At 40.4% G+C, this 72,089-nt stretch overlaps 1 protein-coding gene and 2 pseudogenes across 1 annotated transcript; 1 reads left to right on the top strand and 2 right to left on the bottom strand.

Annotated features, from left to right (window-relative positions):
- Nucleotides 1-23,021: 23,021 nt before the first annotated feature.
- On the bottom strand, nucleotides 23,022-49,743 carry ZNF365 (zinc finger protein 365). The gene is made up of 5 exons (XM_023240483.2): nucleotides 49,605-49,743; nucleotides 47,166-47,921; nucleotides 33,705-33,885; nucleotides 26,542-26,579; nucleotides 23,022-25,804 (listed from the first exon to the last, which is right to left on the bottom strand). The coding sequence occupies exons 2-5, from the start codon at nucleotides 47,906-47,908 to the stop codon at nucleotides 25,543-25,545; spliced, it is 1,224 nt and encodes a 407-aa protein (XP_023096251.1). The 5' UTR covers nucleotides 47,909-47,921; nucleotides 49,605-49,743; the 3' UTR covers nucleotides 23,022-25,542.
- A 13,483-nt stretch (nucleotides 49,744-63,226) lies between these two features.
- On the bottom strand, nucleotides 63,227-63,872 carry LOC101085075 (annotated as a pseudogene).
- A 3,749-nt stretch (nucleotides 63,873-67,621) lies between these two features.
- Nucleotides 67,622-69,020, top strand: LOC111556944 (annotated as a pseudogene).
- The last annotated feature ends 3,069 nt before the right edge of the window (nucleotides 69,021-72,089 follow it).

Below are 72,089 nucleotides of genomic sequence, written 5' to 3'. Positions count from 1 at the left end.
TCTCTCAAATACCTACCTACCTACATACATACATAAAAAATAAGTTTGGAAAATTTTGAATCATTATTTTTTAACTTTAGGGCGATCGAGATGCTTTAACACATTAATATCATTGGGAGTTTCCAAAAGGATCACTTTAGGCTATGAAACCCTTGTTTTGTGAGGCATCTTGGCAACCAGTGTTCTCTACCTGGAGCAGTGGTTCCAGGCTTGGTTACATCAGAAATACCTAGAGAGATTTTTATAACACAGACTGTTGAACCTCATGCCTGTTCCACTGACTCAGAATCAGTAAGGACGACATGCAGAAATATTTTAAGCTCTCGCTGGCTGGTGTTTGGAAATCAGTATCTAGGGTGGCCTCTAACAAACAGGGTTCCGCTAGAGAATTAGCCTTACAGAAAATTATTTGAAGGACTATTTTCTTAATTGTCTCAAGGATGGGACATAGCTAGCATTGTTCTTGATGCATAGGAGAGAAGTTAATTCACTGCATATAATAAATTCCTGAGGGCATTGTGATTTAATTCTTTCCCCAAACCCAGTTTGAAAAGAGCTGGTCTACAATATCATGTCTTAGATGCAATACAGCTATATATGGTTCCTGCAGGGGGAAAAAAATCTACTCCCATATATCTTACCACCTCATCTCCGTTACAAACAACACTAAATGTTGAATCTGGTAGCAAAGATGGGTAATAGGGCCAAAATTATACTAAACTTCATTGGGCCAGCACACTCAGTCATGGCTGCTCAAATTAATACAGTTCTCAGAGACTGGGCCTGATCAATTATCTTTTGTTCTCTCTACACATAATAATGTTTGATATGGTCTGTTATTAAAGCTCATTAATAACACAGTCATTTGTAATAAGATCTATTTTTTTCTAACCTCATGCCTTTGTCTTGTTTACAATGATTTCCTTCACCATGAACTTCAATGCATTGTACAAAACTAGATACATTCAATTTTTAAAATAAGAATGATTTCAATAATCTGAATAAACTAATGTGTAATCATAGTGCCAAATATTTCATGCTTACTATTATAATTATTTCTCTTTCTGAATCAATTGGTTTGTAAGCTGAAAGAGTGCAATTCATTATATCCTAATTGGATTCACAGAGCTATGATCTCCTTGTAACCCTAATCCCTATTACAGAATGGAAAAATCATCATTAAATTTGATTTATACACTCCTTTTGGGTAGTGTCACCTACATTACCCTCATAGCAAGGATTTTCTATTAAAATCTCTTTCTGAACTAAGAATGTTAGTCATTTAGAATAATCAAGATGAGCACATCTTATATCTTAGCCAGTATAAAATTTAACACTTTCATTCCTGGCCATCAAAACTTATATTCAGTCAAAAACTGATTCACTGAAAACAACAGTTACCAAAGCAGGTTCTGAAAAGCACTACTCCTGTGAAGTGCTTTGTGAAGGAGAGGTTTTAGGGTCAAAAAAGTTTAGATAATTTTGAAATTCACAAAATATCTTGTGTCTTATCTTCTTTAAGGCTCCTGCAGGTTAAGTTTGTATTCACATGTTTTCAAACTCATTACACCAGAAATTCGTTTGGAGTGTCTTATTTAGTGACATCGTACAGAACACAGTTTGGAAATTGCAGAGCTGGACTGACATCTGTGCATCATCTATTATATGTGCTGGTTCTCACAACAAATTAATTTAACATTATAATAAATCCCTTCTTTGCTGGTGCCAGCATACTATATGAAATCATCCATTAACCGGGTCCAAATATTCACTTCTTCAGACAACTACTAGTAGGGAAATCTTTAAGAAGCCAGGAGATGTGCTGGGTTTCAATCTCATAGATAGCTCTTTCTTTTTTCTTGTGATTATGGAGTGCTCTGTGAACACTCAATTTTATGGTTTGGTGGATGGTTTAACTCATGATGGACTACTTAGGTTGCATGGTCATACAGTAACCTGTTTCAGCATTCAACATTCCGTAGGACTGAGTGGAATACTAAGAATTATTTAATAAACTTTCAGATGAGGGCGTGACTTTGCCCTAAAATCCTATGGATCTGCACTGTGATTATCTTATCGGGGTTTCTCAAAGCTCCATACAGTATCTGTGGCTGCCAGTCTGCCTGGTCATAAGGCTCAAATAGCAGAGCAGCACGCATAGCAGTCTGGACCAGCTACAGGGACTCTTTTACTCTAGGCCCATTCAAAACTGGCCAACTGACAGGCATTACCCGGTAAATGGGTCAGAGCAGTACATTCAAACACGGTGTATATTGCCTTTAAAATCTAAAGAAATGCATTCAACGTTGTACCTTCCTAGTAATAAGGGTAAAAAGTATAGCAATTTGTCTTCCATTATTTTAGGATATATCATATTTCCCAGGCCACTCAACCCCTAGAAATTCCACCAAGAAGACATGCCTTGAATTTTCAAGCGGTGTTTCTCCCACTTCCAGTATACAAGCATTTTACCAAGGCATCTAAAGTATTTGTTACTTTCTACTCACCTGGTGCAATCAGTGTGAGTCATCATAAAATGGACTAACACACCGTCCTGTAGAATGGTCAGACAATCTTAGTCTCTGTGGACTAGATTATTGCCCCAAACCAGAATGTGGATACAGCTCTGAATGAAAATGATGAAGGTATACTGCTGTCCCTCGCAGATAAAAGCAAACTGCCTTTGATGTTTTTTGCTATTAAGAATAGAGGGGGGGAAACATTATCTAGATCAATAGCTGAGTGCCAGCTGTTGTTCCAGCAAGGAGTCCATACTTGTAATATCTGCAGTTGAAATTGCAATAGTCTGCTGTCAGTATTCCAGATTCATCTATGTTCTGCATGGACCACACAGATGAGTTAATGTTGATGTGAAATGAATCAATAGCCCTGCAGCTTTCAGGATTTTGATAATGGCACTGACTCTTGCAGTTACTTCAGGGAGGCAGTATTAGTTACTGTTTACTATTTGGGGGAAGCAAATAATAGACACAGCCTTCCTCTTGGTCTTTCCTATCAAAAAAGTCTTTACTCCAGTGGTGAGGATGTTAATGTGGGGGTCTGGCCAGTAGCGAATTAAATCTATTTTAACTACACTTCTAGAGATGAACACAATATGGTTTTGCTGTGATATGAACCTTGGTTAATATTCCACTTTCTACCTAAACTCCAAAGTCCCCACTCTAACTAATGGACTATATGAGCATTTGGGGTCCTTACAGATTTGCATTGGCTCAGAACCAATGAGAAGCAATTTCTGAAAATTTGGTGTATTTTACTTTATGTACCCCAATTCATCCTGGTAAATGACCATACCTAGCCTTTGACAAAGGCTAGGTAACAGATTTACAGTACATAATTGTGCCAATGTTGTAGGCTCCTTCATCAAGTTAACTAGACTTCCCTCCATTCACCACAGAGCCCTATGAAGTGGCTCAGATCGGAAATAGGGGATAGGAATATAATTGCCAATGACTAAGGACTCTTGTTATCAAACTAAATGGCTGCCTATCTATTTCAGTCCAAGGAACATCATAATAAATCAGGTGCTCCTCCAAGATGTCTATGGGTAAAATTATTCTGAATACTGCACCGGTTCTACCACTCACTACAGTAACCACGTCTACTTTGTTTCTGGAAATTAAGTGCTGCCAGTCTGTGTCTCCCACTTCAGGATCCCCTCATCCTCACTACAATTAAAGAGTAGAGCCCTTGGAGCGCCTGCGTGGCTCAGTCGGTTGAGCGTCTGACTTCGGCTCAGGTCATGATCTCACAGTTCGTGGGTTCGAGCTCCATGTTGGGCTCTGTGCTGACAGCTTGTTCAGAGCCTGGAGTCTGCTTCAGAGCCTGTGTCTCCTTCTCTCTCTGCCCCTTCCCCGTTAATGCTCTATCTCTCTGTCTCTCAAAAATAAACAAATGTAAAAAAATAATTAAAAAAAGAGTAGAGCCTTTTTAAGTGATAGCATTTCCCACCATTATCTCTGAATTGCAGAAGACAGCTAGTGTAAAGCTTTCCAAGGATACTTATTCTTTTTCTCACTGCCTTAGTTATGAAAGCGTCCAATGGCCCTTCTGAGAGAATATAGTGAATGAGTGGGGAGCAGGACACACATGATATATCCACTCTGAGATTCTATGTTCCTAAGCCTTTACATTCATACCTCCGTATTATATCAAGAATGTTCTGGCGACTCAACTTCATTTAGTGTAGGTCATCACTGATTTCAGTTTAAACCAACAAACTAAACTAAATAAAGCTACTCTAAGTTGCTTAAGTTAACACAATGAGTCCAGAATTTCTGGCAAGTACCTCAACAGAAAATGTTGGCCTATTCCTAACTGGTCTAGTATACTTGTAATCCATTCCCACACACATTCTCCAAGTTTCTGCCAATATAAGTCAGCTACATCATGCAATTCTTATGGCATTTAAGCTATCCCCTATGGGTTAGACTTTGTCATTGTTCCCCTGTAAAATGTTGGGGATTTCACTGTGGTTACCAGTCTAGAGACAGTGTGGGGTGGATGGGTCTTAAGAAAGATCAGCATCCCTTTCAAAATAATTGCCTAAGGGAAAGTCATAATAGAATCGTCAAGCAAGGGGAAATCAGAAAAGCAGCAAGGCTTAGTGGGATTTGAAGGATTTACTCATGTAAATTTCCCTATTCCAATTCTCAGGGTCTCTAGCAATGCTTTAATTTTTGTAAAAGACATCTACACTTGCACTATAATTCAGCAATGTGAAGGATCAAACTTTAATGTAGTTTTAAAATATGCTAATACCATAATTATAAGAGATAATGTACTCTTTTAGGACAGCCATAATTATGATTTTTCAACTACATTTAAAGCCAAGAATTTAAAATTATGAGCTTGTAAGTTCAGTTGAAATTTACAGTAGCCCTTTTTATTATTCCTACCACAACAATTAATTGTAACAGCCACTTGGTTTCTCAAAGACTTCCTTTCAAATAAACATTTCATTCCAAGTAAAAAATAAATGAAATAGATAAATACATATTTTGCCACTGAATGTCATGAATTGCCACTTCCACTTATCAATGCCCTTAAACCTAAGTAGGCCACATTCCCATCTTTGGGAGTTTGTTTCCTGGAACCGCTTCTGGTACAAAATGCTTTCTCAATAAGGGTTCAGTAAGAAAAACAGAAATCACTCTAGAAGGGATTAAGTGCTTATAAAACCTAATTAGGGAATTAGGTTCTTATAAAACCACTGGAAGGGACAGAAGAAAGTCAGGGAAGGCTTGTTTTCAAGTTCACTGCCAAATTTCAGGGAATCAGGATATTACTTCTACAATCCAGGCCAAGAACTCAAAAAGCTGCCAGAGACAGAAAAGATTGCCAAGTATTCTATTTGCTTTCCTTTATTTCTTGCTTCCTTGCAGTTTTGTGGGGTCATTGAAATGTAAGAAATTAGGCACATCATTTCTTCGTTAGAAAAGAGAAAATCCCACATGCAATTCTCTAGTCTCCTTACTTCTGTGACATGATTATCCAGAAGAATACAAACTTTGGTGTGTGCAGTCACAAAGATGGTGGAGGCTCCATCAGCCTGGATGCCTAAATAACTGTGGAGCAAAGTACCCTGTCAACTCACGGTGAACATCAGGTATTCAAATGAAAACAAAATCCTTTTTGTGATAAGCACTTACATTTCAGGGTTAATTTGCTGCTGAAGAATAACCTGGGTATGCTGACTAATATAGATGCTAGTGGTCACAGCTGCCTACAGCACTGAAGTAACAGGTTGCAGGTAATCTGGAGCTTGCTGCAAAATTTCAGACCTGCCCAAACTAACGTATGTGCCTGCTGTTGCAAAAAGAATAACAGCCTCTGCTTCCCTCTGCCTTCCATAAACTGTGTATGAGTATCTCTCACTGGCAGAAATAAATTGGGACTCAATTGGCAGGAAATTCTGGGAAATAGTTTCAAGGCTTCTAGTCCCTGCTATATGGGGATACAAAGAAAACAGGCAAGATGATGCTGAGTACCAACAGACAAACCAATATATAAACACAAAAAGAGTAACTTAAAGATATAAATGCAAAACAAAAAATTATAAAAAATTACAATGATTGGAAAAAAAGAAAAACAAAATGTGGAAAAATTTAAAAACATAAGAATTGAGATGGAAAATTCATGGCTGGATGGAATGGCAGATTAGATATAGCTAAAGCAATCGCCATTGAATGGGAAGAGAGTGCCAAAACTGTATCCAAAATTCAACTCAGAGAGATAAAGAAATTGAATATGTCAAGAAGTTAAGAAGGAAAGAGGAGAGAATGAGGAGGACTAATACATGATCTCTCAAGTTTCCATAAGTAGATAAGTTAGAAGAGAAAAACAGTCCTGAAAATAAATATATTTGTTGAAATTTTCCCAGAATTGTTGGAAGAATCCAGTCTCAAATTCAAGAAGCCAATTAATCTGGAAATGTATATAATATAAGAAAATCCATAAGCAGTCCCCTTATTGTAAAATTTCAGAACCCTATCCCCAAAACTTAAAAATGGCCAGAAAGAATTGAAAGATCACCCACAAGGAAGGAAAATTAGAGTGACAATTGACTTCTGAATAGCAACAACGTAAATAAGAAAAGAATGGAATGAATGATATCTCCAATGTGCAGACAGAAAAGAATTGTCAATTTAGTATTCAATGTGCAATGAAACTCTTTCATGAATGAGAGAGAATAAAGTGGTTTAGATAAATGAAAACTGAATTTAATACAGATTGGGAACAGAGTGGACAACCTCCAAACAAGTAAGAGGAAATAAGAATAAGAAAAAAATCAAAATGAAAAGCAAAAAAGGGGAAAATTTTTAAAGCAAGACAAATAGAAATTACATAAGAAGACAGGGAGATCAATATAGATGTATACATCATCATAATCGTTATACATAATTAAACTCTAAAATAAAAAAGCAAGTAATCAGACCAGAAAAAAATTCAGTTATGTGTTATTTACAAAAGACATACCCAAAACTGGAGGACAAGGAAGACTAAAAGTTATACTATAAAAAGAGAACCAAGCAAATATCCACCAAAATTAGCTGTTGTAGTCCTATAAACATCAGATAAAATTGATGTTAATGCAAAAAAAACTTTAACAGAGATAAGAAGAACCATTATGTAATAATAAAAGAATCAATTCTTCGGGAAGACATAAAGTGCCAAATTTTTTGTACCTAATAATATAGCCTAAAATAAATATAAGGTAGACATGGACAGAACTAATAGGTGAAGTTGATACACACAACATTACAGTAAGAGATTTTAGCACAGTTTCTTTCAATAATCAATAGATCACAAAGGCAAAATAAATTCAGTAGGGAAATAGATGATATAATGAATAGTCAATTAAGTTAGCTTACTTTATATGTACATGATATATATAGGTATATCATTGCAGCCAACATTAGGAGAATATACAGTAAACTTTGGTTTGCGAGGATAATTCATTCCAGAAACATGCTTGTAATCCAAAGCACTTGTATATCAAAGCAAATTTCCCCATAAGAAATAATGGAAACTCAGATGATTCATTCCACAACCCCAAAATATTCATATAAAAATGATTACAATACTATAATATGATACAAAATAAAGAAAATACAAAATATAGAGAAAAATAAATTAATCTGCATTTACCTTTGAAAACCTTCGTGGTTGGTGTGAGGGAGCCAAGAGAAAAGAGGGTTATTGTGAAATATGATTTTCACTATCACTAAGGGAATCATTGCCATCTATTGGCTCAATGGAATCTTTTTCTGCATGGGGGCCATTGCATACACTTGCATGGATGTTGACTACAGTACAGTATTAATAAGCCCTTGTCATATACTGTATTTAATGTAACTGGCAATAAGGCAGCAGAGAAAAGGGTCTGTATCTGCAGGCACCCTGACCTAGAATGAAGCAAAGCATTCCTGAGCTTACTCTCGTATGGAAAAGCAGGGGTCTGTCCACAGGTGCTCTGAAGTGACAAAAAATACACTAGTACGAGTTGTGGGCACCTTCCAAAGTGCTGAAAAATCACTGATTTCTGCCAAACACTGCAGCCTGAGACTGAGCATCCAAGCATGGAGCATGGGAGATGATCACCCACAATCCCACAGTGAGGGGGAGAGAGAGAGAGAGAGAGAGAGAGAGAGAGAGAGAGACAGAGAGAGAGAGAGAGAGAGAGAGAAGAACCATTGGCTCAGTTGTGATCATGTGACATTCGGTGTCACAGACTACTTGTATTGCAAGATATTGCTAGTTTATCAAGTTAAAATTTATTAGAAACGTCTTGCGGAACACTCACAGAACAAGTTACTTGTAGGGTTCTACTGTATATATTTTTGAGTACATATAAATACTGATCATATAATAGGCCATAACGCTAGCACCGACAAATCCAAAGGACTGGCATCAAAGCACCTCGTGCTCTAATTAGTATGTAACAATTTTATAATTGATGGCAAAAGATAAATAGGGGGAAAATCCTTTCAATTGGAAGTTTTGAAAATATGCTTTCAAGTATTTATGGGTCAAAAAAGAAAACTTAATCAAATTAGAAAGTACTTAGAATTGAACATGATAAAAACATTTCACACTGGAAGTTTGTGGAATAAAGCTAAAGAAGTACTAAACGGGAAGATTGTAGCCTTCAATGCTTGTATTAGAAAAGGAGAAAGCCTAAAACAGTGAGCTAAATTTACCATTCAAGAAGTTAGAAAAGCAATAACAGAAAAAATTCAAATAAAGTAGAAGATAAAACACAACAAAAGTAAAATTAATGAAATATAAAAAGGAAAAGAGCAATAGGAAGAAACAATAAAGACAAGACTTTATTCCTTGAAAAGGTTAATAAAACAACTTCTGGCAAGACTAACCAAGGGCGAAAGAGAGAAGAAAAGACAAGCAAGTTAAGAAACTAGAAAACTTAATTAGATGGATAAATTAGTAGGGGAAAATGAGGCATACCAAAGTTGACAAAAGTTAAGAAATAAATAAAGGACCTGAATAATCCTATCACCAATACAACATTGAATCAGTACTTTAAAATCTTCTCACACACACACACAATACACCAAAACAAAAAAATAAACAAATAAAAAATAAGAAATGTAAAACCAGGTGATTTTACAGACACATTCTAAAAAAATATGTATTATGAGTTGATTTCAAACTTGCACAAACTGCTCCAGAAAATAGTAAATCCTAATCTCACTTTGATACCCAAATACGACAATGTCAGCATTAGAAAGGAAAAGTACAGGCCAATCCATCTCTGCCTAAATGCAATAAAGTCTATAAAGATAATAGATAATGACCACATATGGCTTATCCAGAAATTCAGGTTTAGTTAATATTACAACAATGTAATATAAGCTACTGTACTTTCCTACATTAAGAAGTCAGAAAAACAGAATAAAATAAATCTCACTAAGTATAAAAGAGAACATCCCTTCAAATTTATGCGTATTTGTGGTATACACAATTAAAAAGAAAACCCCTTAACAAACTAAGACTTGAAAGGAACTATAATAGCCTGGAAAAGGTACATTCCTAAAGCCTATAGCAATTATCATAATAGTAAAACATTAATATATTAGGATATCTCCATGACCTTGAGTAGGAAAAGAAACAAAAACATAGTAAGTGTAAAAGGAAAAGACTATGGAAAATGACTACATTAACATTTTTGACCTTCTGCTCATCTAAGCACAAATAATAAAAACAACAAACAAACAAACAAACAAAAAACTGTGAGAAAGGCAGACAAGATAAAGATCTTCTGCAGGTTAATTTTGAAAAGAGAGAGAGATGGGGCGCCTAGATGGTTCAGTCAGTCAAGTGTCAGACTCTTGATTTCCCCTCAGGTCATGATCTCACAGTTTGTGGGATGGAGCTCCCCAGCATCAACTCCATGCTGACAGCTTGGAACCTGCTTGGGATGCTTGCTCTCTCTCTCTCTCTCTGCCCCTACCCTGCTTGTGCTCTCTCTCTCTCAAAATAAATAAACTTTAAAAAAATTAGTAAACTGCTTCAGAAATCAGTTTATAATTACCCAGCAAAGTTAAATGTGCATTTCATAACGGAGCAATTCTATGCACAGGGATGTGTGCTAAAGAAACTCTTCTGCATTTGCACCTGGAAAATGTATAAGGATGCTCATATCAACATTGTAAGTGATAAAGTTAATACATGTAACAGAACCCACAAAATGGAGACCAACCCAGTGCCCCCGTCCACCTCACAAATCTAAACCTAAGTCTGCATTGACTAGAAACACCTCACTGTCAAGGAAACCTAACATACACACATCATCATCCTCCAACTCAGCTTCAGCTAGCCGCATAAAGGAGTCCCCAACTTCCTAACCAATTGTGCCTTCCTTCTGCATCACTGTTTCTAATGCTCTATAAAACTCACTTTTGCCCAAAATCCCTTGGGGAAATAATGTTCCACTCCCTGTGAGACACCAGATGTCCCCAATTTATGGATTGTTTTCTCTTGAATAAAGGGCATCAAACTTGTTACTAAATTGGATTATTTTGCCATTTGATGTTAGTTATAGCAAAAACTGTAATCGAGCCAAATACCCACCAACAGTAAAATGGATTTTTAAAAAATAATTATAGTGCATTCATAGAAGATCTCACAACAATGAAACTGAGTGAAATGCAGGTAATACATATGAATCTCAAATAAGGAAATATTAAGAAAAGAACAATCACAAATGATACAGTAAAATAGTATTTTTAAAAATTTCTGAAACTAACAAAACTAAAGAGAATATCATTTGCAGAGACTTGAAAATTCCTTACAAACATTCTGTATCTTAAGCTAGGTAGGGATACCTGAGTGTTCATTTTATTAGTTTTTTTTAAAATTGGTTCATATATCGTACATACTCTTTTGTATATATAATGTACTTCATGCTTTTAATGTAAAAATGGGACTATTTGTTTTTCCCTTGTTTTTGGTTGTTGAAGTAGTGTTTCTTTAAATAATTACTAAAATTTACTAAGCTCTCACTATTTACCTGAGGTTGTGCTAAACTCTTTATGTGGATTATCTGTATTAATCCTCACAGCAAATCCTTGAGGTAAGAACTATTACTATGTGCACTTTATATACATGCAAATGTAAGCTTAGAGAAGTAATTTGCCCAAGGTGACAAAAGTAGTAAATAGTGGATCTGATATTAATCTGACTGCACAGCCTAAATCAGACCCGGTATATACCATCTTTAAAAACGACACAGTCCTGAGATTGGTCACGAAACATATATTATGCAATCTTTGGGAATAATCTGTATCTAAACGGGATGCATACATTTGCTGTTGGCTTTCCTTTCATAAGAAATACTGACCAGAGGTGAGTCTTTTGGTGTTATATTCAAATATCACCACTAGAAGATAGACGGCTTAAAGTCATCCTTGACTGTAACCCTGTTGGATTCTACTTTTTTTTCCCATTAGTTATTTGTGCATTTTGTCATTGTTTTCAAAGTTTTTATTATGTAAAACATTTACTTGATTCCAAAATCAATATCATAAAGTAATTCAAAGAAATCTTAGCTGTATCCCTGTCACCTCCTTCCAATTCTCTCCCTCCCTTTAAAAGGAGAACTGATTTTTATTAGTTTCCAGTTTATTTTTCCATTGTTTCATTTTACAAATACACATTTCCTATTTTTTCCCTTTCCCTTTTTGTGCAAGGATAGCACACAACACACAACGTACATACGGATTCTGATTTAAGTTTGCTGTTCCTTCTTTTTTTTTTATAGAGGTGCACTGTAAAGGAAAGTAAGTTTCTAAACAAAAGTATATTTGTTCCTTGTTTTCAAGGAGTCCTAAGTTTAAGAAAATGAAGACACTCAAGCTATAGTTCTTTCTCTGCTACTAACTCACGTGGTTCTTGGAAAAAAATCACACTATCAATCCCCAAGTATAAAAAAGAAAGGAGACTAATGATCTCTAGAGTCCTATCCATCTTCAAGAAAAAAAGCCACAATGTCTGAGTTGTGGGTGATGAAACTAATCGAGGTTGAGTTAGATAGCACAGGGATTAAGGATGTCACCCCAAAATATGCTCCTTTGGTATATTGATCAGTTTGAATTAAAGGTACCTGAGAAACAGCCAGTGCAAGAAGGATGATACTCTGACCCTCCTCTGTCAATGTCCCATGTGAAAGTTACCCGCTCTGCACCAGGAGGGTGGAAGGCATCCTTACCACCAGAGAGAGAATTTAGGGCCAATAAAGCTATTGGGACAAATCTTGTTACTTAGTCACCATTTTATTGCCCCCTAGCCCAAACTTCTTTGTTTTGTCAATTCTTCACAAACTTATTGTTTCTTTGTCTAAAAAGTATCAAAGCTTCCTGCTTTTGGTCACTTCTTTGAGTCTCTTATCTTCGGGAGACTCCCCTATATACATATGTGCATATGTAATTAAAATTGCTTTTTTCTTGTTAATGTGTCTTTTTTTTTTTTATTTAAGTAGGCTCCATGCCCAATGTGGGGCTCAAACTCATGGCCCTGAGATTAAGGATCTCACGCTCTATCAAACGAGACAGCCAGGCCCCTTGTTAATCTGTCTTTTATGGGGAGGAGGGATGTCACAGTCAATAACCTAGAAAAGTAGGAGGACAAATATTGTTTCTTCCTCTACAATAGATGTGACAACTATTAGCAAAGGTCCCAAGGTTTTTATTACTATGAGCTGATTTTCATTTTTTCTCACTTTCCATGCCAACCTTTCAAAAGTAAAGTCTGTAGAAAAGAAGTTTAGTTGACTCAAACATGACATTAGCAAAACAACAACAACAAAAATAGCATGGACATTTTGTTCATGTTTAGGGTAGTTTCTATTTATGAAAGACTATTGAATGTTTTATCCACTGGAATCATTACCCGTATGTTTAAAAATGACTACCAGGGCACAAAGTACTAAAATAACCCATTCTAAGCACTTCAGACAGGATGCCCAGTAATAATCAGCATTTGGATAATGTATAAACAAACATTATAATGACGCAAAGTAAGGAGAAAGTGTGTTTAGCTCAAGTAGATTCAAGGAGTTGATGACCAATGTTGGAAATTTGGGGGAACAATGTAAGTGGTCATTTGGTAAACAAAGAAAGTACATTTTTTGTGGTTGGTTCTCTTGAAAGAAATACATACTTTAATATTATTTCCAATAACTCTTTTGTGAATAAAACAGGTCCATTAGACCTCAATTCTGAAATTCTCTGGGTTACCGAGCTACAGAGGGGCCTTGCCTTCAAGGGTTTTTATAATTGTTTGGAGAAGCACATCAAATCACAGTAATAACCTCATGGTAAATGATTACATATCTGCTCAATTTCCTTTTCTCACTCTCTTTCCCTCTCTCACATAATATTTATATGTGAATAGAAAAAGTTTATTTTGAGCTGTAAATTGTCACTTAATATTTCAGGATATATAGCTTTTCAAAAATCTTTAATCCATTATATTTTCTATTTTTTATCATCAAGAAATTGGAAGTAACAGGCTCTCTCTTCAAGATATCAGACTTGTGTTTTTTAGATTCACTATTAGGAAAACATAGGAATATTTCAGATAAAAATAATTCTCCAGAGAATGAATACCTAGAAAAAACATTTTCCCTTCTTTTGTTAGGAGAACAGTACTGGAGTACAAATAATCATTCTTTCACCAAGAGTTATTTCTTGCATTTGGCTCACTCTGCATTCAGCTTACACTGTTATAGTTTCATAATTATTTATTTATTTTTTTGTAATATTCCATTTAATCAGGTGGAAGCCTAAGATACTTGATCTGTGCTGGAGACCTGTGCTGGGGAGGGATGACAGATTTGCACTTCCCAGAGCTGAGGGTAATCCAAGAAACAGAAACCAGAATGAAGCCAAAATGAAAAACCAGAGAAACCACGTGATCAAAATGTCAATCCAAAAGGCAAGATGAGAACATTCGATTCTGGGTGGAATGCGGCTAACCAATGCTTCCTTCAAGAACAGCTACAAGTACTATGTAACATATAGATTCACTTGTTTAAAAACATCAGACGGTTGCTGAATTAAAGAGGAAGAATGGCTAAATTTCTCAAGAGGAGAGAACTTCAGCTCTCTGGCAACCCGCAGTCACTTTTTCCTTTGGGATATATGCAGATTCTAAGAGATTGGCAGTCTGAGATTTTCCCAGATAGCTGTGGGAAAGAAAAACCAGCAGAGATTTTCATGGTCTTGGGGGGCTGTAGAGATGTAATTAAAGGCTTGAGGGACCTCAAACACACAATCCCTCAAGCCATTTGCTAATTTCTGAGGCTATGAGGGCAGGTGATTGAAACTCTAAACATAAAACCTCTGAAACACAAAGTAACATTTTTCCCCCATGGGAAAATTTTTTTCTGCTGGGAAAACAAAGAGTAGACTTTAGGACTTGGAAGGTAAACCAAAATCTCCGAAAATCAGAGAGAAGTTTTCTGTTGTTTCACAATGCTGAAGAGACAAAGATTAGATCCTGCTAGGAATAGGGAGGCCAGTGAACACATCACCAAGCATTCAGTTGAAAACCTTGACGGACAACAGCTCAGTAACAAATCAGAGGTATACTAAACCTTGCCAAAACTAAAAGTGAGTCTCAACTGAGTTCAATCTCTGGCTGGCTTAAGATAATCAGTCCCAATTTCATTTGCCTAAGATGAACCCACTGTGAAGGAAGAAAAATATATTTGGAGGTGTATATAACTATTATATACAATGACCATCATTCAATAAAAAAAATTTCTAGACATGCTGTGAGTCAGGGCCATATTATGAAAACCACCAGAAAAAGCATTCAATAAAAATAGAACCACAGGTGACATAGATATTGCAGTTAGTAGACAAGGACTTTGAAATAACTATAATTAGGGGCTCCAGGGTGGCTCAGTCGGTTAAGCATCTGACTTTTGATTGTAAGTCATGGTCTTAGGGCTGTGAGATCAAGCCCCATGTCAGGCTCTATGCTGAATGTAGAGCCTGCTTGAGATTCTCTCTCCCCTTCTCTGCCCCTCCCCACTCATGCTCTCTCTCTGTATTTCTCTAAAAAAAACAAAAAAACTGTAATTAATATGTTCAAGAATTTAGAGAAAATAACATTTAAAAATGGGGAATTTTTCAGACAATTTTAATCTCAAAAAAAAAAGAATCGAATGAAAATATCACAATTTTTAAATATATGTGATATTATGCATTTAATAGAGATTAGACACAGAAGACAAATTAATGAACTGGAAGAATGACCAATAGAAAATATCCAAACTGAATCACAGAGAAAATAGATATGAAAAGTAATAGAAAAAGCACAAGAGATATGTGGGACACTGTGAAAAGGTATAATATGTATAATATGGATCCCTAGAATGACAGAGGAAAATGAGGCAGAAATAATATTTGAAGATATAATACCCAAGAATATTCCCAATTTGAAAAAGGATATCAACGCACAAATTCATGAATATCTAGCACAGATTCAAGAATAAACCATGAGCAACATAAAACCATACTGAGGCACATTATGATAAAACTGCTGTAAACCAAAAGGCAAGGCAAGGGAGAGAATCCAGGTACATAGTGAAGGCCAGAAACTGGGGAAAGTCTGGAAAAAAGAGGATGGATTACCTGGATGACCTACTGAGTGGTACACCTGGCAGGCTACTTCAGAGATGGAGGTGAAAGCTCTTGAGAATAGGACTGGATAACCTTGAGCTTCACTTGTGTCAAGAAGCCTATAAACAATGATAAAATCCCAAGAAATTTTTGCACTAATTACTCTGAATCACAACCAGTGTTTTCTCTATTATATCCAATAAAGTAAGTTATGTAATTTATTTTCTGAGAAACACTGTAAGTTTCAGGAAGTGTTTGCTTTTTGCTGGATATCCTAAACATCTAGGACTACTATCCCTGACTCTTTCAGCCAGGAGTCCAGCTTTGGAAAACCTGAGCCAAAGAAGGGAATATCTAGAGCATATGACTATTAGCTGGGCACTTTTCCCCCTTCTCTCTTTATACAAGAGTAAATCAGAAATTCTGATAAGACATGGTGAGAAGAGGGCCAGTAATCGGATATTAAATGGATCCCCATGTATTTATATACCCCTGATGAAGAACCACTTCTCTATATGCGTGCAAATGAATCATCTAGGAATTGTATTAAAATTCAGACTCCAATTCAATAACTCTGGGGAGGGACCTGGGATTCTGCATTTCTAACAAATTCCTAAGTGATGCTGGAGACTGCTGGTCCACAGATGATTTCAAGAAGCAAGGTTTTAGATAAATTCAAAATAACCTAAAAATTGGCCACCCAGCTGTTAATTGTGAGCTGACTTAAGATAGAGGGTTTGAAATTCTCCTAAAGAGACAGGGGGGTTGCCCAGTGATTGTACTTTTGAAGTGTTTACTAAAGTATATTCTGGGCATCAAAATTGGCAAAGATGAAGTCAAGCTTTCACTTTTTGCATATGACATAATATTATACACGGAAAACTCAATAGACTACACCAAAAGTCTGCTAGAACTGATACATGAATTCAACAAAGTCTCAGGATACAAAATTACTGTACAGAAATCAGTTACATCTTATACACTAATAATGAAGTAACAGAAAGACAAATAAAGAAACTGATCCCATTCACAATAAAACCAAGAAGCATAAAATACCTAGGAATAAACCTAACCAAAGATGTAAAAGATCAGTATGCTGAAAACTATAGAAAGCTTATGAAGGAAATTGAAGGATATAAAGAAATGGAAAAACATTCCGTGTTCACAGAATGGAAGAATAAATATTGTTAAAATGTCAATACTACTCAAAGCAATCTACACATTTAATGCAATCCCTATCAAAATTGTACCAACATTCTTCTCAAAGCTAGAACAAACCATCCTAAAATTTGTATGGAACCACAAAAGACCCCGAATAGCCAAAGTAATATTGAAGAAGAAGACCAAAGTTGGAGGCATCACAATCCCAGACTTTACCCTCTAATAAAAGCTGTAATCAAGACAGCATGGTATTGGCATAAAAACAGACACATAGACCAATGGAATAGAATAGAAACCCCAGAACTAGACCCACAAACGTATGGCCAACTCATCTTTGACAAAGCAGGAAAGAACATCCAATGGAAAAAAGACAGCCTCTTTAACAAATGGTGCTGGGAGAACTGGACAGCAACAGGCAGAAGAATGAAACTAGACCACTTTCTTACACCATTCACAAAAATAAACTCAAAATGGATAAAGGACCTGAATGTGAGACCGGAAACCATCAAAACCCTAGAGAAGAAATCAGGAAAAAACCTCTCTGACCTCAGCTGCAGAAATTTCTTACTTGACACATCCCAAAAGGCAAGGGAATTAAAAGCAAAAATGAATTACTGGGACCTCATGAAGATAAAAAGCTTCTGCACTGCAAAGGAAACAATCAACAAAACTAAAAGGCAACCAACGGAATGGGAAAAGATATTTGCAAATGACGTATCGGACAAAGGGCTAGTGTCCAAAATCTATAAAGAACTCACCAAACTCCACACCCGAAAAACAAATAATCCAGTGAAGAAATGGGCAGAAGACATGAATAGACACTTCTCCAAAGAAGACATCCGGATGGCCAACAGGCACATGAGAAGATGCTCAACGTTGCTCTTCATCAGGGAAATAAAATCAAAACCACACTCAGATATAACCTTATGCCAGTCAGAGTGGCTAAAATGAACAAATCAGGAGACTATAGATGCTGGCAAGGATGTGGAGAAACGGGAACCCTCTTGCACTGTTGGTGGGAATGCAAACTGGTGCAGCCGCTCTGGAAAACAGTGTGGAGGTTCCTCAAAAAATTAAAAATAGATCTACCCTAAGACCCAGCAATAGCACTGCTAGGAATTTACCCAAGGGATACAGGAGTGCTGATGCATAGGGGCACTTGTACCCCAACGTTTATAGCAGCACTCTCAACAATAGCCAAATTATGGAGAGAGCCTAAATGTCCATCAACTGATGAATGGATAAAGAAATTGTGATTCATATACACAATGGAATACTACGTGGCAATGAGAAAGAAAAAATATGGCCTTTTGTAGCAACGTGGATAGAACTGGAGAGTGTTATGATAAGTGAAAATAAGTCATACAGAGAAAGACAGATACCATATGTTTTCACTCTTATGTGGATCCTGAGAAACTTAACAAAAGACCATGGGGGAGGGGAAGGAAAAAAAAAAGTTAGAGAGGGAGAGAGCCAAACCATAAGAGACTCTTAAAAACTGAGAATAAACTGAGGGTTGATGGGGGTTGGGAGGGAGGGGAGGTGGGTGTTGGGCATTGAGAGTACCTGTTGAAGTGAGCACTGGGTGTTGTATGGAAACCAATTTGACAATAAATTTCATATTAAAAAATAATAAAATAAAAAAATAAAGTATATTCTGAGCACTCATTATTTTTGCAGTTGCAAAAGATGTTAATGCATGTTCCCTAGAACTAAACAGTTCCATGGTCTGATAAGTTTGAGAAGCATTTGTATACTTTTTCCCCCTCTAGGAGATTCACAATGCACATTTGCATTTTAATGATTCTGAACCATCTGCAGTAGGGTAACATGTTTAACCTGATTATTTATTTATTTAACTATTAACATTCTGAGAAATTAGTATTCCTGGAACAAACGTTGGGAAATGCAGCCATACAGAGCACTAGTTTTCAAACTTTGGTGTGTATTAGAATTAGAGAGCTGATAGAGAACACAGATGCCAGGGCTTGCTTAAGTAGGATAGGTCCTAGACCACCTTTGTATCTTTACCAAATTCCCCAAGTGATTATGATTCCCACCAATGTTTAGGAATTACTAGTGTGGAGTAATCTCAGAAGAGTTTGTTACCATCTGGGGACACAGGCCTAGCTGTGAGCCCAGTTTCCATCTTGCAGAAGCCTAGGCTATCCAGCGAGGAACAACATTAGCGATGAACTACTGACATCTAAGAAAGAACATTCAGACCACATGTGGGACCCCAAAGATTCCTCCCTCTATTCTACATACTGGAGGGATTCCTCCAAGTCTTTTTTCTTCTTTTGTAACCTCCCAGTCAACAGGGAGAGATATATTACTTAGCCCTGCTCCAAATCAGATCTCCTAAGAGGGATTCTCTCTAGAATCAATTTATTTGTTCATTGAACAAATCATCAATCAGGATTTTGGCAGTATTCAGTGAAACAGACAGGTAAAGCCCTCCCATGAGGCAGCAGTAGGGGACAGACAATAAATAATTAAACAAATAATTTCAGATAGCAATCGATGTCATGAAGAAGATAAACAGTGTCACAGGACAGAGAATGACTGGGTCTGGGATTCTGTTTATGTACTGTGGTCCTGGAAGACTACAAAAGCCCTAAGACCAGTCAGGGTAATGTAGACACCATTCCAGAGGCCACAGTGACTGATTGAGTTCAGAACACTTCACCAGCTACCTCAAATATATGTGGTCAGGAGGCAACCTATATCTCTTATACCTACTACAGTGATTGGCTTATTCACAGTCCCCTGTGAATAGTGGTGAGTGGCTGGTTGGATGCATGGATGGATGGATTTTTGTATGTGTATAAATTCAAGTGATTTTGCCAGGCAAACATGGCCACAGAAGGTGAAATAACATTGTTTCCCAGGGCTCACTGGTCTCACACTTCTAAAATGTCTTCTCTCTTCTGCTGCCCCCAATTGTACTCATCCTCTAAATGCCACTTCCTCTTTGATCCTTCCCAGCTAAAAGAAAATATACCTTCTCACTCTTCTTTGCTTTTAAAAAAAAACATATCTGAGGGTACTAATGTTCACTCACTCTGCAAATACTCACTCACTGAAGACTCACTCTGTGCCAGGTACTGCACCTGGCACTGGGGACATACTGGGGATAAAAGATGTAGACATGGCCTCTTGTTCATGGAATGACAGACTAGTGGAGTCAGCAGATGTGAGTCAAGGAATCATTCCATTAGGTCTAAAGGGGCATCTGGGATTAGTCCTACAGGGCAAAAGTACATGGTGTTGTAAAAGTTATGAGGCTGCCTTGGGGCAGTGACAGTTGACCTGCAATCTGAAAGCTAAGTAGAAATCAACCAGGTGGAGAAGAAAAAGGGCATTCCAGGCAGAGGGCATAATGGGATATAACTGCTGTGTAGGGGGACAGCAGGTTGTCAAGAGGCTCTGAAAGGGAGTCAGCGGCTGGCATGGGGCAAGTCAGCACTGCAGGGTTAGAGGAAATAGGAGAGGGAGGCCAGAGCCAGGGCACGAAGGCAAGCTCTGGGCTTTGTTCTGCATCCTGGTTACTGCATCCCTACTCATTTGCTCTTACCCACCCCATCACCTCAAACCTCTGTGTTTATGATAGGTTAGCCCTCACCCAATAAGAATCCTAGTTCCCTCCACCAGCCCTGTGTTTAGGATTATATAAGAAATTTCAACTATGCTGTCAAGTTACAGGTAGACTTAAATAGGGATGAAATTAAAAGGGTGCATTCTTGACAATGAGGGAAATAAACACCTTGCCTTGAACAAAGACCAGGGATTGAGATATATAACCAGTTGTTTCTCTATACATCCAGTGAGGTAAATGCAGTGTCCCTCTCATCAGTTTGCAAACTGCAAGTTTGAAGTGTCTAAAAACGTGTGCCCTAAATTCTGAAAGATCTGAAACTCAGGAATTCCTTGCCAACCTAGGGTGTCTCTATTATAAGGAGAGTATCTACAGATTGCCAAGTGGTGATATTTATATCCCCTCACAACAACTTGCATTAAATAGGTGCAATCATTAACAATAAATATTAAACTGAATTTTAGGACACTGGGAACCATTGTGCAATCAACAAATGCACACATTTAGGGCCATGTTCTGGGACTCTTGTCAAGGAGATGGCACAATGTGGCGAAAAGAGCACTGGCTGAGATTCAGGAAGATGGTATTCTGAATCCCACTCTCGCTCAGTCATGAAGGAGGTCTTGGGCCATGGGCAACTCTTCCCAACAATTATTAAGCCCCACCTTCATTGTAAAATACGAAGTCACATTCTTAAGTATTATCAAAAGAAAGCAAAAGTCAAGTATCATCAAAACCACCTGAAAAATTCTTGAGAAAGGTATGATACTGGAGTCACACGTCATCTCTTACTAAGTCAAATATTGCCAATTCCCCCCAATTTGGACAGAATTGCTATTGACGCAACTAACATCAGATGAAGTAGTTGGCTTGTATTCAGGAACCATGTTGTAACAAAAAAAGCATACTTTCTCTTTAAACCCTGAAAACACATTCAGTGAAGTGAGATGCTTCCCCAGAGTCACATGGTCCTGACTGAGGTAACAACGCCAGTGTACATCTCCCATGTCCCCTGATGCTGTTTCTGCACATGCCAAGAGAAGAAAATGATATCTCATCCCTACCTACCTCAAAAGCATAATCTGAGGTTAACTGTGGAAACATGTCACAGCAAACTTCACCAAGTCCAAGTCAATGAAGTAAAATTTCCAAAATCAATTTATCACATCAACATTCAGTTTGATGCAGCCAACGTTTACAATAATGTAGTATCAATACATATGATAGAATCCCAGGGCTCAATGTTCTTTGAAGAATCCAGTACAATTCCTTACCCAAAGCAGAGTCCCATCAACCACAAAGGAAAGAGTGGCACAGAGACAGGGAGCTCACTATTCAACAAGGTGACCTATTCTGTGTTGCACTTAGACGTTTTTCGTTCAATGACTTAAAAGTCTGCTTTTGTAGAACTTTCACTGACTGAAAGGCACACAAAAGAAGCATTCTTGCATGTGACAGCACTTCAGATATTCTGGGATAGCAATCATGGGTACCAAAAGCTCTCCTTCACCCTCCCACACACCTATCCTTACATATACAAACTTTACCAGTGTCCCCTTACAGTGTGGGTAGGAGAGCCAGGCCCGCCTCTATGTGAGGTTCCTCTAAGAGAAAAACTCATTTTTGGAACAGCTTGAAATATCTTAGAATAATGGCTACAAATGCAGAGTAAACACATCATAGTGCTACAGATTAAAGATCCCGTTCTTAAATGAACTTTTCAGATGTGTCCATTTTATTGGTACCGAACATGGACAGAAAAGAATGAAAAAAAAAAATTCACCACCTTAAATCCACAAAAAATAATCCTACAATCTAAAGCTCTCCATTACTTAAATTTTGAAATGGTTCCAAGGTTTGTGCTTATCCCTCCATGTACGCCATCTCTGGAATTCACTTTTCAAGGATCCAGCCTAAGCGGAATCGAGACACTGGGATTTATTTATGTTTTCTCCTGCCCAGAGATCATGGAGAATGTCACCGTTATTTTTCAAGAACATTATGACCTGGTGAATCCATCAACCTTAACACGAATAAGTAGAAGAACAGACTTAGGTCATCTCCCTAAAAGCTCTAACAACTCCTAAACAAATGGCACCCTCTCGATTTTCCTAATTCCATGGTTCTTAAAAGACCAAATGGCTGAGTAATCGCCCAATGATATACAGTACTTCTCTCTGTTATCTATTGTAATCGCTCTTGGGTCTTGCGATGACTGAGATGTATAGCCTATATAAGCTGGGATATACACTGTGAAATCTGTTCATGGTTTTTGCTAAGAGTTGCCAAGTTTAAAAATAGAGTGTAGGAAAATTACTCATAGTGTGGAGGAAGATGGGAGAAAAGTACCAAATGGGCTTTTAGTGAGGCCTTCTCAGTGTGAACATATGTAAAAAGAACTTTTTGATGTAGGCATTGTGATCAACAAAAACAATCAAGCTTAGTTTTTAAGAAAGCTTATAGGTACAAGATCATGGTGATTATATGTGCAGTGAACAGTTTATTCACTAAAAACTATTTTGTTCACTGTTAATGGACCAGTACACTTGGGTCCCCAGAAACATTTCAACTAGACAAAACATACCAACACATTAGTCATAAATATAGCTTTATTATTATAATATTTCGTAATCTAAAAACTTTTTCTTATCAATTCTGGGAAAAGAACATTCCAACTTACATACAACTGATCTACCCTGCAGAATACTGGAAAACAGTGTCTAAGCAACCTGAATGTAGCATTTGAGAATCCATAACTTTGGGAAGAAAGAATGAAAGACTAGTTCAAAGAAAAATTTCTTCCTTACAAAACAAATCATAAAAATTAGATCCATTCTTCAGTTTAACCTTGAACATGTTTTCCTAGAAACTTTGGTAATTTCTTCAAAAATCAACTCGCAGGTTGACTGCCCATGTGGACAACAAATATATATATTTAAAAATAAGACCCCAGCTGGACACAGTACATGGCTTGGGCCATGGTATGTAGGTGGAATATCCCTTGGAGTGAGCCAGCTCCCATGTTTCAACAGCAAATTTATGTCTCTAAGGAAGCACAACATCTATAATGCATTTCATTGTATGAAGGTCAGAATTTAGTTGGAATTAAAAAGAATTTTTTAATATAATAAATCTTAAAATCATCTGTCTTATGTAATGTACATACAGTAGATATGACATTATGGTGCTTTCTGGAGATCACAGAATACCACTGTCAAAGAGCGCTGCCATGCCCTCTAGGCATATTAAATAAAAATCGAAAATGTAGGTCACATTAAATAAACAAAACCAAATTTGGCTATACTACCTTTAAAAACAAGTTGTTGTCATTGCACACACGTGTTACGGGACAAAGGGCATGCAATACAACAAGTCAGTTTTTTAGTATGTAAAAGGCTAGAGTGCAATCATGGTATAAACACTAATAATAAATAACTTTGGAGGAGATTAATTCTCCAAATAAACAATAATTATAACATTACAATTTTTACAGTGTTAGCCTAAACAGTGATATTCACTTCACAGCAATGTTTTTTCCCCACTTGATAGTTGCCTGTATATCATACGAATGGCCCACCCCTGTGAGCCAGATGTCAAAGTGAAGGTTCAAAAATCAACATTTTCACTATGATAGGTTCAAAATGTTTGTATAATGATAAGTTACACTTTTCAATTTATTGGAATTTTAAGTAACTGCTTTATACCTATTTTTAATGCATTGCTAATCTGATGCTTATTGTAATAACAATCATTCTACTAATGTTAATTAGGTTACAATTTTAATTTTTAAAAGAAGAGAATTCAACTTACATGAACTAATGTATATAGTTTAAAAACCACCCACCACAAACACACACCTTTTGCATGAGTATTTAAAAATAAATTATTAATATACTTGACATATATATTTTGTTTTATATATATATATATGTATATATTTGTGGACATAACTACTCTTTTCTTCCAGAAGGATGTCAGCACTTGTAAACTCTGCAGAAGACCTGATGATATTGTTAAAGTTAAAAAAAAAAAAAAAAGGAACATGGAAATTCATTCTTGAGGGAAATCATAAAGCAGAAGGTTCTTAACAGATGGTTCCTTGTGGAAACAAAGGCTATTTTAGGGAGGGAAGAGGGACAGTCTCAGACTGTGGATCCCACGTGCACTGTTTGTTTCAGAAACTACTTTAAAAAGCAGTGTTCAGTGAACACTTCCAATACCTGGTTGAAAGGTAAGGACATATATTTAGTTATCAAAGGGCACAGAGGCAGCAGGAGGTGAAGAGTGAGGCCAGCAAGGAGTCACGCCTGCAGCTCACGGAGGCTGCCCACACGACCAGGGAAATAGGTCTCGGGAAAGGCTGAGTAACATCAACAGTGTCCCAGGCTGGCTCTCAATGCACTACACGTGCCATCTGCTGGCATTCCAACCTTCAGACCCTGAACTGGTGACGGATGCTGATCAAAGGGTTTTACGGTTTTAATCGACTTTTCGGCCCTAACCACAGGCAATAATAACGGCTATGAAGGCAGAGGCTGTGGCTTGGTCTTAGGGTGCAGAATACGCAGCCAAAGAAGAAAGCAGAGGCTCCCCCAAATCTGAATAAACATGCTTCCAGAGAAACAACAAACCTGAATCGAACAAAGTAGAAATGAGAACTGAAGTCTAACTGAACGAGTCCCTGAAGCAACCCAAACACTGAAATCTTGATTAACCAGAATACTTGGTTTGTGTGGCCTTGGGTCCTAGGTTTAATCACCCCTGCACAGAACCCCAGGTACAGAAATTACTGGAGAGTGGTCTAATTATTTTACAAGTTGGAGCTTTTACTAACATTTTGGAATAAAACTGCTTTCATTTTTTTTTTCAATTCTTTCTGTAATCTGCCTCTTGCTTCTAAAAGGGGCCTATAATAAAACTCTGGTTCCCCGAGATTCCCGTTTATCAAATTCTGGTTAATCCAGGTGCTTGTATGGACACAAAATAAATGTGTTATGCCCTTCTTTTTCCCAATGTGTCTTACTATGGGATGTATCCAAAAGGGCATTATTGTTGGCCCCTAGAACAACATTCCACAAAGTCCAGCAATGGTGGTCCAGGACCACCCCCCTTTCAGATGATGTTCACAATTGCTGTGGGCTTTTTTTTGGCCACCTTGGGCCTGATGTTGCCTTTTCGGCAAAACCCCAGAGGCTCCCCTTTCTTCGATGGTCTGCAGAGTTCTCGTGGGGACTCAGCCTGTTCGTGAATGGACTTAGCGGGCTGCATGCTGGCTCTGTCATCCTTGGCTTTTTTCAGGTAGCTCCTTCCCTTTGGATGAAAATGGATCTTGAGATCAGCGTGGTTACACACAGAATGTGGGTGCCCTCGACTTCTACAGATGGTCGCACAGAGGGAGATGAGCAGAAAGAAAGATTTTGTTTAGAACCTTTAAAGAAAAAACCCATCCCTGGCACAATCACTCCTGCATGCTAGAGTGGCAGTAATGCCACCAGTTAAGTCAAATATAAATTGGTATTTTTCCTTCAAAAATTCCTGTGGCCTTCACGAAACGACCTCATGATATCAAATTCCCAGGGAGATCTTGCTAGCTCTATTCACCAGTAATAAGACTGAGACATAGAAAATTTAAGTGACTATCTAGGATAAAACATACACAGCTGGTCTCTGGAAAAGTTGGGACCAGAATCCATAGCCCTGGACTCTTTAAGTGACTGTATATAGTAGTAGCATAGCAATTACAAAGTATATGAATCATAGTATAAATTTACACATCTGTTTATATTATAGATATCTAATGTAGCACACACACATTAATAGCACTGTAGAGCTATTATGACTATAACTGTACTTCAATAAGAGAAAGTTACACTACAAAATACTGTAAAAGTACTCCAGTAATACTATCATACTGCCTTATGGCATTTGCTATAAGGCTATCAGCATCGTTAAAAATCATATCCACATTTTACAAAATTAGGCATATGGGCAGGTACATTTTCACTTAAGACTTCCAAGTCCACTTATAATATAGATACCATATAAAACGTAACAGGAAAATACATTATGCAAACATTATCAAATGGCCCAAGTATAAAAAGATATACATACAGGCATTTGGGTTTCCTATTTGAGGAGATATCTGTAAGCTGAAGGAAAACAAATAAGAAGAAACATTACTTCGCTTGAACGTTGGAACGGACTTTAAAAATCTTTCTCGCTTCTATTTTTTTTTTTTAATTTTTTTTTTCAACATTTATTTATTTTTGGGACAGAGAGAGACAGAGCATAAACGGGGGAGGGGCAGAGAGAGAGGGAGACACAGAATCGGAAACAGGCTCCAGGCTCTGAGCCATGAGCCCAGAGCCCGACGTGGGGCTCGAACTCACGGACCGTGAGATCGTGACCTGGCTGAAGTCGGACGCTTAACCGACTGAGCCACCCAGGCGCCCCTCTCGCTTCTATTTTTAAGAAATTGTTCCCATTAAGGAAGCCAGTAACTGCTATGGGTAACACGGCCCATGGCACCTGCTATCCCAGCACTGAACGAGAACGTCTCGTCTCGTGTTCAGCCTCAGCTGACTCTGGGAGCCTCTGTGCTCCCGGTTCTGAGATTTCCAAGAAGCCATTATCAGTAGATCTAAGAAATTTCAAAACGTTGAAGAGCCCTCTAATACAGCAACATTTGAAGAAGCATGTTTTATAAAACTAGAATGATATGCCATTATTTCCTGATTAATTCAGGCTGCATGTGCAGCTAATTTACCACAGCTGTGGTTGGTCACAGTGTATCAACTAAAGGGAAAATTGGCATAAAATGTTTATTGCCTAAAATACATCATTTCTAAAGTGAGAGCATATGAAGACCAACTCCACAACTGTCCCCGAGGCCATCTATCACTGAGATTATTTTCCACTGTCCATAAAATATGCACTTTTGTGGTTGGGCTCAAATATCATTTGCCAAACAAATTGAGAACTATCATTTTGTGATCCAGATGTCACCATCCACTTTAGAGGCAAACCCAGTGTATTCCCAACCTTCAATTCCTGATGTCCCTGGGGTAGCCTTCACTCAAAGTAGTGGTGTCATATCAGCAGGCAGACAAACAGAAGAAGAGGAGGACAAAGAAAATATGTAGTAAGGGCCATCTTGGTGTTGGGGCCCAGTATGGCCAACACACGAGTCCCTACTGTATTCAAATAATCAGAGAAACTAAGTTCAGCATAGCAGGGTCACTACCCTGGGTCATCTGTTTGCAGCTTGAGCTTTAGTCAGAAGCAAATCAGAAAGCAGCTTTTCCTTTAATTTTTAAAAAAATGTTTATTTACTTTTGAGAGAGAGAGAGAGAGAGAGCATGAGCAGGGGAGGGGCATAGAGAGAGGGAGGCACAGAATCTGAAGCAGTTTCAGGCTCTGAGTTGTCAGCACAGAGCCTGATGCAGAGCTCGAACCCACGAGCTGCAAGATCATGACCTGAGGCGAAGCTGGATGCTTAACCAACAGCCACCCAGCACCCCAGAAAGCAGCTTTCTTAAACCTTTGAGGGTCATGTGCCCAGCAGGGCAAGATGGGATTCTTGGCATCTGCCTTCTGATTCAGTCAAAAGTGAGCTTTATGGTTGACCCTGCTCACACTGGCTGGATTCAACACGAGATTAATCAATGTGTACAGAAAAAGGCACCTTGCCTGCATGAGGGTCGTGAGGTTCTGCAATATACAAAGAAGACAGGACAGACAGCTCAGGCAAACACCAGGCTGGCAGCTTCTGGGAACCGCAGCAGTATGAGCCGTGGCCCCACAGCCACCAGTAAGGGCTTCTCAGCCCGGCTCCTTGGATAGACATTAGTATATGCGTAAACCGTAAAAACAAACAAAAACGTGTAGGGTTTTTCTTCCTCTAAACTGCCACCTACTTTGGGGCACCTGGGTGGCTCAATGGGTTAGGCATCTGACTCAATTTCAGCTCAGGTCATGATCTCACAGATTTGTGGGTTCAGTCTCTGCATCAGGCTCTGTGCACTGGCAGTGCAAAGCCTGCTTGGGATTCTCTCTCGCGCTCTCTGCCCCCCCCTACTCACGCTGTCTCTGTCTCTCTCAAAAAATAAACTTTAAAATAAATAACGTGCCTCCTACTTTTTAAAATTATTCTTAAGGCATAACAAATTTTTTTCACTTTACTATATCTATGTATGTAAGCATATAGTTTGATGATATGTTGTATATGTATATGTAATACTCTGGGATTTTATGTAAAACTGTGTGTGTGTGTTTACATACACATACATACTTCCCTCCCTGAGGAAAAGGCGAACAATGTTATCAAATGTTCAAAGAGGTCCCTGACTTCCAAAACGTTTTAAGAACCAAAACCTTGGTGCCTATGAATGTCACTGATGGACCCTGCTGGGACCTCAGGAAATTAAAAGAATTTACTGTATATTACATAAAGGGAAATGCACAAGTGTGGGTGCCGATGAGTGATAAGCCTCACATATACGCATATGTGCAGGTACCATAACTTGTGCATGTCGGTACATCACTCACTGGATAAAATACGGACTACATAACCACAATTAACCCTCAAAACCACCTTATGAGACAAGCATTGGCATCCCCCTTTCACAGATGTAGAAAACAAGGCCAAAAAGTGATGCAGCTGGTTTGAAGCCTCAATCTTTACCAGTGTTAGAGCTGGGCTTCAAACCCATGTGAGCACATTCCAAGTCCAAACAAGACTTCACTCGGCTCAGCCTTCTCAAAGAGTATGTGTTTGTGTAAAAGTGTGCAGTTTGTACACAAAAGTTATGTGGAATTCGTAGCTGGGCTGGAATTTCTCCAGTGATCCTATAGATCATGGGGCCTCGGGTGGAGGCAGGGCCGTTATCACAGTCCCCACAGGACCTCACATGCTCTCCTCCCTGTGAACACAAGAGGCCACTGTTCTTTCTGGCCGTACAGCCGCAGGCAGACAGAAATGCTCTTCCTCCTTAACCCACCTCACTGTCTCTGTTTTCTCCCCGTCCAACTATTTTGCCTTCTTTTTGTTTAGGAAGAGGCAAGTTTGGGGATGGGGATCGAGAGAGTCCTTAAGGAAGGTTCCAGGTTGGAAAAATATAAATAAATTTGTACTGAGAGCCAATCTATGTACTTCTAAAACTCAAACATGGTGTCTCGCGTTGTTTTGGGTTAGAGAAACTGGACACCCAGCTCTCCTGCAACCTCCACTTGGTGTAAATAGCAGCACTGCAAACTGAACTGTTCGGGCCAAAACGTTAGATTCATTCTTGATTCCTCCCTTTCCCTCACCTGCTAAAAAAGTAATCCTTCAGCAAGGCCAACTGGTTTGGTCAATTCTATTCCCACGATACACCCCATACCTGCCATTTCTCTCCATCTCTGCTCTCACCAAGCTACCATCTGCCACACAACAGCCTTCTAACCTGTCTCCCAGTCCTGCACCTATCTGTTCCCCCACCCCGCAGCCAGAGCGATTGTGCTAAAACAGCTCACCTCCTGCTCACAACTGTCCAATCAACGGCTTCTCTCTGTTCTAGAATGGGTCCAAACTCCTTATGTGACCCAGAAACCCCGGCATGATCTGGATCCTTCTTGAATCTCTGACTTCAACTCTTCTCACGCAAACATGCCAAGCTTGTTCCCTTCTAAGCCACTTGCCAGTGTGCACAGAGCTGCCTTCCTCTGGTTATTCAGGTCACAGTCTAAATGTGGCCTCCCGTGCAGGGCTGTTCCTGACCGTAAGGACCACTCAGACACATCATCTTACTTTTTCCTTTAAAGGGGCTGTCACCGCAGGAAACCATCTTTGTTGCATGTTTACTTGTTTCGATGCCGTCGCCTTCCTCACGAGAGCAGGAACCTCACCTACCTCATTCACCCAGTTTCCTCAGCACCCAGAAAGAGCTGTGTCCCCAATAAACATGTATTAAATGGATGGCGGCTAGTCCTAATTTAGCAACCTACCGGAAATAAACGCAACACTTAAAATAAGATTATCCAAGCTGTTTCATGACCTTCCATTTGGGCAGTTCTGTGTGTGTTTTTGGCAGATGGGATATTAGGTCACTTTAGGTCTAATTCAACAGCATTTTTCAGAGCATAAAGACAAAGGATCTGAGTAAGCATGTTACATTTTTAGAAATCAGCCAGGTGAAAAAGGAACACAAATGCTCAAGGGAATTAAGGGGAAAACACAGAGGCTGAAAACATTATTTCAGAAAAGGCACTAACTGGGGTGGCATGCCAGGCTGTCATGAGCTGAGGTGTGGAGGGAATGGGTCAGAATGTTCTGCTCCCTCCCAGGGTGCACTGGGGCAAGGAGCTCTCCTGGGTGGGGCTGAGGCTCCAGAAGCCTGGGCTGGTCACTGCTTTGTACCTTCACTAAGGTGGGCCAAGTAAGTCAATAAAGCTATGATTCAGAGCTTTTCTTGCCAAAAGCATCCAAGTTCCTCTGTGTGTGTACAACAACCACAGGAACCCTGGGAGGCCAGACTTAGCATGCGCCTTACATCGAAGACACTGTTCCTAATTTCACAGGTGCATGTATAGCGTTAAGATGACATAGATGAAAGGAAAAGGGAGAAACGGTCTGAAGGACCAAGACTGAACTGTGATGTGGTGCATTATGGTCCAACGCAGAGTCGAGAGGACTTCCATGAAAACAGGGAAAGTACTCAATCCTTTCAGAAACAAAGCACCTCATTCTTGGTCTTCTCAGGGCGATGTGTCCTCCCCACGGGAGTCCCACAGTCCACCTCACTGTGGCCTGACCATGTCCTACTCACAGTCAGTGCTCACTTCTATCTTCCCCACTATCATCTTAACTGCATTTTACTTTCTTTCCATTAGTCAATTCTTCCTTAGGTAGATCAAGTCTGATGAAGGCAGATCATGCCATGTTTAGGACACAGAAGGCATAAACACAACTATGTATCAAGTTCCTGCTGTGTTTGTATATATATGTATGCATACAAACGTGTGCCTGTAGATCTACGTATTTATGTGTCATACGTGTGTGTTGTGTGTGTACAGGCAGGCACACACGCACATAACTTCATATATACATAGCTGACTAGAGCCGCGGAGATGCTGTCCAACTTGTGACTATGTGGTGCCACTGTGATGAAAATAATGACTAGCAATGCCTTTGAAAAGATGTTTAATTTTCAAAGTGGAAAAATAAGCAGAGGAAAGTGAGCACAGAAATATAAGTAAGAGAGAGAACTATTCGGTTTCCTCTCTTCCTCCTTGCCTTCCATTGTTTTCTCTCTTTCTTTAAGATCCTCTTGGCTTAGTATAGTAAAATTTTACACATTTCTTAGCTCTGGGTTAATTATAAGCCTAAATAGTCAAGCTGTTAATGCTACACTTTTATTTTAGAATTCTTAACCACCAAAGTCAGGTGATGATCAGAGAATTTAAGCGGCGCAAGACCCTAGCGAGCATCTAGTCCAACTGCTTCATTTTAGTTTAGTTTGTTATTAACTTTTTTAATGTTTATTTATTTTTGAGAGAGACAGAGACAGATAGACACAGATGTGAGCGGAGGAGAGGCAGAGAGAGAGGAAGACACAGAATCTGAAGCAGGCAAAAGGCTCTGAGCTGTCAGCACAGAGCCCGACATGGGGCTCGAACCCATGAACTATGAGATCATGACCTGAGCCAAAGTTGGACACTTAACTGACTGAGCCACCCAGGCACCCCCAACTGCTTCATTTTATAGAAGAATTACAGGTCCAGGAAGACAAATGGTCTCGTTTAGTCAGGAGAGGGGAGCTAATGATCTGGAAGCCAGGCCTTTTCACCTCACATGTGAGCTCCGTGACCTCATGCTGCACTCCCTCCCGATAGAGGGCAGGATGGGAAAAAGGCAGGAAAGGGTTCAGTGTGTCCTTCCAGCCACAATGAGTTATGACTGGACTCTACAGAGGAGGGAAGTATAGGCTCCCTCTCAGACCACAGACACCAACAGGAAAATAATAAACACGCACATGGCTGCAACTGCTTTGATTACAGTAACTGAAATCTCACAGAAGTAACAAACTTACTTCTTTCCAGTCTATTTTTGTTCCTGACCGGAAACTTCTAGAGCCCCCATTGTTTCACTGCTCTAAGGCTGAGTGTACATTACAGTAAGACGGCAGAAGGTTTCTTCACTTCTTCCTTCCTCTCTCCCTTTTTCTCCTGTTGTCTGTCTCTCCCTCTTGCCTTCTTTTTCCACCTGCTTTTCATCTCATTCCTTCTTTTTTAATTTAACATGTTTCCTTTTACTCTTGGCTTCCAGAATGCTCAAACTAAACTTTTTAATCAGCCAATAGCAACTTTTCCAACATTCTGGTTAGCATAAATGTTTCCTATTTTTCTTCTCCTGACATGGACAGTCCACGTGTGGGGAAGTGAAGACTCATTTTTAAATCTTTTGGGAAGGGGATAAGCATAAATAAGGTTGAATAGATCATGAAAATAGTATAAGTAAACCACTCTGGGGTTTCAAAAATCCTTTCTTTGGCTTTTGTTGCTTATAAGAAAAAAAAAACTGTTTGGAGGGCGAATCTGCCCAACCATCTCCCTCATCTGGAGCACGGGTGTTGTATCTCCTCCCACCCCCAAAGAGACCAGAGAATCTTGATCAAGCCCCTGAGGAGAATCTGGACCTTCAGCCGTATGCACGGTTCTCATCTGGGCTCTGGGGGTCTCTTAAGTCCCTGAAACGATACGTAAACTTGTATGCAGAAATCTATTATAGAACTGTCACTTGTGAAATTTTCTAAGACCTTTTCAAAATCTACTTAAAGAATGTTTCAACTATAGAGACTATCGGAAGGCGCTGTCCTTCCTGTTAAAGAAAAAAGAGGTACGTGGCTAGATCCCACTGTTACTTAAAAAGGCCAAAGCTTTCTTAAGATTCTCTTGAAGAGCTCCAAAATGGGACAATACTTTCCAAGCTACTCGATCGCCCAGGTTGACACCGATGATCTGCTTGGACACTTCCAACCCTGTTACTCTATAATATAAAACTATTCCTGCCTGTTTATCTCGGTGTGGAGTCGCAGGCTGAAGACAACTGTGCATCCCGGATCTCGTCCTGGATCCCCTGGTGTCACTTCGTAACACAGGCATGGCTGGTGCAGGGCTTTCAAATGACGCCTAGAAGGTTCCTGTAAGTCATTCCCCAGCTCCCTCTTCCTCTGTCCTGGACCCAGTCTCGCCATATCCAAGGACCACAGCTTGGTGGCTGGACCTGTGTGACTTACCATGTGCTCACCGATGTCCCGGCAGAGGCCAGCAGCCTGCTGGCTTTGGTAGTACTCTAACTGCTTTTCTGCCACTTCTACCCGTTGCAGCAGATTCTCAATAAAGTCCTGGAGCCGAGCTTTCCCTTGAACCTCCTTCTCAGCTGCTGCTTCCAGGAAATGGTTGAATGTAACAACTTCTCTGCAAGGCAAAAATGTCAGAACACAGAGCGGAGAAATGAGACAGGAATTCATTCACTCAGCACATATTTATTGAGTGCTTACTATGCGTCAGGTACTGCCCTTGGCAGTATGCTCATGGCCATGACAAGAGATAATGCTACATTTCCGTGGTTACGTTTAGAGATTACATTTTAGTAGAGACAGTCATTATAAAATATACAAATCAATACATATGTCAGGTGGTGGTAAGTGCTAGGGAGAAAACAGGGACACTGGACGCAAAGGGACAGAAAGTAACAGAGGGATGCAGAGTGTGAGTGAGATTTTAGAAAGCAGAGTCAGGGACGACCTGGATGGGGATACATTTGAACAGATAGCTGAAGGAAGCAAGGAATAAGACAGGCAGATATCCAGGGACAGCAAGCCAGGCCTTGGTGGAAACATGCAGACAGGACTGAGGTACAGCAAGGAGGCCTGTGTGGCTGGAGCACAGGGAGGAAGGGGGAGGACAGGCAAAGTAGGGGCCACCATGAGGATGCTCGATTTTCTTATAAATGACATCAGAAGCCACTGGATGCTTTTGAGAAATGTTCTGACTTACATTTTAAAAGTCTAGCTGTTGGGGAGAGAAAAGAGTACAGAGAGGAAACAAAAGGCCAGGCTGAGCACTTCAGTGTATAAGATGAGTCACCTTGTACCAACTGTGTGTTTCAGCTAAAAGTGAAACAGTCCAAGACATGCCATCCCCAGGCAGATGCAAGGACCGCTGGGAAAGCTATTTTAGAGGACACAGGACAATCAATGTGCAGGGTGCCCTTCCCTAAAAAGCTGAGGAAAATACCTAAAACAACATTCCGTTATCCACATACCTGTGATTCACAAATCCAGAAAAAAAATTTTTTTAATTTACATTCAAGTTAGTTAGCATATAGTGCAATCATGATTTCAGGAGTAGATTCCAGTGATTTATCCCCTACATATAATACCCAGTGCTCATCCCGACAAGTGTCCTCCTTATTAATGCCCCTTGCCCATTTAGCCCATCCCCCCACCCACAGCCCCTCCAGCAACCCTCTGTTTGTTCTCTGTATTTAAGAGTTTCTTATGTTTTGTCCCCCTCCCTGTTTTTATATTATTTTTGCTTCCCTTCCCTTATGTTCATCTGTTTTGTATCTTATATTCCACATATAAGTGAAGTCATGTGATATTTGTCTTTCTCTGATGAATTTCACTTAGCATAACATACTCTAGTTCCATCCAAAGAAAAATTTTAATAACTTTATTACTACTTTGTATCTTCTTATTTCCAATGCATGTATGAAAACCATACTTTTTTTGATTTATAATAAATCAGTTTTTTATACAAACTCAAACACATCAGAAATGTAAAAGAAACCCCATTATCCTGAAACAATGTAACAATTTGGTAGCCATTCTCATGAGCAACTCTACAAATACACACACACACACACACACACACACACACACACACACGACCAACAGATGCTTATTATCACAACTCCATCCAATTTGCCTTACTTAGTGAGAAATTATGAAGATCCTTTCAGCCTTTCCCTTTGTATGCCCTGCCACGCCCACGAGAGGCAATGAATTTCTATAATTTTACTACCTGTTGGATATAGTATTTCCTTTATAGGTCTTCAGAATCTCTCTCGACCTTCAAGGAGTGCCCCCTCATTTTTTTGGCCATGTTCAACTTATGCAGAACCAAGATTCTAAAGACTGATCATCATCCTCCCAGCCTCTTTCATTTTAGGTTAAGAAATCCCACTAAAAAGGATCTAACCTCAGGGTGCCTGGGTGGCTCAGCCCGTTCGGGGTCTGAGTCTTGATTTCTGCTCAGGTCATGATCTGTTCATTAGTTGGAGCCCTGCTTGGGATTCTCTCTCTCCCTTTCTGCTCTCAAAAAAAAAAAAAAAACAAAAAAACAAAAAAAAACCTAACCTCATGCAGCTGCTCTAGACAGTTGATGAAATTCATTGTCTTCTCTATACTTTCCACTCAGTGCCATAATTTCTTGAGAGTAGAACTTCAGGTAGGTCTGGCCCAGGAAGTTTTGTAGAAGATCTTTACAAAAGAGCTTGGTAGTGGTTTCCAGCTCCTTTATTCTGTACAACTAGTCAGTGACTCACTTTTACAATTAGTTGTGATTTTTTTTCTCACAAATATGTCACACTTGGTCATACTGAAACTTGTCTGACATTTCCTACAGAGTCAAACGTCTCTGTAAAACCTTGGAAATTATATACTTATAAAAATAGAAAAGAGACAGGTTCTAACATGATGCATCAAAGAATTGCTTATTATAGTAGCCCCCTTTTTTCTTGTTTCCCATCCAGGATCAAATATAAACCCCAATCCCACAATAATTCTATTATCTTTCAGTAGCTAAGAAATATTCACATAAAAGAAATGAGTCCTTCTGGAAAGGAGTTTTCTTCCATCATCAAGTTTCAAGTTTATTTCCAGATGTTTCTGTATGAGGCCTGAACGGATGATGTGCACTTTCCAAGCTGTTCAGACCACAGACAAAAGCCAATTTTCAAGCTCTACCATGGCTCATTCAGCTTTGATCTGCCTCTTAAGTAACCCTAACTAGCAGCAAAATAACGGAAGGTCCATTCAGGTGCTACATCCAGCATGCTACATGCTGTATCCATCACGGCTCCTAGGAATGGCTGAGATGGAGCGCAAAAGTGTGGCTAGAAAACACAGCCCAGGAAACGTCTGTTCCTTCCTCTTTCTAACATTAAGGTGCCCGTTCGTTCAGAGTCAAGCCCACTGTAGATACTTCATAGGTGATATTTAGGATACCTGAATCATGACACAAGTCTCCAAACTGTACTTTTAGGGAAAGCAACCAAAACCCACAACCCTCTCCACCATCCAAAAGAAAAACACAGAGAATGAGCCAGTGAATTCTTTTTCAATTCATTTTGGTTTATAATATTTACTATATCTATCTCATTACAGAAATATTTTACATTTATTATGGGAAACATAAAAGTTGACCTATTAGAAGATCTAACTCAGCAAGGGGCGAATCAGCTTTTTTGTTCTCTGTTCTAAGCCCATCATTCAATATAATACATGAAACATAATGTTCAATATATATTTGTTGTAATGAATATTTTAAAAGGACAAGGAAGAAACAAAAAATGACCCATAATCCCAACACCCAGAGGTAACTGCTATCAATATCCTTGTATATTTTTTCTAGTCTTTTTTTTTTCTATGCATATTTACTATTTTGGGGCTCTCAGGCTATAAAGCTTAAAATGTAGAACAGCAATATTTGACAGCCTAATCCCATAGGATTAACATCCCAAAAGCAAGAAAACAAATCTAAGTGCAATATAGTTTATGACTGTAGCTGTATTTTTAAATCATGTAATGTTTTGCTACTGGTTCTATTTAAAACTCCTGCAAACTAACATTAATGCTCCTAGCTGATCCTGGAGTGTTATGTTACGTTGTAAAACAGAAGCATCTTTTTCTAACCTCTCCCTCACCCAATTACCTTGTGCCCTGAAGCTGAGAAGTTAACACCCTTTGTATTTTTCAACCAACCTGGCACCAATACTAACTTAATTTCAGTTTATGAATGTTTCACATCAACTAAAAAAAAGAAAGACAAAGAAAAAGAAAAGACAGTTAAAACAAGTCTGATGATTTAATTTTAAATCAGAGGTTATACAAGACAATGGCTGGAAAAGTTCCTCATACCAAGAATATGTTTGGGTGTCTGTTTTAGACAGAAACAGCAACAAAACCCAGTGGCTAATTATGGTACAGCATGTGTGCACAAGTTCAGATTCCCCTTTCACATCCTGTTCAATCTGGATTAACAATATCCAGAAACACCTCATATTTCCCCAAGGAATCTTGGGAATTTCCTGAATGAAAAAGGAAGAGGCTGAACTATATTGCGTTTGTAGTCTCTTTAATAATTATACCCCAGGGGCGCCTGGGTGGCTCAGTCAGTTAAGCATCTGACTTCGGCTCAGGTCATGATCTCGCCCTCTGTGAGTTCGAGCCCTGCGTCAGGCTCAGAGCCTGGAGCCTGCTTCGGATTCTGTGTCTGGCTCTCTCTCTGCCCCTCCCCTGCTCATACTCTGTCTCTCTCTGTCTCAAAAACAAATAAAAATATTAAAAAATTTTTTTAAAATAATTATACCCCAAACAGTAAAATATCCATTCAAAGTGCAAGGAAGACCAATGGATTTCAATGTAAGGGAGAACAAAATATGCACTAATATGAGTACAGGTTCCATATCTCAAGTATTCTTGAAGAAACTACCAATTGTTGACTTATGGCACAGTATCGAAGCAGAATATCCTCTGTTCTCTGAAAAAGCTATTAAAGTACCCCTCCCTCTTCTTACTACAGACACACAAGAGGATGGATTTCCTTTATCTACTCCAACCAAACAACAAATTTTCAACAGACTAAATGCATACGGAACAAGGTCCAGCTGCCTTCTATTTAAGCCAGATATTAAAAATATTTGCAAAACTCATAAAACCAAGCTGCTCTCTTTGCCAAATTGTTTTTGGAAAATAGTTGTTTTTCATAGAAATATGTTATTTATGTTAACCAGTAATGGGTTTTTTTATTGCTACTTTTAAATAATGTCTTTTTAAATTTGTAAGTTTTAAGTTCTAATAAAGGAAATATTGATAGATAAAACTCACACAAACAACAACTTTTGAAGGTCCTCAGATATTTTTTTTTAGCAGTATAAGGAGAAGTTGTGTCAAAAAGTTTGAGAAGTGCTGTCAGGCTTTGTACATGTGATCCTGAACCTCAGAACTCGGGTGAGGGTGGGCAACGAGGGCTAGAACACTAGTAAGATGTAGTCACAGACCATACACTTATTTATTTCACTATCAGTAATTCAACAAGCATTTATTTTATTTTATTTTATTATTATTTTTTTTATTTTTTTTTTATTTTTGGGACAGAGCATGAACGGGGGAGGGGCAGAGAGAGAGGGAGACACAGAATCGGAAACAGGCTCCAGGCTCTGAGCCATCAGCCCAGAGCCCGACGCGGGGCTCGAACTCACGGACCGCGAGATCGTGACCTGGCTGAAGTCGGACGCTTAACCGACTGCGCCACCCAGGCGCCCCTCAACAAGCATTTATTGAATGTTAACACGTACCGGGCTTAGTGGTGAGGCACTCATGAAGCCATGACTGTCTTCACAAAGCTTACTGCCTAACCCAGGGGTCAGCCCATTTTTCTGCAAAGGACCAGGGAGTAAATATTTTACGTTCTGCAGCCCATATGGTCTCTGTCACAATTACTCAACTCCACCTAGCACAAAAAATACATAAAGACTGTATAACAATAAAACTTTATTTTTAGACACCGAAGTTTGAATTTCATATAATTTCCATATGTCATGAATTATTCTATTTCTTTTCAATTTTTTTCAAATTAAAAATTCTTAGCTCACAAGCTCCTCAAAAACAGCTAGCAGGCTGGGTCGGGCTGGTGGTATACTAACCCTTGATATGGTGGGAGAAGCAAACATTATAAATTTTTTTTTTATGTGTATTTATTTTTGAGAAAGAGAGAGCACGAGCAGGGGAGGGGCAGAGAGAAAGGGAGACACAAAATCTGAAGCAGATTAGCTTCAGCTATTAGCACAGAGCCCAACATGGGGCTTGAACTCATGAACCATGAGATCATGACCTGAGCCGAAGTCAAAAGCTTAACCGATTGAGCCACCCAGGCGCCCTGGGAGAAGCAAACAAATACTGAAATAAATATGTAATTACAAAGCTGAGCGGAATAACCAAGAAAAAGAATAATACGATGCCATCAGAGAGAAGAAGGAGAAGAGACTTGTGTGGTTTTATTTTAGGTTCTTAAACCCTGTGACTTAGAACAGTGAGAAGGCTGGAAGGCCAGATGGGAGAGAAGATAAAGGCAAACCTGAGTGAAATCCAGTCAAGCTGTGGATACAAACCAGCTTCAGGGAAACTAGCAGACTCTAGGCCACTTACAGGCCCACTGCTGGCTTCTCATATACATATTTTTTAAAAAGTTAAATACAGGGCACCTGGGTGTCTCAGTTTGTTGAGCGTCCCACTCTGGTTTCGTCTTAGGTCATGATCTCACGGTTTATGGGATTGAGCTCCCCATTGGACTCTGAGCTAGCAGCAGGGAGCCTGTTTGGATTCTCTCTCCCCCTGCTCTTTTCTCCTGCTCACACATGCATGTCTGTGTGCGCTCTCTCTCTCTCTCAAAAAAAGTTAAATATGATAGGATACAAGGTTTTAGGCTTCAGCAGAAAATACGCTTATTTAAATCACTATTTGATACTAAAGGAAAAAGTATCAGCACGGGATAAGAAACTGGCCTGAAGCTTACTGCAGAATGATTCACAGAGCTAAGCAATCTGTCAGTATCCTGAGATTCAGAAACAAAGAGGCAATGAGTGAAAAAGCCCTTTCAGTGCTATCAAAGCTTTATTTAGAAAAACTATTTGTTCCCTCATGTGCTCATTCATTTACAGGGTGGCCATAAGGTCTGAGACACAGATAATATTTCATTTTTTTTTTACAGATTGAACCCCTCAGTTACTTCTGAGGTGGGTTAAAAGCAAAATAATTCAAAAAAATCAAAGATATACTATCATGCGACAAACCCACTCTAGAAGCAGGTGTAAAGAAGGGCACCTGGGTGGTTCAGTTGGTTAAGCGTCCAACTTGGCTCAGGTCATGATCTTGCAGTCTGTGAGTTCGAGCCCTGCATTGGGCTCTGTGCTGACAGCCCAAAGCCTGGAGCCTCCTGCAGATGCTGTGTCTCTCCCTTTCTCTGCCCCTCCCCCACTCATGCTCTGTCTCTCTCTCTCAAAAATAAACATCAGAAGCGGATGTAGCGATAGAGGGAAATGTGCATTAATGCACCACAGTGTTCACTGCAATTTTACATAGGCATTGAACCATGCGTTGTTAATAAGAGGCAACACACCGATCACATCATGTATTATAATTTATAGTTATTTCCCTGTGTGTCCAGCTTTCATGGCCACCCTGTAGCCTCACGCTCCCCCTGGGCCTCATAAATGCACAGCACCTCCCTCTCTGCTCCAGCACCAGGGAACTCCCTTCATTCAGCCTGTGAACCAGATTCTTATTTCTGAACATGCTGTTCTTCCACTGGGGTCCCTTCCTCTGCGTCTCCCTGGTCCCCACTCTTCAGGAGCCTTCTAACCTCAGGGCTCTCCTGTTAGGAAGCTTTCCCACACATGCCTGGGTGTGGGGTAGGTAACCTGCTGTGTTCGCCTGCTGTGTTCTCCCGCAGAACGCTGCCCCCTATCACACTGCACACTACAGAGAGGGTTAGTCATGCCATTTGTCCCATTCCACTGTGAGATCTGTAAGGTCAGGGACCTTGCCTGCCCTTCCGCTGTGCTACCCCAGTATCGAACATGAGCCCAGCACACAATATGGGTGCAAAAAATTCCTGCTGAATGCACAAAATGTAAAACTACATCTCTAGTTGAAACTCTGTAACTGACAAAAAGATCCTGAGGTTTCTTTTTATCTTTTTCCAAACAAGTACTGGGGCATAAAACCAAAAAGTAATCCACAATACAGGCACCTCCCACAAGGCTGAGGGTGGGATCTAAAATTGATGCCTCTCTTCTATTCTTAAACAACACTTTAAAATCATATTCTCCTCCCAAAGGCAAAGCCCTACCAAGTTATTTAAATTTCATTTTACATTACTGATTTATGAACCTCTTTGGAGGTATGTGAAATGGTAAAAATACCTCTAGCTAAAAATAGTCTAGCTATTGATCACAGAGCACTTCAGACAGACCGTAATGTCAGCCACGAGGCAAATCCTGAAGCTGGAGTCAACCCCTTTCCAATGCTGGGAGCCTGGCTGCAACCTTGGGAGCTCAGGGTTGGCTCCGATGTACCCCATGGAGCCCCCCACAGGGTGGAATCTGCACCCACAGCCCGTCTGAAGTCACGTCATCCCTACTTTTGGTGACCCTTTGCCTCATCTTTCTCTTTCGGCTTCTTTGACTAAACCAAAAGGTATATAGTTCTCATTAAGATCTATCTAAGTAAGTCAAATTACTCTTATTGGTAATAAGTAGGTCAACACTACATTCTAAGCCCCTCAGTCCAGAGAGAGAAAAAAGATGCACTAACGTGAGACACACAGAAAAACTGAATATTTTCCTTGGTCTCCAAATTTTACCATCCATAAAAGGGCATGTTTGACATCTAGCTTTTCCTATATTAGTTTGTAAATCTTCATGGGAAACAGCCTGGAAAGAGAGGACCTCATTTATCTAAACACATTAAAATGTGGAGCAAACAGACCCCTTCCTGTCCCACTGAACCCTACATGTAACATGATTTTTCCTGGCCTGTTTCCTAGCAATGGATCCATCTGGAGACCAAGTTGTCTACTCACTGCTTTAGCTGATCAAAAATAGGAATGTTGTAATTAAGTGGCAAGAGGGTTTAGCTGTGCAAAGCAAGTTACCAAGTCAAACTTACCTTTACATTTTTTTTAATGTTTATTTATTTTTGAGAGAGAGAGAGAGACAGCGTGAGTGGGGGAGGAGCAGAGAGAGGGGGAGACACAGAATCCAAAGCAGGCTCCAAGCTCTGAGCTGTCAGCACAGAGCCCGACACGGGGCTCAAACCCACGAACTGTGAGATCATGACCTGAGCCAAAGTCGGACGCTTAAACGACTGAGCCACCCAGGCACCCCCAAAGTTACTTTTAAAAGGCCAGCATCCCACAGCCAGCTTTGGGATAGAAACCTATTTTGATAGAAACCTAAATGCACATTACCTGGCTCAGGCTACCCCTGTATGCCTCTTTTATCATATCAAAATGTGTAATTTTACCTCCTGGTCTCTTCCTGCCATGAAAGCAGAAACTGGATTCATTTGGTTTACTACTGTATGACCTAGAACAGCACCTGGCATTCAGCAGGCACTTAGTGGAAGGTTTGTCTTCTGGCCAACTCCCAGCTGAGAACAGGGCAAATAATGAAGGAAGAAGGGAAAGATTATATCTATCGTAACTTGCAAGGGAGTAGGATGGAAATTAGGTAGAATTACAAAGAGGCCCCTCACCATAATCAAGGGCTGGCAGGGGCACATGCTCCATTTGGACTGGCCTCGGACATCCAGAGAGTCAAGTTAAAAGCCCTTGTGGCAAGTTAAAAGCCCTGGGCTGGTGCTCCAGAAGTTTAATATCATAACCAAACTTATGACGCTAGCATTTCCCTATTTCCCACCACCTTTGATGCCAGCTGACATTTCCTTTAATCTCATCAGAAAAATACATGATGTCACCATTGCGGCTCTCTCAAAACAGCAAAGAAGCAAGCTCATTCCAAAATGGGCCAGCTTCATTATTACATAAGTCTTGACGCTTTGGGCAAATACCACATTTTCAAAAGTCTGGCTGAGACAGTGAATTAATGGAAAAAAGCACTCAGCAGAGACACAGGGAATATTGGTTTCAATTTCAGCTCCACCACTAAATTTTTGGGTGAGTCATTCCACGGTGCTGGTCCTTATATTCTGCCTCTATGAGAGCGTTATCTTGAAGGAGACAAGGAGTACCTTCTAGTTCCAAAATCACATGATCTCCTCAGGGGCCATCTCCAATAGTCTCCCTTCTCCCTGCTATTCCCTTCAATGTCGATCTCCCCTGGTCACCCCGGCCACTGATGCAAATACTCGCCTTCCTCCTCATTCCCCAGTGTGGCATTGCCACATAAAATGGTTTATCTCTAATGATTTATCAACTTGAAACCATGGCTTGTATTTAAGCATTTGTTCAAACACCTTGGGTCTGAACATGGACATGTTCACAGATACGTTTTACTCTTCCCATGAAGAGTGTTAGCCCCTCAGGGGAAAAGAGCATGAATTTCATATTCCTATATATACCTAGCACAGTGCTGGGCACATCATGGGTACTCAATTAGGACTTTCCAGCCTTATCTGCAGAAGGAGGTACAAGAAAACTTGGGATTACTGTTATTCCACTGATGTCCTCCAAACTTTGGATGACCAACTCGGCCACGAATCAGCTAGTATCCAAGTTTATCCTTTCTTGTTAAGGGATACCTTACAGCAAGGTTGGCTGGGATTGATTTACCTGATTACGGGCAGTGCTACCCTATAGCTCTGAATACTCCTGAATAAGTAAGTACCTGTTTCAATAGGACTTTTTAAAGTGGCAGAGACTTTGTGAAGACAAGGCACACCTTTTTGGATGTGCACTCCAGAAACATACAGATACCTCTCTACAGATGTGTAATGAGACTCACCAGCACCAGAGTGTAAGATGCTGCCTATTCAAACAATCTCCTCTGTCATCGAGTATACACAGGACTTCCACAGTCCAAGGGGTTCAGCCTGCAGACAGCTGCAGGGCAGAAGCAGCCCTGGAGTCTTTTATTTCAGTTCAAAAAAAAAGAGGATTTTAAAGTTGAGAGAACAAATCCATAAGCAGAGGAGCCTCATGTGAAATCCATTAGCAAGAGAGCCTCATGTAGATGTTTGCATTTTTTTAAAACACCATCTGTGTCTCGAAAGGTCCCCAGAGTTTAAGGCGATTTTGAATCGGACGGTAACCGCCTACTTCCTCTCACAAATGAGTCTTGAGAGCTCATTCGGAGGGGGTTAGCAGGGCAGTGCAGTTCCTGGTTAGTTCACGGCCAAATAGGGTCTTCTCATATCTAAAAGGTCACGTCTCTCCGGTGGAAGGCACAGCTCTGTGAGGGATGGTGAGGAGGGAAGGCACACATCCTAGCCAGGCAAATCCAGTCAAATTAACGCAGTTTCAGCGGTATGGCAGCTGCGCAGCTGGCTTGCATCCCCATTTTGGGGGCAGGGGTGGGCATCAGGGAGGCTGAACACTATAGACTCCGAGGGGACTGGCCACAGTCACCCTCTCAGACCAAGAGCTCCAGTGTCCTTTCTGGAAACAAGACCCTTTCAGTGCTATTTTATGTACAGAAAGAGTGATTATTTGAGGCCTGAATACAGAAACTGATACGACAGACCAAATAAAAGCTTAAAAAAAATGAAGACTTTGTTAATTTTATGTTTAAGAGTGTAAGGCAGTTGCACTGTATTTTCATTTAAAGTTTTTTTAATGTTATTTTTTTTCCTGATAGTCCAAAATGACCTACTAAAAACCAATTCATAATTTATCTCCAAATATATTCACAAAAATGTGAACAGAGATGTATGTACAAGGATGTTAAGGGAGGCATTATTTTTAATACCAGGGAAATGGAACAAAACCGTATATTCATTAATAGCAAACTGATGAAATCAGCCATGAAGCAGCCACACCACAGAATACCATGCAATAGCCAAAAGGAATGACATAATCCTATATTTAGTGCATGAAAGATGCCTACAACATACTATGTTAAAAGCAAACTCCACACATAAGTGGTAGAACAGTATGTGCCATGATTCCATTTGGGAAAATAATTCTCTCTGCATATAAAGTACAAAGGGCTGTATGTACATAGGAAAGGTCTGGAAGGACATTCACGGAGCTAAACAGTGGCTGTCTCTGGAGGAAGAAGTAGGGTACGCTTGGAGAAGAGGGAGACTTTTAGTACATGCATTTCCACCCTGTTAAATCTTTTTTTGACAAGTATGGATTACTTTTTCAATTGGTCCTCAGGTGACCACACTGGATTAACATTACTACAACTGATCCATGCATGGCCCACTTTACACCAAGTCAGTTAACCACATATTTTTAATAGGAAAGCACTCTTGAACCCACAACCCAAAATAAAAGTTAGAACCTTGCCAACAACCTAGATCTAACTATCTGATCCTCCCTGCCATCCATCGGCCCAAATCCCACATTCATTTTGACTTGTGTAATTAATAAATAAAACATGACAATAAATATGTGCAATTAGTTTGTTTTCCTTTTAAATTCACTGCTCGTCAGTCAAACAGAAATACCACAAATGTAATTCTAAGCTTTTCTTTGCACATAGGGGAACCCATCTGCCATTTTTCCAGTGACGCAGTATTAATCACCCTGGTGGCCATAATGGGTATTGGCACTAACTTCCCACCAGGAAACTCCCCACGCCAAGAGAGAAACTTTTTGTTAGAGATCATTTCCCTAAAAGCAAATAAATCAGTGGCTAACTCAAATCTGTCCTCACTCTGTAATTAAAAAAATTTCTAGTTGATCAGAGCAGGCTTTCCCTGTAGGTCAAATGTAGGCATTTAGTGATACCGGGTGATGATCTCTTTAATACACACGGTTTCTTATCCTCTTGCCAAATGAAGGAAGCTTTAATTACTACACTTTAAGAGGCAATGCATGATAGAAGAGTGCCAGTGGGCAAAGAGAGTATGAAATTAAGTCCACCTCTATAATATAATCTAAATTACTTGAAATCTTCCTTCTAGGTTGTCTTAGAGTGCCAATTTGTATGCCCTTTGATTCTACGAATTCTGAACCTCCATTTAAATTTAAAGCCAACACTCCGCATTTGGGAAATACGCTGCACTGTTATGTATGCTTTTCTAGTTTGAGTGAATGCCATAATTAATAAGGAAATGCTTTCCCAAGTATGATGTTTTTTAAAGTAATAGCTTGTCAACTCTTTGCAAGCAGGCCTGACCTACTCTAGTATCACGTACCATTTTCCAAAAAGAAAATTCTCAAACTTAAGTCACGGAAGTCAGTAGTATCAGGAAGTTTCCTCTGGGTTTCCTAATATCTGCTTCTTCCAAATAAAAACTATAATTAAATGGATTCTCAGTTAATTAACACTAGCAGATAATCCAAAATGGCAAAGAAGCCAGAACCACTGGTATTTACAGCATATTTTTACACTTGAGTAAGACAGCATCTCTTGTTCCTGACTCAACTGCATGGAGCCCATCAAGGAGAACTGGCTCCCCTAGGGCCCCTCTCTGCCTTCACGTTCAACTCCCCCCCACTCCCCAGCTGGTGCTGGATCCCACCATGGATACAGTGCTACTGCTCTCGCTAAAAATGTTCTGTAGCTTCTAAGGCGAGAAAGAACTAAGTATTTTGACTTTCCTGCTGCTGGGCTGCAGACTCTACACAGAGTCTATCAAAAAGCCTTGTGCCTCCCAAGTTCAACTGTATCAGTGAGAAATGCAGCCAAGGTACCTGCAAGTAATAAAAACCAAACCTCGCCTTAGATGTGCTTGTAAGCTGGGGGGAGGTGCCTACAGCGATGGCACAGCACCACTTACTCTTCCTTCCTGAGCAGTTCCTCCTCCGACTCGGTCAGGCGCTGCCTAAGCGCTGCAATCATCTCCACGGCCACATCCACCTGTCGGTTCAGGGCCCGCTCCCGCCTCTGCACCTCCTGCTTTTTCTGCGTCAGCTGCACAAAGGCTGCCCGAACTTCCAGCAGTTCGGCAGTTTTCTGGGCCAACTCTTTGGTGAGTTTATCGATTCTCTTCTCGATGGTCCTGTCCACAGCCTCAACCATCCGGTTGAATTTTTCTCTGACGTGAGCCTCAAAAGCAGCCTTGGTGTCCGAGGTGGGCAGGCCGGGACTGGCCCGTGGCCCCTCCAGTGAGTCCGCACGCAGGTCCACCGTGGTGTAGGTCTGCACGTAGGACACTGGCCGCTCTGCCACCACCTCGAATGGCTTCCTGTCCTTGGAGTGTTCGTGTGAAATACTATACAAGTTAACATAGCTCGGTTTCTGCTTCACCACGTTGCCAGTGCTCTGCAATTTTCCCTGCTTCAGGGGTTCTGCGGAAGTGACTAGGTCTGTGTCTTTGAGGGATGGAAAGAGGCTGCATTTTGTCAAGAGGGTTCTTTCCTGGTAGCTGTGACTGAATTCCAGATGGGCCCTCAGCGAAGACAGGCTTCTAAATCTGGTATGGTCTCCACACCTCGGACAGCGGAATGGCAGGCACACAGCAACATTCTCAAAGGACTCCTGCCAGGGGTATCTGCTTTCCTCAAAAGCCTTCTGTTGCATTACTCTTCAAGTCCTGGGCAGGGCCAAATGAAACAGGTAGTTTACATGTCTGTTAAAAAAATGCCTACTGAAATGCCTGTTGCCACCCATGTCCATGAGGGCAGGAACTTTTGGCTTCAAATTACTTTTGCATATAATATCTTATATTAAAATAAAAACCTGTGATCCGTGGGCCAAATCCAGCCACATTCACTCATTTCTGTATTGTCTAATGCTGCTTTTGCACTAAAGACAAAGGTGAGTGAGGCGTTGAGACAGAGACTATTTTGGTAAAGCCAAAATTACTACTTGACCTTTACAAAAAAAGTTTGCCAACCCCACCCAGGATTAAAAAAAAAAAAAAAAAGGTGGGTAACATTCTCTTTTAGCAGATATGAAAACTGAAGCAAGGAGGTAAAGTAATTAATTCAAAGCCAGATGGTAAATGACAGATCCAGAAGTGGAATTCAAGTTTCCTGCCCTCCTGAATTTAGTACCGCTAACTGCAAACCTGTGCCCTACATATCCTGATAAGCATGAATTCCAAACGTGAGGAAAACTCACATGAGTTGTCAACATTTGTCCTGAGAATGCAAGTTCAGCGATCTTTCTTCAAGCATAGGAAAAATATCACTCAAGCTAGACGTAGTGGCATTAAGCACACAATGAGCTGGAAATTTTTCAACCTGAGATTTCGCCTTTAGTTATTGTTGTGATGACATAAACCAAAATGTTATCATTGTCCCCCATATTCCAGATTTACTGACATTTGGGAACTCAAGATATCAGCTATGTTTTGATACAAGTGGGGCCATGGCTGTGGCCAAGCCTTTATAAAAATACCATGCGCTCAATGGATTTTTCTCTGTGATCCTGTTTTCATAGGATAACCTCTAGAGATGACCAATGTTTGAACCATGCAGGTATCAGCGTAACTCTTTAGTGAGTTCTTGTTTCGTTGAAGGAATTTATTATCTTAGCCCTAGCAACAGATGACTGGTAGCAACCCTACTCTGCAAACAGGGCACACATATTCCCTCCAGGAGTGGTTTCTACTTAAATGTAACAAGCATTGGGCCCCCAAGAGAGGAAGCTCAGCTAAGGGTCAACACTGTAAAGTGTTGTTATTAGGCCCTCAACCTCCTCAAAAGCAGAGGCGCAAATGGTCCCCAGCCAGCTACGCAAAGCCTCCAGGTTAATAAGCCTCTGGGCCCCTAGAGAGGGGAACCTCTTCCTGTGCTACACCTGGCTGTTTAACGACCAGTTTTGTGGACACAGGATGCACAGCCTGGCCCAAAAGGCCCAGGAAAGGGAAGTCTGGATTCCAGGTGGCAATGGGAAAGGGGTGGCATCCCTGAATGGGGAACCGGGTTATCAGGCGCTCTGGGAGTACTCCTGCTTTCAAGGGCCCAGCGGGAACCCCAGTCCACAGGGTTGGCCGAAAAGCCCCAATTTCCTCTGCCTGAGCCGGGCAGCTGGCAAAGGCGCTGCACGGAGGGTCCCGGGTCCCCCCGCCCCCGCTCCGCCGCGGGCCGGCCCCAGGCGCCAGAGTGGGTACATGCGCGCACGAGTTTCCGCAAGTGGGGGCCGCGCGCCCAACTCCCGGCCGCGTGGAGGCGACAGGCCCCCTCCCCAGCCCGGGACGGTTCCGCCGGCCCCCTCCGCCGCGCCCCGCGGGCCGGGCCGCAGGCGCAGAAGCCCAGCTGCTGCCACTTACCCGACTTGTTGCTGCAGCTGCAGCCGCTGCTGCTGCCGCCGCGGCCGGTGCTGCTGCTGCGGGAGCGAAGCGGTTTTCAGCAGAGCCGTAAATCAGGCTGAGCCGGGGCCCGCTCCCACCCCCCGCGCACCCCCGCGCCGGGACCAGCGGCGTCCAGGGCGGAGCGTGGCGCGGGCCGGCGGGGGCGGCGCGCGCGGCTGCCGGGGACCCCGGGGCGGGGGGGGGGGGGGGAGGCCTGGAGCGCTCTGCCCGGCGTGCGGGAGCACGGTCTGCCCGCCCCCCAGCCGTGGAGCGGATGGGGCTCAGGATCCCACTGACATCACGCGGGGAGCTGCTGGGATCGCTCCCCGGGGGAGGGAAGGGGAAAAGCGTGCCAGGCTCCGAGGCGCTGCGCTTTCTGCAGGCCCTGGCAAGCTTTTTTGCACTTTACAGTTACTGGGGAGCGGGAGACTGTGGGTGAAGATGAGGCATGGCTGGGTATGTTCGCGGATCTGCCCGCAGAAAGGTCCAGGTATTGGTTTTAGGACCTCTTCGTGCTAAACAACGGGGCCGAGAATGTCCCAAAATAATAACCTAATCTACTCTAGCGGTACCAGCCGAGCGTCCTGGTGCTAAGTTAACCGGCAGAACTAAATCTAGTAAAGTATAAAGGTTGTGAAGAAATAAGGCGAGAAGCCCCCCCGCACCCAATCTGTGATGGACACGCCTCCTCCCTCGCCTAGTCCCCAGGCACTCAGTCTTCGCCCCTCCCCGCAGGAGCCAAAATTTCCCAACCTTAAAGAGGTTTCTTTCCTTCTGAAAGACCCTGATGACTCAGCTTTTTTTTTTTTTTTTTTTTTTTTAAGCCTGTTTTGGTGTATTCCTAGGCAAATTCTTGAAATGTGAAACCCGGATAAGAGTTACTGCTGAGTTTTCTTGTCGCAAAGAGATTCTGTTCATCTGTAGAGTTATTTCAATGCATCTTCTTGACTCCTAAGGGTGTCTCTGTTCTGGGCGCTTACTTAGTGCTTTCCACCCCGATTTTATTTGCATTGTAAACATCTCAGTAAGTATCTTAGATTTTGTTTCTTTATTTACTTTCGGCAAACGAATCATCACATCAGTGTATTTAAGAACCCACGCTCTAGAGTCAGACATGATTCAAGTCCTAATTCTAGGATTCAAAGCCTGACTTCTAAGACCTGCACCAAGTTGGACTTTTCTGTGCCTTGGATTTCTCATCTGTGAGATGGAGATAATGAGGACCTAGCTCTGAATATGGTGATGAGGTTGAAACGAGGTGATGAGCACACTCTCTGACCCAGACCTACAACCCTACACAGATAAAATCAGTGCTATTTCACTTACAAGAGAGGAGCCTACAAAGAAGGGGAACAAATGTGGACTCATCTCCATCTAAAGGGTGATAGAGGCGGTTGTGCTGGGGTGCGTTCTCTCTGGAAAAGGTTATATTGCATTGAATTTATCTGGTGACTCTCTTAATATGTTTATCCCCCAAATCGAGTCACTTAGTAAAACATTTGTAAGGGTGAAATAAATGTACATGTAAGCGAAAGCGGAGTCATCTCGGTCATCTAGCTGATGCGAGGGAAATACAGGTGAGCCTCTCTCAGGGGCTGCCTTGTGAGCGCCCCACAACAAAATGTGCCAAAAGTAGCTCTTGAGAAAAAAAAAATCTCTTGGGTTCAGGCTCCTCCCATTTCTCAGGCAGCTTCCTGGCTTCTGGTCCTTGAGTTCCTTCCCTGTAAAAATAAAAGGATGGGGATTTTCAAGGTCCTTTTTTTCACCCTAAAAGTGCCCAGAATAGTATCAGATAATTGTGGAGAGGTTGTACTACACAGGATGTAGAGCTGAGCATTGTGGGAGATTCAACTTTGATGGAAGGCATTTGGGATCTTCTAGTTTACACCAGTTGTTCTCAGGGGGTGCCCTTGCATGTCCAATGGCAGCCTGAGCTGCCTGAGGTAACTAGTTAGAAATGCAAAATGTAGGGGCTCCTGGGTGGCTCAGTCTGTTGGGTGTCTGGCTTCAGGTCAGGTCATGATCTAACGGTTCGTGAGTTTGAGCCCCGCTTCAGGCTCTGTGCTGACAGCTCAGAGCCTGGAGCCTGCCTTGGATTCTGTTTCCCTCTCTCTGCCCCTCCCCTGTTCATGTTCTGTCTCTCTCAAAAATAAATCAACATTTAAATAAGTAAATAAAAAGAGATGCAAAATGCAAATCATGTGCCTCACACCAAACATTCTGAATCAGAAATTCCCAAGTGGGAGCAAGCAATCTGTGGTTTAACAAGTCCTACAGGTAATTCTGATGAATACTAGTTTTGAGAACCTCTCGTTTACACAGTACTTTTCATACATTATCTACAAACCAAAAGGTTTGTTATCTCCCTGATCATTATGTTTGTGCTGAGCACTGTGCTGAGCACTTTATAATCTCATTTTATCTTTCCAACACCTGTGAGGGAGGGGGAACCTTGTACACTCAGTTTAAGCGCATTGACATCCCTTTACTTCTCTGAGAGTCCAGTTTTTCCATCTCAGGTCCTTCTTCTCAGGCTAATGTCTACTTATCCTTCAGGACTCTGCTTATGTGTCCCCTCTCCCAGGAGGTCCTCCCTGATCCTGCTGGGTTAGCTCCTGCTAGTAAAATTTATCACAACAGAATTTATCACAGTGGAATTTTTTGTATAGTTACCTCTTTAATATTTGTATCTTCTATTGACTCATAAGCTACATGAGTCAGGGACCCCATCTGAATTACTCTCCAGTGTATTCTCAGTACCTACCATGGTGTTGGTCATATACAAAGTGCTCAGTAACTATTTGTTGAAGGAATGAATGTTGAATTCCTTATCTACTTAAGGGGAAACTGAGGCTCAAAAAAGTTAAGTAACTTTCCTGAGATCACACACCTAGAGGGTATTAGAGCCGGGACTCCAAACTCCAGACTTTTAGCCACTATTCTCATAGCCTTTCCAATTTCTGAAGAAGAAAATAAAGTTCTGAGATATAAAATGACTTGCCTGAAGTCATATAGCTAGTAAATAATAGAATCAGGATTAGAATTCATGTCTTCTAATATTTATGTTCTTTTTTACCACATTATGCTGCTTTACTCTGTCCTTCAGAAACTTACAACTAGTGGGATGGACAAGGCATACATATAGGACAAGTTAAATTCATAGTAAGAGGAATTAAAAGGGACATATCTACAGGGCCTGGTATCTTGCCTGGTACACAGTAGATGTTCTATGAATGTCTCCTGAATGAATAATGATCATATGGCATCCAACTTTGGAATATTTACAACATGTCTCATGCTACTAAGTGTTTATGAGCATATCCAGTGGGTTTCTCAAAGTAGGGCCCTTGAAGTCTGGGAAGCTTGCTAAAACGCAGATGCCTGGGACTTAGACCCATTGACTTGGACTCTGTGGGCGTGGGTCTTGAGAATCTGCACCTATCTCCAGGTGACTCTTAGGTCCACTGAAGTCTGAGACACAATCCACTGCTAAATAAGCATTCAAGACAGACATGGGTAGCACAAGGGGAAATGCTACTCTAGATGTAATGAAAGTTGTTGAAGGTCACACCACTGATAAGTATCAGAGATAATAAGGAATTGCATTGTTTTGACTCCAAAAGCCTATACTCTTTCCGTGCCATTGTGAAAGAAGGGAGGGATGGGTAGAGGAAAAGAGGATGGGCAGAATGGAAGAATAGGCAAGGAGGAAGGAGGGAATAAGGCCAAATGAGTAATAAGGAAAACAGATTTCATAGAGAAGGGAAAGAGACTACGATCTGGCTGGGTTGTCAGAGAATCTTTGCCGCAAAGGAGTGGGAATTTACTGGGAACGGAATAGAGATTTACGAGCTGCCTTGCCCCTCACTTTATCTAATAGCATTCACTCATTGTGGCCAGAGGGACAGCCTTTCAAACACAGGGTTGTCGAAACACAGAGGCTTTTTAAATGAAAAATGCATTTTATTAAATACAGTGCTTGCATTTGCCAAAAAGTGACTTTAGAAGGACCAGACACAGACCGTCTCAAATGTGAATAAGCTGCCCAGATAAAAGCAGGACCCCAGATCAGATTCCTGTTACCTTTCCCATGTCTGCAACAAGCATCTGTGTGCAGTTGGGCCCCTGAGTTGCAGAGCTAATAAGAGGCCTGAAATCAGAGGCAGTCCTTTGCCATCAGACAAATCATTTCACACGGTGTGTCAAGTAATTATGAAAATCGAGGGATGATATGAGTAAACTTGCTCCAGACTGACTTTAAGTATTGACTGTAAGTAGCAGAGAAGTTCTCTGCTGCTACATTTGCATCTCCCTAATGCATCTCATTGCATTTATGTATTCTGTTTTTCAACAGCTATAATAGAGGCATGCCTACTATGTTCCATCACTAATCGCTTGCATCATTAAAGCTTCAGAGTTGGAGCTCTAATCTGGCTTTAAAGCCTCTTCCAGAATAATCTACTAGAAAACTCTATTTCTGTTAAATTTTGTTGGCATGGCAACCACCAAGCAACACTGTGGAGAGTGCCTTAAATCCCACAGCAGCCGGTTAGCCTGAGTGAGTGTGCCGAGAGGAGGCCATATATAGAGGCTAAAAATAGACAATTTACAGCAAGGTGCCCTGCGCCCCCACCACCGAGGAGGATTATGACTTACTTGCTCCCCTTGGTGGGGTCAAACGTGAGCGGTAGGAGAGAATGCACCAGTCTTCCAGCGTGTGGGTTTTTCCAGCCCACTGCCTGGACTAGGAATGTGGAGACCCAAGGGCTAATGCCAACTTCACCCCCCTAATTAGTTGTGTGAGATTCTGTTCAAGCTGGGCAACATCTCTGGGCTTAGTGTCCTCATTCGTAAAGGACAGGGAGCTGGTATGGATTAAGGACTTTCCAGTGCCACAGTCCTGGCTGCTAGTCCAATGTGTTGGTCATTTCCTTGCTAACGTGGGTTGGGTGGCTGGGGGAGAAGACATGGCAGGCAGTCACGGTGGTAGTGAAGTTTGTCAACAGGCAATTTGGCAAAAATCATCAGTTGACATCTCTTCTGGTAATAGCATGTCATATGTATCAAGTGCTTACCGAGTGCTTACTAACAAGTATCAAGTGTATCAACTGCGCCAAGGATGGCCCTAAGTGATTTTCACATAATATGCTATTTTACCTTCCTAACAAACCCAGGAGAAAGACATTACTGGTATCCCTATTTTATAGATGAGTAAACTGAGTCATAGAGAGGTAAAGTACACAGATCATTTCCACAGAAGCAGCTAGGATTCAAACTCGGAACTGCCTAAATACAGAATCAACATGTTTGCCCATGATTCCATTGTATCTCTGGTGCCTCCATCGTTGTCTGGCACCCTGAGGGCTCTCAAAAACGAATTGCTGAATGTGCAATAAATGACTAGTATGCTAGAAGGTTCTCAGTGCCTGAATGCTTCAAGCCTTTTTCTTTCTTTTTAAATTTTTTTATGTTTATTTATTTTTGGGAAAGAGAGAGAGATAGAGCATGAGTGGGGGAGGAGCAGAGAGAGAGGGAGACCCAGAATCCTAACCAGGCTCCCAGGCTCTGAGCTGTCAGCACAGGGCCTGAGGTGGAGCTCAAACCCACAAACTGCGAGATCATGACCTGAGCCGAAGTCAGACGCTTAACCAACTGAGGCACCCAGGCGCCCCAAAGCCCTTTTTTTTCTTGGTAGTTTATTATGTGAAGAGAAACCTTTGAGACATCGCCCTTAAGTGAAATGGTTGTGGGAGAGCTAGAAAGCATGTTGCTATGGAATAAAATATACAGAAAAAGATACAGTTAAAATAGCGGGATTGTTAGCTAATGAGATTGAATTATGTAATTATGTGACAGATCAATTATGGAACTGATGTTCTGTCAAAATAGGGCCTGTTTTCTAGGACCTAGAATACATAGGCAATTTTATTCTACAATTTTAGGCAAAATTTTGTTTTTAGAAGCAAAGAGGGAAAAGAGAGCACTTATAACTATAGGCAAGAGAGAATTGAACTTGAAAATAAAATATATGCTATGGAAATAATTTTTTAATACTTGTTTATTTTTGAGAGAGAGAGAGAGAGAGCACAAGCAAGCAGGGGAGGGGCAGAGAGAGAGGGAGACACAGAATCCAAAGCAGGCTCCAGGCTCTGAGCTGTTAGCACAGAGCCCAAGGTAGGGCTCAAACTTACAAACAGTGAGATCATGACCTGAGCCAAATTCAGACATTTAACGGACGGAGCCACACAGGTGCCCTGGCTATAGAAATAATTCTTAGAAGGAAGAATTGCTTCCCTCCTTGCCCTCTCCCTCCACCCCGCCCCCCCCAACCCCAGGAATACAGGACTGATTCCCCAGGTTATGCTAAAAGATGTAACTTTTACATCTTTTACGAGCTAGGTGGCTCGTAATCATAAGGTCATTTAAAAAGACAGCTTCTTGGGCACCTGGGTGGCTCAGTCAGTTAAGCATACAACTCTTAATTTTGGCTCAGGTCATGATCTTATGGTTCGTAAAATCGAGCCCCCAGGCAGGTTCTGCGCTGACAGCATGAAGCCTGCTTAGGATTCTCTCTCTCTCCCTCTCTCTCTCTCTGCCCCTGCCCTGCTTGTGCGTTCTCTCTCTCTCTCAAAATAAATGAACATTTTTTTTTTAAAAGACAGCTTCTTTGGAACATGACTATTATAAGGTGAAAATAAGTAGTGTTTTTCAGTCTTTACTGTCTAGTGTAATTCCTCTCTGAAAATGAGTTGTTAGATTAGTTTAAACTTTTTATTAGAGATGAATAGACAGGTAGTAATTTTTCATATTGTAAGTGTAAATCGTTATGAATTCTCACAACTAGATACACTCATGTGACCAGCATCCAGATCAAGAAACAGCACTCCCTCTCCCCAGAACACTCCTTTGTAGTCCTATCAAGTACTCATCCTTTCCCCCCCTGGGGTAACCAGCATCCCGAATCCTAACAGCATTGGTTAGGCCGGCCTCTGTGCGCTTCACAGTAGTGATAACCTCATTGTGGTTTAGTTGCCAAGCGCCAGTGGCCAACTAGGTGGAAGCACTCATTCACACTTTTTTTGGATATTTGATATTGTCTTGTGAAGCATCTGTTCATATCTTTCCTTCATTTCACCCTTGGGTTGTCTGCCTTACGATTAATGGAAGTTTGCGTGTGTTCTGGATATGAGTCCTTTGTTACATATACATATGGGGATTTTTCTCTATGGTTAGTGCATTTTGTGTCTTGCTTAGGAAATCTCCACCCCCTCCAAGGTCATGAAGATGTCCTCCTATGCTCTCCTCCAAAAGCTTTATTTAATTTTCACATTTAATTCTGAGATCCATCTAGAATTAATTTTTGAGTAATAGTAGAGAAAGGAGTCCATACATATATATTTTCACATCTCCAATTCATCCAGCAAAATTTATTGAAAATTTTTTTCTTTCATCCATTGCATTATGGCCTTGGTCATGAATCAGGTGACCATTTATGTGTGGGCTCTCTAATCTAGTTCATTGGTTACTTTAATATAACTTAGTGTCAATTCCATGAGTTCTTCACTACTGTAGCTTAATGATGGGTTTTGTTCTCAGATACAATGAATCTTCCAGCTTTGCTCTTCCTCTTCAGTTACCTTAGATATCTTTGACCCTGTGCATTTCCATCTGAATTTTAGAATCAGCTGGTTAGCCTCTCTTAAAAAAAAAAAATCCTGCTGGGATTTTAATTGGGATAGTGGTTTTGTTTTGTTTTGTTGAAGTTTATTTATTTATTTTGAGAGAAAGATAGAGACAGAGAGCACAGAGGAGGAGCAGAGGGAGAGGGAGAGAGAATCCCAAATAGGCTCCACACTGTCTGCACAGAGCCCGATGCAGGGCTCCATCCCAGGAACCTTGAGATCATGACCTGAGCCAGATGAAGCGTCAGATGCTTAACCAACTGAGCCACCCAGGTGCCCTGTGATAGTGTTAATTTATAGATTATTTTGGGAAGAATTAACATCTTTACAATATTGAGCTTTTTAAATACTAAAAGTTAATCTCTAAATGTGTTTATATATTTAGTTTCCCTCAAGAATATTTATACTTTTTAATGTTTGGGCATTGCAAATCTTTTGTTAGAATTATTCCTCTATAGTTTATATTTTCATACTATTATAAATAATACCTTTTAAAATATAATTTCCTCCTTGTGAGTGATATATAGAAATACAAATGGTTTTTAAATAATCTTTTATCTAACAACATTGCAGATTTCAATTCTTAGTTCAAATGGTTTATGGATTCTTTTGAATTTTCGTGGAATATAACCATGCAGTTTACAAATACTGACAGCCCGTTTTCTTCCTTTCAAATTCTAATGTCTTTTAAAATATATGGCAATGGTTAGGACCTCCAGAAAAATATTGAATACAAGTAGTAATAGCTGGCATTCTTGTCTTGTTCCCAATCTTAGAAGGAAAGCTTTCAGTATTTCACCTGTTGGTATGATGTTTGCTGTTGATTTTTTGTAATATTCTTTATTTGTTTGACAAAGTTGTCTTTTATTCCCAGTTTGTGAAGTTTTTTTTTTAATGTTTATTTATTTTTGAGAAAGAGAGTACGCAGGTGGGGGAAGGGCAGAGATAGAGGGAGACAGAGGATCTGAAGCAGGCTCTGTGCTGACAGCAGAGAGAGCCCAATGCGGGCTCCAACCCACCCATGAACTGTGAAATCATGACCTGAGCCGAAGTCAGACACTTAACCGACTGAGCCACCCAGGCTCAGAGTTTGTTTGTTTGTTTGTTTGTTTGTTTTTTAATATATTATAAATGAGGGAGAGATAAATTTTGTCAAATTGTTTCTCTGCAACTATTGAAATAGTCATATAAACTTTCTCCTTTTTTTAGTTAATATGGGTGGGTTAATTTTTAAATGTTAAACGAATCTGGAATTCCAGAATAATTTTAATTTATATGTCACTAGATTCAAATGTCTAAAATTTTGTTAAAGACCTGAGGCAGATCATTTGAGAGGCATTCGAGAGACTGACCTGTAACTCTTCCTTTCATGAAATGCCTTTGTCAGGTTTTGCAATTGTGGTTGTATTGGTCTTATAAAAGTTGCATTTGAAAAACAGTTGTCTCTCTGTTTTCCAGAAGAGTTTGTGCAAGGCTTGTGTTATTTCTTCTCCGTAAATTTTTTCAAGAATTTACAAGTGAAACCATGTGGGCCTAGAATGTTCATTGGGGGAGATTTTAAATAATGGATTGACCATCTTTAATAGATATTGAACCATTCAGATTTTCTACTTCTGACAGTTTTGGTAAGTTGTATTTTTCTAGGGATTTATACATTTCACCTAAATTGTCAAGTTAATTGTTGTTGAAGTGTTTGAATTGTCAAGTAGTTGGCATTATTCTAGTTATATTTTTATTATTGATTTCTACTTTGATGCTATTGTGGAAAAATAGCAAACTATCAATGACTTTAATTGTTTTCAAATTCGTTGAGACTTTCTTTATGATTTCAATAAAAGATCTATTTGCACTTGAAAAGAAGGTGCATTCTATCATTGTTTGATGTAATATTCTATATAAGCCAGTTAGATCAAGTTGGTCAATTGTGGTATGTTTTTACAGATTTTTTTTGTTAGACTATTTTATGAGCTAATGAAGTATGCTAAAGTTTTGCATTAAGAGTACGGATTTGTCCATTGCTGCTTTTAATTCTGCCCATTTTGCTTCAATGGTTGAAGTTCTGTTACAGAGTACGTACAAATTTAGGATTGTAATAGCTTCCTGCTGGATTCACCCTTTTATAATTATGAAATCTCTGTCTTTATCTGTGGTAATGCTTTTTTGCATTACATCTACTCTGATTTTAGTACAGATATACTATCTTTCATTGAGTGTTTTCGTGGCTTTTTGTTGTTGTTGCTCTTTTGCTGTCAACTCTTCTGTTGCGTTCTGTGGTCTCTTTTTATCTTTAGTGTGACTCTTTAAGCAAAATATAGTTGTTGACTAATCCAACCTGACAACCATAAACCTTGGTGTATTTAGTTCATTTATACTTAATGTAATTACTTGCATGGTTGAATTTATATATACCATGACGCGATTCATTTTCTATTAAAGCTGTATTATGTTACTCTTTTTCTATTTTATTTCCCTCTTTAGGACTAATCAGACATTTTAAAACGTATTATTCCACTTATCCCTTCTATTATCTTGTAATTTTTGTCATTAACTATTCATATAGTGGTTCTCCTAGATATCCGATATACATTCTTACCTTACAATAGACTAATACAAATTGTAATGTTGACTGTTGCCTATCTCTCACTTTGTGTTACTGTTCTACATATAATGCAAACCTCATGTGATGTTATGATTATGATTTTGCAGAGTTCATATTTGTATTTACTGATTTAGTTTCCCTTTCTAGTGTTCTTCATTCCCTTCTGCATGTTCACGTTCCTATTTGGGATCATTTTCTCTCTGCCTGAAGATATTTCTTTAATTTACCTTTAGGGAATGCCTTCTATCAACAAATTCCCTTAATTTTGTTAGTCTGAAAATGTGCTTGTTTCATCATCCTTGCTAAAAGATATTTTCACTGAATATAGAGTTATAAGTTGGAAGTCATTTTATGTTAGTTCTCTAAAGATTTCATCAATAATCTTCTAACTTCTATTGTATGTGGGGGGGGGGGGCAGGTGTAGTGTAGTACCAAGATTCTTCTTTGAGAAGGGAGATACTTACCTTCCTCTTGCTGGGAGTATTTCATGCTGACAGAACATAGTTTGGTCCTTCCTCAGGAATCACCCTTGGAAGAAGACCCCTCTTCAAAGTACAGCAAATATCTATGATGTGGAAACCAGCTAAGTGCTTGAGACAGGCCCCCTTCCCAAGTGTGTGAAACTGCAGGAGACTTCGCTTTTCTTTGTAGGAGCCTAACTCCCCAAATGTCCAGATAGCCCCAGAATTCCCCGTGCCTTTGGGGTGCTCTACATCTCCAATTTGTTGCTAAGCCCCCGTGATCTTAAAGGCTTACTCGTTTCCTTTTCCCTGAGCAGAGGCTCTCCTTTTGGCTAAGCCAGACCTTTATCCTGAACCCAGGATCAGCAATGCTTCCAAGGAAAGGAGAGCTGGTGGCTGGCAGTCATCTGGGAAATTTCTTTGCTCTCTATAAATGCATCCTATTCACATAGTCCTTGTTATCAACCAAATGATTGGTTCCCCACAAAATCCATATGTTGAAGCCCTAAGTCCCAATGTGATAGTATCTGGAAATGGGGCTTAACACTAATTTGATAATTAGTGTTAGATGATGTCATGAAGGTGGGACCCTCATTATGAGATTACTTTACCCTTATAAGCAGAGACACCAAGGAGCTTGCTCTTCCTCTCCCTCTTCATGAGCATGCACCAAGGGAAGGCCATGTGACCACACAACAAAAAAGCAGCTATCTGCAAGACAGAATGAGATGTCTCGCAGAACCTGATCATACTGGCACCCTGATCTTGGACTTCCAGCCTCTAGAATTGTGAGAAAATTAATATCTGTTGTTTAAGCCACCAGGTCTAAGGTATTTTGTTATGGAAGCCTGAGAAGACTAATGCAGTTTTTATTGCTCCCATGGTTCACTGAGGTTTCTAAAAATCTGATTTTTAGAATTTATTTGGCCTTTTCTAGGTGTTGCGGTAGAGCGTTAGCCTGACATGACCTATTATGTCCCAGTGGGAAACGGAAGTCTGATTTGCTGCAGTTTTTAAGCCAGATTTTTCTATTGCTCTCAGTATGTAAATTATGTCATGGTTTCACTACATACTTTCTGTTGTCCCCCAGCATCCATTCTCCCCTTCTTCCATAGTGAAAGAACCCTCAACCATTACCTGGGACATGGCTTCCCAGAGTAGAGACTACATTGTCCACCCTCCTTTGCAGAGAGGTGTAGGTCTTCTTTCCCTTAGAATGTGAGAAGAAATTTTGTGGACAACTTCCCGGTGGTATCTTCAAAGAAAAGGGATCTGTTCTTGCCTCCCTCCTTCCACCGTCCACAGTTTGGGATACACACGTAGGTAGTGTGCCCTCTTGTCCTACATGGACAAAGGCAACTCCTTAGGAAAAGGGGGGGAGGCTCGTCCCCACATTTTAGTGAGCAGAGCCACCATGCCAGCTCAGAATTTGATTTGAGACAGAAACTTCATTTTCATATTTTTATGGTTTGTACCATTAATGGTTTTTTTCCATTTATACTCTTGCCCTTAGTTTATCTCTTTTTAAAAACAGTTCTCTTGAGGTATAATTGACATACAATAAACTTCACATATTTAAAGTGTATAATTTTATAACCATTAATATTTTTGTCTCTGTCACATGCTGAATTTATATGCCTACAAATATACTTACAATATCCTCATTACTTGGTGTTAGAAAGTTGGTATTTGTGAGTACATTGATTCATTCGACAAAGTATTTACTGTGTGCTGTGCCAGGCATTGGTTGTGCTAACTTGGAAGATTGTAGCCCAGAGACTAAATCTGAACCCCAGATATTATTTATTTGGCCAAGTTGGGGTGGGGGGCTACATGGCAATAATCGCCAGGAGCTGAGTAGAAGTTGCCCTCGTTAGATGACACTTTCACTGTTTCATCCAGGCCACTTCATTCCTTTAATTTACCTGCCTGGTCACTATTAGAATTAGAATTTGAGACCCTTCAGTTATAGATTCTAAGATATAAGACATACCCCTTGCTTTCAGTACACTTATGTTCTAGAGGGTGATGATCAGGTATGACGATCACCACCTCATAACATGGGTTGTCAGTCTACAGCCTGTGGGTAAAACCTGTCCTAGCATCCCTTTTTGCAAATAAAGTTTTTATTAGAACACTATTATGCCCACGTGCTCACATCTGGTCCACACTGCTTTGACACTACTGTGGCAGAGCTTTATGGCTGTGGCTGCCACCGTGGAGCTCCCTACCTAGACAGGTTCCTACAGCAGCTGTAACAAGTTGGGTGGCTAAAGTAGCAAAAATTAAATCTTTCCCAGTTGTGAAGGTCAGAAGTCCAGGGTCAAGGTGTTGATAGGGCCACACTCCCTCTGGGGACTCTAGAAAACAATCCAATTTTTGCCTCATCCAGCTTCTCTTGGCCTTGCTTAATTCCTGGCTTCATTGCTCCAATCTCTGTCTTTGTGGTCACATGGCTTCCTCCTGTTCTCCCTGTCTTCTCTGTGTGTCTTCTATAAGAACATTTGTCATTGAATTTAGGCCTCACCCAGCTAGTTCAGGATGCTTTCTTCATCGTAAGATCCATTACATCTGCAAGGATCGTTTTTTCAAATAAGGTAACATTCTCAGGTTCCTGGCTTTCGGACATGGATCTTTTTGGGGCACCTGAGTGGCTCACTCGGTTGAGTGTCCAACTTTGGCTCAGGTCATGATCTCACTGTTGGTGAGTTTGAGCCCCCGTCAGGCTCTGTGCTGACAGCTTGAAGCCTGGAGCCTGCTTTGGATTCTGTATCTCCCTCTCCCTCTCCGCCTCTCCCCACTTGTGCTCTCTCTGTCTCTCTCAAAAACAAATAAACATTAAAATAAATTTTTTTTAAGCAGTGAAAATCTTTTTAATAACAAGGCAGGGTCTGGGGTTAGTTTTTGTAGCCACAGCTGGCCCTGCGGCCTCTGGCGCGCTCGAACTTCCGGCCCTTGGATCGCATGTAGGGTTTGGTGTGGCTGTGTGGGGTTCTTAGGGCCTTGCCAAAATGCCTGTACACCTCTCGGCCCTTGCGCGGACCAGAGAGCAAGACGGTGCCACAGCCTTGGGGGGGTCCAGGGCCAACTGGTCGAAGGTGAGGATCTTGCCTCCAGCTTTGAGGATGCAGCTCCCGGCAAGGCTGCTCACATGCGGCACGCACACGCGCACACCTTCACTTTGGGCACCTCCTGGACCCGCACGTCATTGGTTACCCTCCCGGCAACCACAGAGGTTTTGTTTTCCCGGCCAGGCTGCTTCATCTCCCGGATCATCCGGGAAAGGGACAGAGGTGGTTGGTTTGTGCGACTCATGAACAATCGCTTCAACATAACTTGGTTAAAGGTAGAGTTGCCAGAAACGGTGGAGCTTGACCAACAGTCTCAGGTAGATGTCCTGGCTCTTGGGTTCCTTGCGCAGAACCTTTTGGTCCTTATTGTGGCGGATGTCGACTCCCGTGATGGCGCCTCCTGCTCGGCCAGGTCCGGAAAGCAAACATTTAAAATTTTTTTAAAAAGACAGGGTGGCTCACCCTGTGAAGCGTCTGACTCTTGATTTTGGCGGAGGTCGTGATTTCACCATTGAGATTGAGCTCCATGTTGAACTCTGTGCTGACAGCACAGAGCCTGCTTGGGATTCTCTCTCTCCCTCTCTCTTCCTGCCCGTCCCCCACCTCAAAAATAAATAAACTTTTAGAAAAAGAAGATATGGATCTCTCCAGGGTCTACCATTTGGGCTACCGATACTTTCAAAACCTAAAATACTAATTATTTAGCCCTCCTCAGAAAAAAATCCCCAATCTTTACTACAGGGTAGTGCAAATGCAAAGAAACAGGCCATTTAACTCAGACTACTGGAGGTGGGAGATCGAGAACACTTTATTCCCAGGGAAAGTGATGCTGGAACTGAATCTTGATGGTCAGATACAATTTATCCAGGCTTGGGGAGTGTTGGAGACATGAGAGGAGAAGAAAGCGGGGAAGTGCTTCAAGCAAAGGGAATAGCAGCATGTCAGAAGGCCAGGAGGAATAAAACAGTGTGGTATGTAGGTCAATACAAGTAGCTCAGCATGGCTGTTGTGTCGGGTACGTATCAGAGAAAGGCAATGGTCGGTTCATTAGAAACCAAACTAAAAATTTTATATATAATCCAACATACTGTAGGAACAATGATGAAGTTTAAACCAGGGAGAAAGGCAATGAGATTTACATTTTATAAGAATCACTTGGCACGAATATGTACCAAATACATTGGATAAGGGTAAGAGTTGAGTCAGGAGACAATTAAGAGGTTATCACAGGAATCTGAAAGCTGTTATGAGCCCCTGAACTGAACTGAAGTAGTGGCAGTAGAGATGGAGGAAATATGGGACTTAAAGAATCAACAGGACAGGGAGATTTAATTTTTACGGATGTGGCAAGAGTTGAAGAGATAAGATGACTCCCAGATTTCTGAATTGGGGAAGCAGGTAGATGTTTGTGTTGAATATGAAGATAGAAAACATGGAAGAGTGCATTTGGAGGGCAAGAGGGAGAATTCCGTGGTGCACTTGATGAGCTGAGAGTAGGATGATGGCTAGCATTTTGAACATGTTTGAGTTGTGGACATCTAGCAGAATCTACTGAATAAGTCCTTATATATGTGGGTTTGACAGTTAGGAAAATATTAGGAGTGGAAGTATAGGTTTGACTATTATTTTTATGCCTTTTGAAGGCCACATTTTAATGATCCTTGTCTGTTCCAAATCTTTCCGTGTAGAGTAGGTAAAGACATTTTCTTTAAATTGGTAAGATTAAAGGACAGTAGGATGTTATTCTTTACAATAATGTTATGATATGTTCATTACTATCAGGTAATGAAAATCAACCACCACTTCACTTGTATTTCTCCTCCTACTTTACAAACACTAATTAGTATTCAAATTGCTAATGTGTGGTGAGTAAGAGCTTCACAGAAATTATTCATATACTTCCTGGTTGCTGGGGATCCAATTTATCTACTCAGTTGATGGGACACACAGGAAGTGACTAACACAGGGGTTAAGGTACACGAAGAAATAAGCAAAGCAAGTAGAATTTCCCTGATTTGAAAACTTACAAGGAATAAAGAAAAAATTTTCCCCTTTGGAATAAGTTTTCGGGTATTTTCCAGGGTTTGATTATCCAGTTGTATCTACATACAATATTTTAATAGTATATATCTTAACAATGAAATGTATTTCTTATTTTTCCATCTTATTACCAACCTGTGGCTATTTGCAAACAAAGATTCTGTAACATCATTCATTCTCTTGGGCATTGTACTACCCCGTGTACTACTCCTGGTTTACTGAGTCCCTTGATCCAGCTGGACCTGATTCAGAGGCTATTCCTGCATTTTTCAGTTATGAGAGCGAAAATTCAGTTTTTAAAAGTCAAATATGATTTCATGTATATGTGGAATCTAAAAAAATAAAACAAGCAAAAAAAAAGCAGAAACAGCCTCATAGATACAGAGAACAAACTGGAGGCTGCCAGAGGGGAGGGGGCTGGGAGATGGGCAAAATGAGTGAAGGGGAGTGGGAGGGACAGGCTTCCAGTTATGGAATGAATAAATCACAGGGATGAAAGCATGGCATAGGGAATATCATCAATGGTATTGTAATAGCATTGTATGGTGACGGTGGCTACACTTGTGAGCACAGAGTAATGTATAGGCTTGTCCAATCGCTATGTTATATACTTGAAACTAATGTCACAGCATGTATCAGCTACACTTCAATTTTAAAAATAAAAAAAAAAAAAAAAAAAAAAAATCTTCCCATTGCCATCCCCAAATGTCCTAAACCATTTGAGTCCTTCTCATCCTTCAATTAGGAAAACTGCCCCCCCCCACCATGCTATCATTATTAGTTCAAGTGAGTTAATTTTTCATCACAGTACCTTGTTTGCTTCCTTATTAGAATTGAGCATAACCTGATTTATCTACATTATTTTTTCTCAATTAGACTCAAGAGGAATTTAATTTCATTGATCTTTTCTATTTTGAAAGATTTGTCCTTTGAAAAACTTTTAGCTTTACATTTATTAATTTTTTCTTTCCTAACCTTAAAATCCCATCTTTCTAGTGCTTCTTGTTAATTTTGCTGAACTTTTTAATATTCTTAAGATGTATGCTAAGAATCTACTCCTTTTTTGTTATTTCTTCTTTAATAATGAAAGTATTTAAGGTTTATACTTTCATTCCTTACTGTGGCTTTTGCAGCAGTGTCTCATAGGTTGTTGTTTTGTTTTGTTTTGTTTTCTTTTGTTTTGTTTTCTTTTGTTTTGTTTTGTTTTTAAGTAGTCTCCATGCCCAGCACAGAGCCCAGTGCTGGGCTTGAACTCATGATCCTGAGATCAAGACCTGAGCTGAGATCATGAGGTGGATGCTTAACTGACTGAGCCACCCAGGTGCCCATCATAGGATGTGATGTAAAGTGGTCTCCTTGTATTGCTGTCTAAACAGTTCATAATTTGTTTTAAAATCCACTGATTATTTAAAAGTGTATTTCTCAGTGTCCAAGTGGTTGGAATGTAAACACATTTCATTATGTAATATCTGATACATTCAATAGACTCTACGTAAGAGTCAGCACCCATCGACAAAACTAAAAAGTGGAGCATTAACAATATCACTAACGCTCACCTATGCGCTTTCTTTTCTTTTCTACTGATCAATTGGACCAACCTTTAAATAAAACCACACTCTCTCATTACTCTGGCTTTATAATAACTCTTCGTAACTTATGGAAAGCCCCCATGTGATTCTATTTCTATTGTATTCTATCAGGGATAATGGCATGGTAAGGAGCTTCAAGGCCCTGACCCTCAACGGAAACACTGAAAACTGACAAAAAATGTCAGAATGAACTTTATAGGAACTCTGGAAAGCAGGCAACGGCTTACAGCAACCAAGCAAACACTTAATCAGGAAAAAGCAACTGAAACCTGGTAGGAAATCTTTGTGGCATTTCTAACCTACCCTTGCCCTGGGGTAAAACTGCCCCACTTCCCCTGCTCGGTGGTGCTCTGGAGGACTCAGCCCATGGAGAGAGCAGAGCTGACCTCCTTCTCAAAGAATTGTGGTTGTTCTTGAAGGTCTAGACAAAAGTTTGCCTTTCCTTTGCCTGACTTGGAACTCTCTCAAGGGCAAAGAAGCTGCAACATGGAGGGGTTTTTCAAAAACATTTACAGGCAGAATTATTACTTTCTGGCACTAAGGATATCAGTTGAGGCAAACAACTGACACTCCACAAAGCCTGGGAGAGAGCCGCACCTGCGCTTGGAACTGGCAGAGGCGTCATTGCAGCCACTGCCTCCACCACCACATCCACAGTCCTGCTGAAGCACGAGTCATCTGTGGACGTGACCTGTGAAGGTTACTCTAATGCAGTCAGTCGGGTGCTCAACTAGCTGGGAGGAGTTGAGTCTGACATTCCCCTGCCCAACAAGGTTTGCATAAACTCTGAGCACAGCATAGACACTCTGCTGGAGACCATGGGGAAAACAGGAAAGGCTGTTTCCTACCTCTGCCCTAAGTAGCAAGGGCAAGGGCGTGGACCCCTGGGCCCAAGATGGACCAAAGAGGGCAGGACACTAATCCTTTTCTGCCTTCCAGACAGACCTGGGGTCTGGCAGTCTTGCTCAGTGATGGGAGTTCCTGCTGAGACCCTCACTAGCTCTGCTCTTCCCCAGTGTCCCTGCAATAAAGTTGAGTCACTTTTGTTGGGGGGGGGGGGAAAGCCTGAGAGCAAGGCTGGGAAGTGAGATACTTTGAGGAATAAGAGTTTCAAAAATCTTCTACATACACCTGGGAATCTAGAAGGCTACATGTGTGCCCAGGGTGGAGCTCTCACACCTTGTCAGTAGGAATGTAAAATGGTATAGCCAGTGTGGAAAATAGCTTGGTATGTCTTTAATAAGTTAAAATAGAATCACTGTATGACTCAGAAATTACCATATGATTCCACTCCTAGGTATATACCCAAAAGAACTCAAAACAGATCTTCAAATGAATTTGTGCAAAAGGGTCCACAGCAGCACTATCACCATAGCCAAAAAGTGGAAGCAACCCAGAAACTAACAGACAAATGCAGCATATCCTACACAATGGGATATTATCCAGCCGTAAGGAAAGCCCTGTCACGAGCTACCACATGGATGAACCTTAAAAACATTATGTTAACTGAAATAAGCCAGACACAAAAGGCCACATACTCTATATTTCCATTTATATTAAAGACCCAGAATAGGCAAATTTATAGAAACAGAGAGCAGATTAACACTTGTGGGGGATTGGGGGGTGGGATGGGAGAAAGGTGAGTAGGGATTAACTACTTAATAGGTTTGGGATTTCCTTTTGGGGTGATGAAAATGTTCTGGAATAGGTGATGATGATGGCTGGTCAGCAATGCAAATGTACCAAATGTCTCTGAACTGTACATGCCAAAGTGGTTACGATGAAGAATTTTATGTTCTGTGTATTTATCTGCAATTAAAAAAATAAGTGAAAACAGTGTCTGGGTTCATTTTAGGTCATGTTTCTCCAAATACAATTTAAATTTTTTTTAACGTTTATTTATTTTTGAGAGAGAGAGAGAGGCAGACTGTAAGCAGGGGAGGGGCAGAGAGAGAGAGAGAGAGAGAGAGAGAGAGAGAGAGAGAGAGAATCAGAAGCAGGCTCCAGGCTCTGAGCTTTCAGGACAGAGCCCAACGCGGGACTCAAACCCACGAACTGTGAGATCATGACCTGAGCTGAAGTTGGACCTTTAACCGACTCCAAATACAATTTTTAAATAAACCTGTCAATATCCTTGATATCTGTACATAGTAAATCTTTCAACTGATTAACTATTAACATAGTATAGCTCTCTAAGTTGTCTTTACACCTTTTACTTACTTTAGTTTTAATTTTCTCTCTTTAAAGACGTTGCTTTCTTTGTTAGATTTTTTCCTAGACATGTTACATTTTACAATAATGTTTTTGTAAAATTTCATATATAGGAAAGAGTATAACTCATAATGCGTGGCTTGATGAATTAACACAGAATACACAGAGAATACTAACCAAATCAAGAAATAGAACATTACCAGCACACCCCTGCCAGAAGCTTCCTTTGTATTTCTCCCCAGTCACCAACTCCCACCCTCGGCCCAAAACGAGCCACACTTTTCACTTCTAATTTAATGTAGTTTGATTTTTCAATGCTTCCGTTGTAATGAGTGCTTTTTGTTTCCTGTTCAAGAAATCTTCCCCCTCAAGTTTACTAAACTCTTCTTTCATGTTATTACATTTCAGATAGTTCCATTGTGACTTCTTTTTTGACTCATAATTTATGTAAATGCATTTGCTTAATCTTCAAAAATCTGGACTATTTTCTAATTTCCTCTTTTTTTTATTATTGATTTCTGGTTTAATCTCACCATGATCAAAGAGCATATTCTCTGTTTTCAATCCTGTCAAATTTGTAGAGATGTGCTTTATGCCCCAGCATAAAGGTTTATTCCACACACATCCAGAAAGATGTGAATTCTTCCCCTGTTGGGCTGAGTATTCTATGTATGCTATGGACGTCATTCAGGTCAAATCTGTTAATCCTATTACTTAAATCTTTACATTTAATGAGTGTTTTAATCTTTCCTTCCTTCTTTTCCTTTTTTCTTTCTTTTTTCCTTTCTTTCTTTGTAAGAATGCTTGACACCTATTCAGCAAATTTCAAGTATATAATACAATATTGCTAACAATAGTCACTGTGCTATATATTAGACGTTTGGAACTCATTCACCTTATAACTGAAAGTTTGTGTTCTTTGACCTACATCTCCCCTCTTCCCCACTGCCAATCCCTGGAAACCAGCTTCTTCTCTGTCTCTATGAGTTTAATTTTTTAGATTCCACCTGTAAGTGATACCATATAGTATTTGTCTTTCTCTGGCTTATTTTACTTAGCAAAATGCCCTCCAGTTTCATCCACATTGTTGCAAATGGTAAAATTTCTTTCTTTCTCATGGCTGAATAGGATTTCATTGTATATACATATCAAATCCTCTTTATCCATTCATCTATCCATGGACCTTAGGTTGCTTTCATATCTCGGCTATTGTGAGTAATCCTGCAGTAAATATGGGAGTACAGATATCTCTTGAGATACTGATTTCATTTCCTTTGAATATATACCCAGGAGAAGGATTGTTGGATCATATGGTAGCTCTATTTTTAATTTTTCGAGGAACTGTTTTCCATAACGGGTGTACCAATTTACATTTTCACCAACATTCTACAGGGATGAATTTTTGACTGCTTGTTTTACCACTCAGTGAAAGAAGTATGTAAATGTTCTCATTATCCTTGTGGACTTGCATATTCCTCTTTTTAGGTCTGTAAGTATTGTTTTATATATTTAAGAGACATATTGCCAAATGCAATATACAGATCTTGTTTCTACTCTGATTGAAAAAATATATTTTAAGACACCAGGGACATTGGAACACAGGCTATATGTTGGATGATATTAAGAAATCATTGTTAAATTTGTTGGATGTGGTAATATCTACTAGATATACCGACTAAAGGGTTTATGGGTTAAATTTTATAACATTTTATAGAATTTCTCATAGAGTAAATCGTGAAGACTGAGAAATATATTTCCTTTAAGATTTTTATACCAAGACCTCTACTTACAAAGGTATGATGAAGACATGATTGGCGAAGATATGATTTATCACATGATAAATAAATCAAGTTGCTTGACATGGAGAGCTGGCCTCTGACAAGAGGCCTTAGACAAATGTAAACAAAACCTGCATTTTTAAAAAAAAACACTAATAGATAGTTTTTCTTTTTATTTTTACACACACTAACAAACATTTTGGGAAAAAAATAATCCAGTATATATACTTGTGGATGGGTGGAAACATTTTCAGAGTAAACTAAAAAAATCCATGTAATGGTTAATTTTATATGTCAACTTAACTGGCCTAAGGGTTACCCAGATAGCTGATAAAACATTATTTCTGAGTGTATCTGTGAGGGTGTTTCTGGAAGAGATGAGCATTTGATTCAGTAGACTGAGTAAAGAAGATCCACCTGCACCAACGTGGGCAAGCATCATCCGATCCATTGAAGGCCCAAATACAACAAAAAGGAGGAGGATGGATGATGTCCCTCCTCCCTTCTTGAGCGTGGACATCCGTATTTCCTGCCATCAGACATCAGAGCTCCTGGTCCTTAGACCTTCCGACTCTGGAACTCACACCAGTGGCCCTCTGGTTTTGAAGCCTTTGGCTCCAAACTGGGAGTTACACCGTTGGCTCCCCTCATTCTCAGGCCTCTGACTTGGGCTAAATTACACCACTGACTTCCCTCCTTCTCCAGCTTGCAGGCAGCAGACTGTGGGAGTTCTTGGCCTCTATAACTGTATGAGCCAATTCTTATAATAAATCTCTTATACATATTCATATATATTCTGCTGGTCCTATTTCTCTAGAGAACCCCGACTAATAAAACCCATAAGAAAATTTTTGTTTATTTATTTAAAAAAAACCCCACAAAACACACGATCTGACTGAGGTGAGATTTCTGACTAAAATAAGTTTGCTAAGATGTAAGCTGTCATCAGTGCCCAGGGATGTGAGCCAGCAGCTTCAACACAGGAATCAGCTAACAAGGCTGTGAGCCACACAATATAAGAAGAAAATGCCAT

The sequence above is a fragment of the Felis catus genome, chromosome D2 (assembly GCF_018350175.1).
Source record: "Felis catus isolate Fca126 chromosome D2, F.catus_Fca126_mat1.0, whole genome shotgun sequence".
Taxonomy (NCBI): Eukaryota; Metazoa; Chordata; class Mammalia; order Carnivora; family Felidae; genus Felis; species Felis catus.
This window is presented reverse-complemented; position numbering and strand designations above follow the sequence as displayed.

Bases quoted from the DNA above. Each gene is read 5' to 3' on its own strand.
- ZNF365 (XM_023240483.2), bottom strand. From the start codon at position 47,908: ATGCAACAGAAGGCTTTTGAGGAAAGCAGATACCCCTGGCAGGAGTCC. The intron at 33,886-47,165 runs GTAAGTGGTGCT...TTTGCCTTGCAG, and splicing joins GAACTGCTCAGGAAGGAAGA to AGAAGTTGTTACATTCAACC. The intron at 25,805-26,541 runs GTATGTATATCT...GACCATCTGTAG, and splicing joins AATAGGAAACCCAAATGCCT to AAGTCGAGGGCACCCACATT.